Consider the following 72089-nt stretch of genomic DNA (forward strand, 5'->3'; position numbering starts at 1 on the left):
TACGGACAAAGCTAAAATTGGATTTATCGTGTCGCGGCTGTCCGGTAAGGCACTAGAATGGGCCACCGCGGTTTGGGATAGTGTTTCGGAGTCGAGCTACGATGCTTTTTTGATGACTTTTCGCAGTGTGTTTGATCACACGAAGTACGGTCATTCCAGTGGTGAACTTTTGTTAACTATGAAACAGGGGAACAAGTCAGCAGCTGCTTACGCACTGGAGTTTCGCACTGTGGCAGCAAGTAGTGGCTGGAATAATTCAGCACTGATTAATGTGTACCGGAATGGTCTAAATTCAGACATCCAAAAGGAACTGGCATGCAGAGATGACGATCTAACTCTGGATCAACTCATTTCTTTATCCATCCGGCTGGATCAGCTCCTGTCTCGGCGCCCCAAGCAGACACCCCGCTCTCTTCCTGCTCCGGCCCCGGTGGTTAATATCTCCCCTCCGGCTCCAGAGGCTTCAGCACACTACTACCCTGAACCCATGGAGGTCCAGAAAACCAGACTGTCCATGACGGAACGTCAGCGCAGACTGCGTCTCCACCTTTGTCTTTACTGCGGTGGGCCTGGGCATCTAAAAGCTGATTGTGAACTCCGTCCCCGACCTTTTAAGGCATCTACAACGGGACAGCGCGTGGAGACCACTCCACGCGCTACTGTGGTACGTAGATGCCCCCTTTTGTCTAAATCTAAATGTTTTTCGTTGACTGTTGCTATTACATGTCCAACCGGTACATTTTCTGTCCCAGCCCTTTTAGATTCCGGGGCAGAGGGAAACTTCATCAGCGCGGACCTGGTTAAAGAGAGAGGCATCCCCACCAGAAGTCTGCTGCGCTCCATCTCGATCCGTGCTGTTGATGGTAACACCGTACGCTCCAAACCCATCACCCAGCAGACTGTGCCTCTCACTGTCCAAACCAGCGCACTCCACATAGAAGAAATGCCTCTCTTCGTCCTCCCACGGACTGAACACCAGCTAATCCTGGGTTTGCCATGGTTAAAAACTCATGATCCTGTTATATCATGGTCCAAAGGGGACATTATTTCTTGGTCTCCTCATTGCCACACTAACTGTCTAGGTTTAGATAAATTAGCTGTCCAGTCCACTTCGGTGGAGAGCCCTAATGCTATTGATTCCCCTGACGTACCCTCAGAATATTCTGATTTTTTAGGGGTTTTTAGTAAGACCAACGCCACTAAATTACCTCCTCATCATCCCTGTGATTGTTCGATTGATTTAGTTGAAGGTTCCACACTTCCTAAGGCGCGCATTTATCCCCTTACCTTAGATGAAGAGAAAGCTATGGAGGAATACATTAGCGAGGCACTCGAACAAGGATTTATCCGCCCGTCCAAATCTCCAGTCGGTTCGGGTTTTTTCTTCGTTAAAAAGAAGGATGGTGGACTGAGACCGTGTATTGACTATCGGGGTCTCAACGACATCACTCATAAATTCGCTTATCCTCTTCCTCTCATTCCAGTAGCTCTGGAACAGTTGAGAAACGCTTCGTTTTTTACGAAATTAGATCTCCGTAGCGCGTATAATTTGGTTCGTATAAGGGAGGGGGATGAATGGAAAACTGCGTTTACCACCACTAACGGTCACTATGAGTATCTCGTTATGAGCTACGGTCTCGCAAACGCCCCCGCCGTGTTCCAATCATTCATGAATGATTTATTCAGAGATATGTTGGGTAAATTCGTCATAATTTTTATAGACGATATATTGATCTATTCCCCTGATCTTACTACTCACATCCAACAAGTCCGTCTAGTCCTCCAGCGTTTATCCGATAACAGTCTCTATGCCAAAGCCGAAAAATGCGAATTTCACCGGCAGAGAATTGCGTTTCTCGGCTACATAATTAGCGCGAATGGTGTCCTCATGGACGATAATAAGGTGGAAGCCGTCACGAGTTGGCCCACTCCTCAGACTATTAAAGATCTCCAGCGCTTCCTCGGCTTTGCTAATTTTTATAGGCGCTTTATACGTAATTTCAGTAGCATTGCTGCCCCACTTACGGCTCTGACTAAGAAAGCCACAAAAACTCTAAAGTGGTCCTCTGAGGCTCAGCACGCCTTTGCTAAACTTAAAGCTGCTTTTGTATCCGCTCCCATTCTTAAGCATCCTGATCCGAAGCTCCCTTTCACAGTCGAAGTTGATGCCTCTGAGACCGGAGTTGGTGCGGTCCTCTCTCAGCGCAGTGGGTCACCCCCCAAATTATATCCCATAGCTTTCTTTTCACGTAAGTTATCTGCGGCCGAAAGTAATTACGGTATAGGAGACAGGGAATTGTTGGCTGTAAAACTGGCATTGGAAGAATGGCGTCACTGGCTGGAAGGGGCCGTACACCCGTTTACAGTACTTACAGATCACAAAAACCTCGAATACCTCAAAACCGCTAAACGATTAAATCCCCGTCAAGCTCGCTGGTCTCTATTCTTTTCGAGATTCCAGTTCTCCATTTCGTTTCGTCCAGGTACCCGCAACACCAAAGCTGACGCGCTCTCCAGGGTTTTCAGCACCACGGATAGCGCAAATGATGTAACCGAAACCGATCGTATCCTTCCGCCTTCAGTAGAAATAGCTGTCATACGCTGGGAGTTGGATGACCAGATTATGGAAATCAATGCTGGTCATCCACCTCCAGCAGATTGTCCTCAGGAAAAGACGTTCGTTCCACCTCGTTTCAGAGATAGATTAATTACGTGGGCCCACTCTGCTCTATCTTCGGGTCATCCTGGTGTAACGCGCACGCTACAGTTAATTTCCTCTCGCTATTGGTGGGAAACCATGAAAGCCGACATACACACTTTCGTTACGTCATGTTCGGTCTGCGCTCAGTGTAAGACTCCCAAGACCCTTCCAGCCGGTAAACTTATGCCTTTACCAGTGCCTGAGCGACCTTGGTCGCATTTAGCTGTGGATTTTGTGACAGATCTACCTGTTTCAGAGGGTTATACCACAATCCTTACAGTGATTGACAGATTCTCTAGGGGTGTTAAATTTATCCCGTTTCCTTCCCTGCCCACTGCGTTCCAAACTGCTCAAGCAATCTATACTCACGTGTTTAGACACTTTGGTATTCCCGAGGACATTTTGTCTGATCGAGGGTCTCAGTTCACCTCTAGGGTGTGGAGGGCATTTTTTGAACATTTAGGAGTGCATGTTAGTCTGACTTCTGGCTTTCACCCTATGAGTAACGGGCAGTGTGAAAGGGCTAATCAGGAATTAGGCAAATTTTTACGTGTTTACTGTTTTAAATATCCCACTGATTGGTTCCGTTATCTCATTTGGGCTGAGATAGCTCAAAATTCGCTCACTAACTCCACTTCTGGTCTCACTCCCTTTCAGTGCGTTCTGGGTTATCAACCTCCTTTGGCACCATGGACAGCGGTGTCTTCCGACGTGCCAGCTGTGGATGACTGGATGAAACGCAGTGAGCAAGTGTGGGAGGACACTCACCGGCAGGTCTCAGAGGTGCTCCAACGTTACAAGGAGCAGTCGGACAAGCGCCGTGGTGACACCCCTCACTTTTCGCCTGGTGACCGTGTATGGCTCTCGACCCGGGACTTCAGGTTTGAGGGGTGCTGCAGGAAGCTCCTGCCTAAGTATATTGGTCCCTTTCGTATACTGTCTCAAATCAATGAGGTTTCCTATAAGGTGGAGCTTCCTGCGCAATATAAAGTGAATAATTCTTTTCACGTCTCTCTCCTCAAGCCTGTGGTTCCGGGTCCGCTGGCAGAGGGGGCTCCTGACGACGTACCACCCGCGGCGGTGGAGGGGGAGGATTCTTCGATGTACGCAGTTCGTGAGGTGCTGGATTCTCGCCGACGTGGTGGCTTGCTACAGTACCTCATTGACTGGGAGGGTTATGGTCCGGAGGAACGTAGCTGGGTGGCTGCCGGGGATGTGCTGGATCCTGTTATGCTGGCCGATTTTCACGCTCGCCATCCCGGTAAGCCAGCTCCCAGACCTAGGGGCCGTCCCAGGCGTCCTCTATCCGGCGCGGCTCCGGTCCGCCGGGGTTCCCACTCCCGCAGCCCGCGTCTGTCCGGCGCCTCCGCTGCAACTCCTGCCACTCCCGCCTGTACTCCCTGTCCGTCGGGTGGGCGTCACCGTGGACGCCCCCGCGTCTCTGCCGCTCCGGTCTCGTCGGGGGAGGGTAATGTCAGGTCTGATGCTGATAGCGCTTCTGTCTCTCCCACACTCAGTGCTCCCTGCGATCTCCAGTCTCCGAACTACACTACCCAGAACGCACCACACGCTGACATCACACATTCACCTGATCTCGGTACACCTCCCGGAAGTCCGGAATACTAATTTCTCACCGTATAAATAGCCCTTTCACACGCATACCTGTGCTGAGTATTGTTTGGTCTTCCACTGTACAACGCGTTTCTATTTCTTGCATGTTTTCCTTTTGTGTATGACCCCTGGATTGTTTATTCTCGACTCTGATTTTTGCCTACGCTCTGACATTGGATCTTTTGTGTATTACCTGGACTGTTTATACCATTGCTGATTTTTGCCTGCTCTTCTCTATTGCCTTGCCGTGTATGACCTCAGGACTGTCCCTCGTTATTCGGTACGTGTTATCTCTCTGGCTGCTGTTCGCCCCTGTTGAATCTATTCTGTATACTGACTACCCGTTGTTTCTGTGCTGTAAAATAAATCACAGTGTTCTGCATCTGCACGTGTCTGAGTACTGTCTAGCCTTGACACAGTCCATTCTGTAGTGAACTTACATAGCTAATTAACACACACGCATTTAAACAAGCTAACTAACACAAACACATTCGGGGGTAAAAAAAATAAGCTGGAAAAGGTCTTAATATCGTGTTTACTAGTTTATTTTCAGAACCAGGAGAACTGCGTCTGCTGTGAAATTACCGTAATTACCCTGATAGTGCGCACTATAAAATCACTGTGAGACTGCAAGGCTGAAGATGCACTTTTATGAGGTTGATGCTTAATATTAAAGCAGTGATTATTAAAACAAAAACTATTACTGTCTTACAGTCAGTCTTAGAGTCTTAGATGCCTTCTGGATAACTTTTTTTTAATATTATGGTCTTCTTTGTATTGCTACATGTTTTTTCTTTCAAAAACAGAGCTTAAGCAGACTACTACACACTGTAGTATGTAACTATATGTTGTTAATATTTGGAAGATAATGAAGATAATAAAGTAACTAAGGTTAATTCTACTGCAAATGGTGTCACTGGCTTCATTCAAATATGCCTTTAATATCACCACTGAATAATTTGATAATTGTTCAAGTACATAGTTCCCAGGTGGCATGTAGGGTTTTTCAACTAAGTAGGTACTGTTGATTTGGGCAGTAATTCATGAATAGTTACAATAAAGGAGACATAATTAGTAAGTAGTTCTCCAGGAGATACTGTATGTAAGTCTTAGTAATTAATGTAGAGTTAATAGTGAACTATTTTAATCATTAGTTCAGTTTTATCTAGTAATTACTCAGTACTCCCTGGTAGTTAACAGAAAATATTTAGGTGTTAATGCAGCTTAGTTAACTATTAACGATGGAACAGTATTATAAAGTGTTCCCCTAAAATGGATTTGATTGTGCTGTGCAACTTTCAGGTTGAACACTGGCAGAGTTACAGTAGTTATTGTACAGGATGTGAGCAGTTTATCTCACTGTGGCTGCCCCTCCAGACAGCACAGTAATAAACTCCAGCATGGTTGAGCTTCACTGAGCCCACCTTCAGAACATAATTATCACCTGCATCACCCTTCTCTAGAGTCACAGAGAAGTCTTTTGCTTCAGGATGGTTTGGATCACGAACAGTGCTAGAGGCATCTTTATTAACGTACAGGATCCTTTTTAGAGCTTCTCCACCTTTCTGTTGATACCAGTGGACGTAGTTGCTGCTCTGAAGTCCAGTCACTTTACAGCTGATATAAGCTCTCTTATTCAGTGACTTTGTCCAAAAGAGCTCAGTTTGCTCCACAGTTTGTCCGAGTACACCCACTGTAATCAACGTTATAGTACATAAATTAATAAATCAGACAGACTAATATGGCTTTAAAAATGAATTTAAATACACTGTAACCCCAATATGCTTAAATACACTGTAATCCTGATATTTAACATTAATATACTACTCACCTACAGCCAGTGAGAAGAGAACAGCATAGAGTTCTACATTCATCTTTCATTTACTTAAGAACTTAAGAGAGTTCTGTGTTTTATATAGTTCTCTCACCTGCTCCTCAACTCAACTGTTTCATTAAAGTGGCAGAGTGTTATCAGTAATGAAAACCTCCCATCTGTGACACAGTGATGTCATTTCCTGTATATCAGTCAGCATTCTGGTTCTTCTGAAGTGTTAATAATAAGTGCAAAGTAGTTGTTGTAGTGTATATCATTTAAAAAAGGTAAAAGAGTAATTTCTATTGAAGAAGAAATTTTGTGGATTTTTAACAGGAACTAGTTGCAGCATGGTGGCAAAGCATGGTGTGTCTGAGTGTGTGTGAATACCACAAACCAAAAAGAAACTGAGGGTTGTGTGCTCTCTCCATGTCTATGTGGGTTTCCTAAGAACATGCCGGTTGGTGGTTTGGTTAAAATAAGGGTGCAAATAAGTATGTGAGAAAGTAAACGGATGGGAGTCAGGAATCCTGCAATGATCTGTAGAGGGTGTATTCCACTCTTGCACCAAGTGTTTCTGGGTAAATTGACCAGGACAGATCAGATAAGGCCAAGTTCACACTGCACGAGTAGCTGACTGTTAGGTGATCTTCTCCAAAAAATACCACTATATTTTCCAGAATTTCAGTATTTACACTTAATTAATGAATTAGTGTACTTCCTCTACTGCTTCTTCATCTGCTCTGTACTGAGTGTTGCATGCTGTAGCAGTTTTTGTACAGGATGTGAGTGATTAGCGTCACTGTGGCTGCCACTCTGCCAGCTGGCGCAGTAATACACTGCTGAATGGCTCTTCTGCAGTGTGTCTATCTTCAGATTGTAAGAGTTAGCAATTCTGTTTACGCTCACAGTGAAGTCCTTTGCCTGGGGATTGGTGAGTCCAGTGCCGTCGTGCTTGATGTAGAGTATTCTAGTCATCGCCTCTCCGTCTTTCTGCTGGTACCAGTGGATGTAGTCAGTACTGCGGTCAGTCACTCTGCAGTCGATATACACACTTTTACCCTCCGTCTTCACCCAGGAGAGCTGATCTTGCTCCACTGTCACTCCCAGCACAGCTACTGGAATCAACAGTCAACTCTATATTAGTAGTATATTGATGATACATGATAGTATATAGTAGTATATTGATGATACATAATAATATGTGTATGATAACCCATGTGTAATAAAGACCTAATTATACTACTCACCTTGGATCAGTGAGAAAATAAAAATAATAAACGTATCAACAAACATCTTGTTTGAGTTGTTTGAGTTAAAATGTTATGGTTCACAAGCTTGAGTGTTCATGTAATGTTACCAGCCTTACAATATCTCTGCTATAAAACAGTGCTGATGTCATTTCCTGTGGGTGGAGTAGCCATAACAGTCAGTCATTACATGCAGAACAGTTATCAGAATGGTTCCCCAATACACTGTAAAAAGGGAACTGTTAGACTAACTTAAAAAAATTACTTCAATTGGTAACATATAGTTGGTTTAGGTTTTTCTAAATCAAACACACAGAGCAACTTTTAGGGTATACAATTTTCTGGGCAATTTAAAATATCCAATTTATCTGGGCTCTGAGTGATCCAGCGGGCTAAATGCTGCCACTATGATCGGGAGATCACTGGTTCCAATCATGACCATGTAGTTTGCCATCGGCTACCAGAGTCCTGAGACAGCACAATTGGCTTTGCTCTCTCTGGGTGGGTAGGTGGTGCTCGCTCCCACATCACTCCAAAGGGTGATGTTGATCAGCACAGGGTATCTGTGAGCTGATGTATCGGAATTTCCCCCAAGTAGTGATGCTATTCGGCAGTGCTGCATTAGCAGCAGTTCCAAAAAAAAAGGCAGTGGCTGACTTTACATGTATTGGAGGATGTGTTGGGTCTTCACTAGTGATAGGGGGAGGTAATTGGCCTTGTAAATTGGGGAGAAAATGAAATAAATGTAGGGGGGAACACGAATATCCATTTTACCTGACCTACATGTTTTATTGCACTGTGGGAGGAAACTGGAGTACCCAGAGGAAACCCTTACAGGCATAAGGAGAACAAGGCAACTTCACCCAGATAGGGACTTGAACCCAGGACCCCAGCTTTGGGTCAGAACTACAAAGTGCTCCTATATGAACAGTGGTGCTGATATAATGGACATTGGGTGCATTAAAAAGGAGGTGGGCACAATATACAATTTGACGTGCCTGTTTATTTACAATGAATACTAAAATGGATTTGATTGTGCTATGCAACTTTCAGGTTGAACACTGGCAGAGTTACAGTAGTTATTGTACAGGATGTGAGCAGTTTATCTCACTGTGGCTGCTTGAGCTCCAGTCCCAGACAGCGCAGTAATAAACTCCAGCATGGTTGAGCTTCACTGAGCCCACCTTCAGAGCATAATTATCACCTGCATCACCCTTCTCTAGAGTCACAGAGAAGTCTTTTGCTTCAGGATGGTTGGGATCAGGAACAGTGCTAGAGGCATCTTTATTAACGTACAGGATCCTTTTCAGAGCTTCTCCATCTTTCTGTTGATACCAGTGGACGTAGTTGCTGCTCTGAAGTCCAGTCACTTTACAGCTGATATAAGCTCTCTTATTCAGTGACTTTGTCCAAAGGAGTTCAGTTTGCTCCACAGTTTGTCCGAGTACACCCACTGTAATCAACGTTAAAGTAAATAAATAAAATAAATCAGACAGACAGACTGATATGGCTTTAAAAATGAATTTAAATACATTGTAACCCCAATATGTTTAAATACACTGTAATCCTGATATTTAACATTAAGATACTACTCACCTACAGCCAGTGAGAAGAGAACAGCATAGAGTTCTACATTCATCTTTCATTTACTTAAGAACTTAAGAGAGTTCTGTGTTTTATATAGTTCTCTCACCTGCTCCTCAACTCAACTGTTTCATTAAAGCGGCAGTGTGTTATCAGTAATGTAAACCTCCCATCTGTGAAGCAGTGATGTCATTTCCTGGATATCAGTCAGCATTCTGGTTCTTTTGAACTGATAATAACAAGTGCAAAGTAGTTGTTGTAGTGGAAATTATTTAAAAAAGTTCAGTCAGGGTAATTTTTATTAAAGAATAAATTTAATTTTGTTGGTTTTTAATAGGAACCTGTTGCTGCATGGTGGCAAAGCAGGTAGCATGTATGCGTGTGTGTGTGTGTGTGTGTGTGAATACCACACACCAAAAGAAAACTGAGGGTTGTTTTCTCCATGTCTATGTGGGTTTCCTATAACATGCCGTTTGGTGGTTTGGTTAATGAGTTGCCAAATTACTGGATGCAAGTAAGTATGTGAACAAGTGAACGGATGGGAGCCAGGAATCCTGCAGTGGTCTGTAGAGGGCGTATTCCATTCTTGCACCAAGTGTTTCTGGGTAAATTAACCAGGACAGATCAGATAAGGCCAAGTTCACACTACACAAGCCAGCAACTGTTGGAAGATCTTTGTTCAAAACCTCAGCTTGAAGGCAAATCGGCGATCACTCGACTCTCGCTCAGTCATGTGATTTCTTATTTTTTGCATTATTGTCACACTTAAATGTAAACAGGGTTAAATGTTTAATTTATATTTAATTTATGCCATTTTTGCGCAATCTCATTGGTTACGTTCACATTACCAGGCTGAAGGGACTCAAATCTGATTTTTTTGATGGCTATTTGTGAATAATGACTCACTGTGGTTCGCTGGAGTCTCAAAACTTTAAAAATGTTTTTATGACCTGTTCCAGACTGATAGATCTCAATATTTTCTTTCTCATTTGTTTATGCATTTCACTGGACATTGGCTTAATGTCTAGAATTTGAGTATCTTTTGGTCTACATCTTGATTGAGAATATGTGTTGCAGTAATTAGGCCTGGGTGTGACTAGAGAAATTGAGAACTCAAATGTGATAAACCAGTTATGTTTTAACTTGGCAGTTGCAAACATTTTTTTCACACAGGGCCATGTAGGTTTGGATTTTTTTCCTCCCTTAATAATAAAAACCTTTATTCCAAAACTGTATTTTGTGTTTACTTGTGTTCTCTTTGACTTATAGTCACAAACATGCAAAAAACAACAAAATAAAGAAATCATGAAGCGGGCAAACACTTTTTTACACCACTGTAGCTATGGGTTAAGTTTATCTGTAAATATGTGCATCTTTCTGGTGCTCCTTTTGGTTTAGTACTTTACATTTTATATCACAGATGGAGGATTGTGTTCTTTAACTTAAATACATTTTTTGGAACTGTATCTTTGAGAATTCAAGTATTTACACTTAATTAATGAATTAGTGTACTTCCTCTAGTGCTTCTTCATCTGCTCTGTACTGAGTGTTGCATGCTGTAGCAGTTTTTGTACAGGATGTGAGTGATTAGCGTCACTGTGGCTGCCACTCTCCCAGCTGGCACAGTAATACACTGCTGAATGGCTCTTCTGCAGTGTGTCTATCTTCAGATTATAAGAGTTAGCAATTCTGTTTACGCTCACAGTGAAGTCCTTTGCCTGGGGATTGGTGAGTCCAGTGCCGTCGTGCTTGATGTAGAGTATTCTAGTCATCGCCTCTCCGTCTTTCTGCTGGTACCAGTGGATGTAGTCAGTAGTGAGGTCAGTCACTCTGCAGTTGATATACACACTTTTACCCTCCTCCTTCACCCAGGAGAGCTGATCTTGCTCCACTGTCACTCCCAGCACAGCTACTGGAATCAACAGTCAACTCTATATTAGTAGTATATTGATACATGATAGTATATAGTAGTATATTGATGATACATAATAATATGTGTATGATAATGCATGTATAATAAAGACCTAATTATACTACTCACCTTGGATCAGTGAGAACATAAAAATAATAAACGTATCAATAAACATCTTGTTTGAGTTGTTTGAGTTAAAATGTTATGGTTCACAAGTTTGAGTTTTCATATAGTGTTACCAGCTTTACAATATCCCTGCTATAAAACAGTGCTGATGTCATTTCCTGTGGGTGGAGTAGCCATAACGGTTAGTCATTACATGCAGAACAGTTCTCAGGATGGTTCCCCCAAAGGACAGTTATATAATACACTGTAACTTGAATAAAAATATACTTCTGCTACTTCAAAACATGGCCTGGCATTTAACCAACACAATGCCACTCCCTGCAGCAGAGAAAGGAGTAACTTGCTCGTACAGCCTACAACACTGAGGCCAGTCAGCTGTACCACCTTAATATACTAAAAGACAAAACACATCATTTAGGTAGCCTTGGGGGTATCTACTTATGGGTGGTGAGTTAAGTCGGTAAAAGTCAACTGAATCAATTTAATCTTAATTCAGAATATGCCAAAGATTTTATCTTATACAAATGAACTGAGGGTGTAATTCACTATTCATCTAATCAGGTATTTAAGATATGATAACTAAATTATTTAAGTAGTAGGGCAGTTAAACATAGATTTTAATCAAAATATTAAATTACTATCAAAATAAAATGTGGCTTTGTAATTTATATAGATTTCTAAGTCTAGGCTACCTTAACTGAACTAAAATGTGATGTTTTTTACTATAATATAAATATATTGAAAATGTGATTTTTACTATAATATAAAGTTAACATTTTAACAGTAAATGCTATAGGATATAAATAGAGCCATACTCTTACAATATAAATACAAAAAATAATAATTAGGATTAAGGTTTCTGGTTGGTTCTACTGTTCGACTGTATGATAAACTACCCTCTTAAACCATCAATCTCATTTTAAATAGCCATAAAAACTCTCTCTTTTTTTTGTGTTTCCTGAAAAAAAAAAAAGAAAAAAAAAATATTTAGTTCAATAATAAGCAATTTAAATTTGTCCAAGAAATCCCTGTCCACCCTGTCATCTTGGTAAAACCACACCGCTTTAAGGAAGTAACCTTTGACATCAGTGACATCACAAACATAACAATGTTTTATTTTCCAGACCCTAAAGACACTTCCTGACTCTTCAGCAATTAATGATATTAATTCCACTTAAAGGAACAGTCAGTAATAAATGTGAGCGAGAGTGAAATGACTACAAGAGTCCAATTTCCAAACACTGGATTGAGTTCTCTACCTTACACACTCCTCCACAGATGTGAAGCTCACGCGGGTTGCCAGAATGACACACAATGGCAATCAACGGTGAGTCGTACTCTGTAGCTGATCAGTGAATATAAACGTTTTTGTGTCCAAAATTGCCATCTCTAATACGCTAGTGTTCTTAAAATACTCAGCTATGGTTAGCAACCTTACTGAAGCTCAGTGATTACCTGTTTAGCAGAAAAATAACCAGCTTGCCTGTTTCCATGGCTGCAACACACTGTTTGCATGTTGCTGTCTAAAAAATGGGACTGAGGGATGAAGGCTACATCACACACAGATTATTGTGACATACAACACATTTCCAATAATAAAATACTGACTGAAGCTCTGCTGAAAAGAAATGTTGGTGCTAAAACTCAGCATATTCCCTTCATATTTTTCCTTAATGATACCTTCTGTCCATGTAATGAGCTACTACAGAAAATATAATCCTTAATGCTCCTTTAAATATTTCTAATATTGTCACTGAATTGTCTCACTTGTGTTGTTTAATGGTTTGATAATGTCTCAACTAATTATTATTTCCCACTAGTTAACAAACTATTAAACATTACTACATTTTAATCGTCATAAAATACATATTTTATTTTAACTGTTGAGGGGCAAAATGCACACTATTTTGACAATGACCCAAATTTATATATTTTTAATGGTAGTTTGTGGTCAGTTGTTTTTAATTTGAGGGTGTTTAATACACTGGGGATATTATGGTGGTTATCACTTATAAAAAATATAATCTGGTGTGTTTTGTGTAAATCAGTGTTTTTTTTTATGTGCAAAGCCCATCCTGACCAACAGAGGTCATCATCTCCTAAATACATCATCTCCTAAATACTGTTTTGATCTTACCCCAGCGGTGGTGTGTATCATAGTGAAGTCTATGAGCCATAGCTCATATTATCACTACAATTATCAATAAAATGCAATATCTGATCAATTAAAGTTGGTAATAAATAAATTGAATAAACATGTAGACAGGCTATATGATACTGAAGACTGTAACAATAAAAAAATACCTTTATAACTGACTTTATAAGTCAGCGGGACTGGATTAAACACTATCTGTTACACTATATTTAATGTACATATACACATACATTAGATCATTTTCAGTTATTTGCTTTATTTTTTAAATAGGTTAAATTGTAAAATATTTAGTTGTTTAGCATAAAATGTGCCTCATTTCATACAAAACAGATAAGGCAGGATTATTTAACCCTTGTGTGGTGTTCGGGTCTGTGGGACCCGTTTTCATTTTTCTTTAAATGATACAAAAAAAATATTTTGTTCTAACTCAAACTCATTGCCATTGGCTCATTTTTTTGTGAAAAACATATCAAAACACATTTTCAATAAACACACACTGTACACCCCCCCTTCCCCCACACACATTTATATTAGATACAGTATGTTTGGCCAAGGGCTAATAAACATTGCTTCATTTGTAAATTTGAAACTAAACAAATTTTCTACTCATATCTTGAGTTTAATTCATTTTCTTTTACATTTTATTAAAAAAACTAATAAAAAAAGAGTAGCACTTTTTAAAAGAAATGTAACATAAGAAAGGTAAAGGGCAAATATTAACCATGTAAGCTGTTTATATTGCTTGCAATTTAGGTGAAGCATGTGAAGCATGTGTAAAGCATTTTAATGTAGAATTGCTTAATTTTGCTGAATTAAATACAAGTAACAAAGTAAACGAGTAACAAAAATATGAACACCACACAAGGGTTAAGAAAAAATAAAGTGAAGCAAAATATCAGTTTAGATAATAATCTGTGACATTTAATAGGATGAGAAGTAAAAAAAAGTGTTAAATTAAATAATTGTTTAACTGTTAAACCCTGTGTTTATTTAAATGTTCTGAAGTTAGTATAGATAATTACCACAGTGAGAGTGCAGGTGCATCCTCTCTGATAAACCCTAATAAACACACTGAGAGAAACTTCACCACACACTTTCTCAGAATAACACCTCGGGTTACCGTATGTGATCATTGAGATTTTACCAGCTTTTACCAGTGAATTTCCTTTCTTTATTTTACCATATAAGGTAAAATGTGTTATTAATGTGGCCTAGTAATCTATTGTTATACATCGTTTATATATTAATATTATTTTATTATTTTTTATTTTTAAAATGTTTGCAATGTTATAGATTTAGGTTCATCTATGTAGTTTGTGTATGTGTTCACTATGTGTATTCACACAGTCCATGATAGCAGTTTATAATCTTTATAAAAATTATATTAACATTATAATGCACTTCAATAAACATGATTATAATAGTCACAATGTGTTTGTTAGTAAAATAAGACTGAATAGATCACTTAGGTTTGGATGGTAATTGTAATGAGTGAAAGCTTTTAATTAACTTAATCTCTCTGACACTATACTATACTTTACTGTATCATAAGTCAGATTGTCTCTTTATTGTTTATTTATTTGTTTTGTGTGCTGTGTGCTGATGAAACTAACATTGAGTTATTTGGAGAGTTGTATGCATGGTGGAAAAAGAATACAGCATTCCAAGATAAACACTTAGAGCTCCCCACAGTAAAATTAGGTGGTGGTTCATCATGCTGTGTGCTTGTCTGATCAGTGCAGATAATGGGAATCTTGTTAAAGTTGAGGCTCTCATGGATTTCAGTCAATATCAGCAGATTCTTGAGAACAATGTTTAAGAATCAGTGAGAAAGTTGGAGTTAAAGCACCGGGGCTGGACACTTTAACAAGACAACGACCCTAAACACCCTAAACAATGCTCAAAATCTACTAAAGCATTCATGCAGAGAAACAAGTACAACATTTTTTTATTTCTGCAAAAGGAGAATCTACTAAATATTGATGTCATTTTTCTGTTGGGGTGCTCAAATTTGAGCACCTGTCTAATTTTGTTTACAGAATTATTGCCCACTTTCTGCAAATCCTAGAAACTAGAATCCTAGAAATCTCAAATATCACTGTGTCCATCTTATATATGATATGTTTAAGTGAAATTGCTGATTTGAACAAATAATGATTTATAAAGAAAAATCATGAAAATGATCATAATCATGGTATTTTCATACCACTATAAGTGCATACATATATATCTAAGACTGTTAGAAAATCATGACACAAAATGAAGAACAACTGCCATAATTTTATACAGCAATGGTATATAAATGTTGTTTAGAGAGGTGTGAAGGGATTAGCTCTGTTACTGTATCTGCTGCTTGCTGTGCGTATATGTTTGTGTGTGTGTGTGTGTGTGTTTGTGTGGAACCTCTGCAGCCACAAATACACAATCAGAGAAGATCTCACGCTCTGCAGCAGCTCACAGCTAATCACATTATCAGCTCTGCAAACTGCTCACGCTGCTGCTACTGCTGTGTGTGTGTGTGTGTGTGTGTGTATCCAGTAAACAGACTCCGCTGCACTGCATATAGAGCCCACCACACTTTCCTACCGCAACACTTTCCACTATAATCTATTTAATGATCTTTAGAGTGCAAGGTTTCGTGTGTTGCACTAATACTTCAGTCAAACATGCATTAGCATGTGTGACTTTCTATAGTAACATACATTTTTTATTTATTTCTTAAACGTAACTAGTAATTCACAGTGTTTAGAAATTTGTTTTCAGTTTCATTAAACCGACATTTAAGGTTTTCCAAAAAGTGTATAACTTTTTATCACTACAACTTAAATATTCTAAACATAAATAATGCTTTGTAAGGATGATCATAAATACTTGTAATGCATTACAATGCATTTAGTGTAAAATTAACTTTTGAACTAAATATGATCCTACTTTATTATAAGTGTCTCTTATAACTGTGTTAAAACAAGCTACACATCCATGTAAAAACAATGTTACTGCTGTTGAAGTACGCATTGCACATCTGTACAAATGTATGTAATGAGTTGTTAGTTATTAAATGTAGTACAGAATGGTCTGGGCGTGCTCCAGCTCCAGACCTTTAAAGTCTAAATAGAAAGAGTTAAACATTTTGTTTATCTCTCTGCTTACAAAACAAATAAAGAATAACTAAACGCAAATTTTGATTAAAGCTTATTGCAGCAATTGAATGTGATAATTGTGTTTAATGACTCAAATACTAAAACATACCATAGAGGGTACCAATATAGTGACATAAAAATAAATACAAAATACAAAAGAGAATGTACAGATTAATGTTCCCATTTTTTTAATTATTTTTAAGGACTGATATTTACACTGCAAATTTACCAATTGGGTAAATATATTTTTCTTAGAAAGATTTCTTGAAATAAGCAATTACAAAATGAGTGAAGTGAGGCTTAAATCAAGGATAAATTTGGACACAATAACCAAAAAAACTTGACCTTGAGTTTATTTTGAGTTCAATTGAAATAGGTTTAAATTGCAAGTGCAGGTGCATTCTTTTGCAATTTTATATATGTTTATATTACAAAAATGAGAGGCACTTAATTATAAACCACTTTACATAAAACACACAATATCATTTTCATTTTCTATAATTTCCATAATGTTTTTATTTATTTTTTTATAAAAAGTAACATAATTTATATTTGTGTAAAATTCATTATCTGTTTAAAACATATTATGAATTATTTTAATGCTTGTGTTATAACAGGTTCATTATTTAATTACAAAAACATTATGAAGCCATTACAATGAGAGTTTATAATTATGCTTAAATAGTGCATCATCACCAAGTTGTAATGAGTTATAATTGCATTTATAATGCCTTATAAACACAGGCTTCATAGAAAGTGCATGAATAGCATGTAGTGTAACACTTTTCTAGGTCAGAAGTCTGAATTTCTGTATGTTAATGTTAGTATTTAATTTTTGTTGCCTGAGTTAGCTTTGGATCAGACTCTGCATTACATTATTGTTTTGTATTGTTTTTTTTATTATTATCTTCAATAATAACATGCAACCCAAATTCAAACTCAAATACATCAACTTTCTCAGGAACAAGAATCATTTTAATGTCACTGTTATTAATGTGTGTGTAATGAATTATTTATTTAAATTATTATTATTTAGTTATCTGCCTATTTCAGACATGAGGCATTTAGAATATAAAATGTATCTAGTTTTTTTTTCTCAGTGTTTTCTCAATGACAGAAAAATTTACCGAATTAATATTTTTTTCTTTTTTCCAGTGTAAAAATATTATGAATAAATGATTACTGAAAAGTACAGGATGGTGTTGTCCTGGTGTTGTTTAGCTTTGTACCTTTAAATTCTTTAAAAAAAAAAAAAAAAAAACATATGTTATAACACATGTGTTCATCTCAAAATTAAAAGAATAACTAAACACATGATTATGATTAAAGCTAATTGTAGCAAATGAGTGTGATAATAAAGTTTACTGATTCAAATACTAATCATGCCATAGAGGGAACTTATATAGTGACAGAAAAATGACAAAATACCTAAGAGAAAGTACAGATTAATTTTCTTATATTTTTTATTATTTTTTGCAAAATATGAATTGGCAAAAAATAAAAAACTGGACAAAATACATGTAAATTGAGACTTCAATTATTATATACATTAAAAAATGTGACAAGGGGGTAAATACATTTCTTTGAAAGATTTTTTTTAAATAAACAATCAAAAATTAAAATTAGAATTAAAGCAAGCAAAAAAAATATTCTTTTTTGCCGTTATTTGGAAACAAGAATCAGAATAATTTGACTGGTTAATTTTTTATGTTTATTTTCAAATGTTCAAATGTTCAAATGACTTATAAGGTAAAAAAAAGTTTTTTTTTTTTTTTTTACAGGTATATTTTAACATTGTGTAACACACCATTACACATTTAAAGAATCAGCTGCTTTACTGCTGAAACAAAATCTTAACAAACCAAAAAGGAAGAAAACAAAGAAATACATGTTTAAAATAGCACCCCTTCATTTTCCCTGGTTTGGTGTTGGACTGCCTGTAATGGTTCTGTCTCTCCTCTTGTACAGTAAGAAACACAAACCACCAAAATACAACACGTTCTTCACAAGCAGAGATACATAGGTCAGATTGAACAGGTTCAGCTGACGGATGAGCTCAAACGAACCTGTAGAGAAGAGAGAAACAATAATTCTGTTTGTTTTGTGCTGATATATTTATTCATCAGTTTTGAACATGCCATAATCAAATAATGCAAAGAGAAAGTTCATATTCATTTACAAACAACAATAATAAGTTTTATCTAAGGAAGAGTTCAGAATCAATTATTGATAGAATAATCCAGATTTTTAATCACAGCTTTCATGTGTCTCTCCACCAGTCTTTCACACTGCTTTTGCGTGACCTTATGTGACATTCAAGCAGTTTAGCTTTGTTTGATGGCTTGTGATCATCTATCTTCCTCTTGATTATATTCCAGAGGTTTTCAAAGGGGTTCAGGTTTGGAGAATGGGCTGGTCATGACACTGTCTTAATCTGATGGTCCTTTATCCACACATTGATCGATTTATGTGTGTGAAATTGAGCACTGTCCTGCTGAAAACAGTCCTCAGAGTTGGGGAACATTCTTTTCTTCTCATTAAAGAAGGTCCTTTTTCTAGCAAAAGCAGTGTGGAAGACTTGTGGAGATCATGCCGAGATGCATGAAAGCTGTTATTAAAAACCATAGAAATTCCACCAAATATTGATTTCTAAACTCTTAAAACATTAACATTGTTCTTTCTAAATGAATATGAACTGTTTTTCTTTGCATTATTAAAGGTTCAAATGCACTGCATATTTTTGTTTATTTTTGACCATTTCTCATTTTCTGCAAAATATTGCTCTAAATGATAATATTTGTATTTATAACTTGGGAGAAATGTTGCCAGTGGTTTATAGAATAATGTTAATTTTACTCAAATATATACCTATAAATAGTTAAATCAGAGAAACTGATCATTTTGAAGTGTTCTCTTTTTTCTTTACAGAGCTGTATATGTTACAGGATGTTGCATATCTCTGCATCTTATCCTCACCATGCATGCTTTTAGTCTGTACTGTATTATAATGCCACTGTTTTTTTCTGTTGTATTTATTGTATGTGTTGTAGTGTTGTAAGTTTATGTTGCACATATTTGCCCTTTATGTTGTCTATATTGAATTTTTGTTCTATGTTGCACCATAATTTAATTACACTGTGTACCTGTACTCAGATGTGATGACAATAAAAGCCTCTTGACTTGACCTGAAATGTTTAAAACTTTAATTTTCACAAAGATTTTACGACTTTCTGCTGGAGTACGCTGAGAGAAGAAGCAGTGTAACATTTATGAATAAAATATAGTAGAATAGGTTTTTTTGTTGTTGCTTTTTTTTTTTTTTACCATATTTCTCTTCTTCTTCTTGTTTTGGGGGTGGGCAGGATGGAACAGAACCATGGTCAGAGGCATCCACAGCTTTATCTAAAAAGGACACAACATTTAGTACTGCGATTAGAAACTCAACACTAGACAGTAGAAAAATACATGTATCTGTTTAATATTAATATTCTAATCTTTGAATGTTCTATTAACAATGTTTATGTATTAAATTAATTTAATCTAACTTTGGTTACCTGCTGGGATTTTGATGTTGTCGACTTTATCCTCATGTTGGACGGAGCAGGTGAAGGTGTTAGATCGTGCTTTCTGTTGGTCTATGATGAGCATGCTGGTCACTCTGACCTCCTGACCCTCGTCTCTCTGCTCCAGCAGCTCCTCTGTGTCTGACAGCTTCACCTCATTCCCAGCTTGATCCTTCCACATGAACTTCACCAGGTCTGGATACATGCCTCTGGCCTGACACAGCAGCGCTCGCTTCCCATTCCCTTCACTGGGGGATATTGGGAACGCAGCCAGTTCAGGGGGTTTGATTTTCTTGTCTGTCTCAAAAACAGAATGATCATCAGTTAAAACACTGATACTTTATTTAAGCATGTTATGCATAATTCATTTGTAAAGAGGATTTGACTGTGGGAAACATATACAGCTCTGGAAAAAATTAAGAGACCATTATGTTTGAGTAAAATAAACATTGTCGTTTTATTCTATAAACTACGGACAACATTTCTCAAAAATTCCAATTAAAAATATTGTCATTTAGAGCATTTATGTGCAGAAAATGAGAAATGGCTGAGGTAAAAAAAAAAAAAAGACGCAGAGCTTTCAGACCTTAAATAATGCAAAGAAAACTAGTTCATATTTAGAGTTCAGAAATCAATATTTAGTGGAATAACCCTGTTTTTTAATTACAGTTTTCTTGCGTCTTGGCATGTTCTCCTCCACCAGTCTTACACACTGCTTTTGGATAATTTTATGTCACTCCTGATGCAAAAATTCAAGTTTGGTTTGATGGCTTGTGATCATCCATTTTCCTCTTGATTACATTCCAGAGGTTTTCAATTTGATAAAATCAAAGAAACTCATCATTTTTAGGTGGCCCTTTCTTTTTTCCAGAGCTGTGTATATAAAAAAAAAAACCTATGGAATGTGATCAAGAGGACAATGCTGAACTATTTGAATAAGGTGAGGTATAAGGTCACTCAAAAGCAGTGTGTAAGACTGGTGGAGGAGAACATGCCAAGACGCATGAAAACTGTAACTAAAAATCAGGGTTATTCCACCAAATACTGATTTCTGAACTCTTTAAACATTATGAGTATGAACTTGAAAAGCACTGCATGTTTTTTGTTATATTTACCATTTCTTATTTTCTGCAAATAAATGCTCTTAGTCGCAACATTTTTATTTGGAATTTAATCTAGATGTTGTCAGTAGTTTATAAAATAAAATGAAATGTTAATCTTAAATGTATACCTAAATATACCTATAATAGTTAAATTAGAGAAACTGATCTTGTTGAAGTGAATGCTTATTGTATATAAAGTACATTTTATAAACTTTTGTTTAATACAACATTTTGTTTAATCAACCTATTAAAATGGTCATTTATATTTTGTTAGGTTTGATTCTTAACAGTATATTTATACCTCTACAGTTGCAGCTCTCTGCTAGGGGGCCGTTGGCCAAACCCTTTATTATTTTATTTCTTGCAAATTCTAGATGTGACTATAAATTATTTGGAAAAATAAACCACTATTTTTAGGTTAAGCGCCTTGACTGGTCTGGTATAGTATAGTCACATGACCGGCCCCAGCTGGCACATTACTGACCTTCAACAGTAAAATGTGGATGAAAAAGTGTCAGTTTTATTTTTAATGTTAAAAAAGGTTGTATTAAATGATAGTAAAAAAGGTTAACAGAAAACTTAAATATCAACACAGAAATTTTAACTTGGTCTCAGTTTAAAATCTTTGTCTTTTAAATATAATTATAATTATGATTTAATTACAGTTTTATTATATTTTTATAGTAAGACTACTTTAAATATCTAAATTTACATGTCAAAGATGGAACAACAACAGCAAAAACAGATTATGACGGGTATTTGCTGGGTTTTATTATTATTGTGAGTCTGAGAGAATTATTCCAATATTATTGAAAAAGCTTTGTGTATCCACATCATGAATACATGATTAAAATCAAACAATGAAATATTCTGAGAAAATCCAAACATGTAAATCAACATGATAGGCTTCACTAATTGTTGAGCTGCATTGCTTTTGATTATTTTATGAAAAATGTCTTACAGGCTATGAAACATTTAATGGAGGGTTAAGTGTAAGTGGCAGGCACATTGCCAAAGTTTGGGGACTCCTGCTCTACAGTCTTGTGGTGAATTGTTTGTCATTAAAATTACCTTCAAAAATAATGCTTTGTTTCCCGTTTTCTGATAAAAAAATATCGATGAGTTTTGGCTTTCATGACATTTTAGACCTGCCCAATATATTGTCTTATTGTAATGTTTTATACAGTTTATACAGTGTATATAGTTGTTTATAGTTGTTATAGTATGTATATAGTTGGTCAACCCTTTTTTAAATTATTGTATAGTATGTTATACAGTAATGAGAATGTATAATTATTCTATATATTAATTATTGTGTTTCTCAATAAGTTACTATAAATATACATCCTCTAGGTGACATGCAATCTAACACTGACTCTAACTTTCACTGACACTAACTTTCTGAATTTAACATATCTGGGAAAATAAATAAATAAATAGAATATGTGTCCTGTAACATTTATAGCACAGTTTGAGGAATGTTTTACTTTTTCTTTATAATTAATTCAGTATTTATTCATAATTATGCCATCAAATTGGAAGGTGTACAGTTTATTTATTTTTTATAGCAATTTGATACTATTTACATACGTTGCAAAAATTATTGTTAATATTTAGCCTTATATTTATGTCCTGTTCAGCGCTTAAATCTTGCTCATGCTTTGAAGTTCTTTAAATCATTTTCGATTTTTTTATTATTTTTGCAAAACTTTGTTTTCATGCAGTTGGTGTATTATTGGTTTATTATTGGTCAGTTTTTTTACAGTTGCATTTAAATGCAAATAATTGTGTGTGGTGTTTATAAAAACAGATGCACATGAAAAACATTATTAATTTTTGTTGTCTGCATATTTTCTATAGAGTGTAAGACCAAATGAATGAGCTACAGTGAAAATGTTGACTATGTTGTAATTCTGTGGTACGATGTGTACAGTTTGTATACTGTAAATTAACATTTTATCACTGTGTTAAGTTATTAATTTAGATGTTTTAATAGTTCTATATAGTTTAACATCAACACTACATAAAGCCTATAGACTAGGATTACTATTGTTGGTGTTAATGATTACTTTTTAATTTTAATGTTATTTATGTAAAAAAGAATAAACAAATCAGAAGTTACATTCATTAATTAACATTGCGACCTTTATCTGGTATTTTTCAGATGATCCCTTTGATTAATGCAACAATGTATACTGATACTGATTCGAAGTAATGTGAATTAGGCAATTACTACACAAGTTCCTGCCTTGAGTTTAATTAATATAGGCTTAAAACATTAGATTAACCATGTTACACCAATTTTTAACCTTTTTTTGTTCTGACAAATATATCTAACACAGTTCCTGCACTAAGACCGAGGATATAGTCTAATTTTATGATAGCGTAAACATGTTAAAATAGAGTAACAGTGTCTAAAATAGTTTAAAGATATTAGATATTTTTCTTACCTGTCACATAAAGTCTTGTACCTGATCCAAAGACTTTCACTTCTCCCACAGTACATCATTCTGAAACAAAAACACCAGTATCAGTCTTTATCAGTCTTCATACAAACTAAACCTGTTCCTCTGTCAGAATCTTCATCTAACCACTAGGAGCTGTGAAGACTCTGCTGCTGCTCTGCAGGGCTTTTTTTAAGTACTAAATGAAATAATTCTAAATATGTATGAATTTCTTGTACAGTTTGAGGCTATAGGTTTACACACATCCATCATGGATGCGAATACAATACATACATTAGTGAAAACAAAAATGTAATTTTACAGGGGTAAAATTATGCTGACAGGGTTAAAAATACATTTATTACACCATCTCATAAGTTCATTCATTCATTTATTTTATCACATGACGTCTGATATACATGTGACATGTATTTGTACTGTAAAAATAGTGTTAGAAATGAGGTTTGACATTTCAGCTGTGGGTGGAGCAATCCTCTCATGAGACAAAACCACATCTAGCAAGATTAAGTGGTATAAAAAAGTTTGGGCACCTCTGATAATTTCATGAATTTTCTTTATAAATCATTGGTTGTTCAGATCAGCAACTTCAGTTAAATATATCATATAGCAGAAAAACACAGTGATATATGAGAAGTGAAATGAAGTTTATAGGATTTACAAAAAGTGTACAATAATTCGAAATTAAACAAAGTTAGGCAGGTGCATACATTTGGGCGCTCTTGTCGTTTTATTAATTTGAATCCCTTTAGCACTCATGATTAAAATATAAACAAAATTTGTCTGGTAAGCTCAATGACCCTTGACCTACATACACAGGTAAATCCAATTATGAGAAACAGTTAAGGAGGCCGGTCACAAGTGAGGTGTATTCTGTACTATGGATGTTTGTCACTTCTTGTTTGTGAGGCCTTTAGCCCAGATAAGTTCATGTGTCCAGCTAAACTATTTCTGAGAAGTCCATTTCTATACATGATTGGCATGTCACATGTGGTTTCAGGTAAACAACATGCCGCTTCTCAAAAGGTCATATTTACATATATGGTAAAGCTGTAAATAGGGTGGTTGGAATTCTTTAGGTATGAGAGCTATAGGAGTGACTGTGAGGGACTATTTAAATGGTTTAGACCACAAGACTGGGAGAGAGAGAAAACCTGGGACACCGAGAATTGACTCTCTCCCACACTTTGCTTCTGATTGAAATAAATATTTTATTCCAGTTAAGAGGGAAGTGTGCACTGAGTTTTATTTCAAGAAACAACAGCCTTCCAAGAACACCCAAAGAGGAGTCCACAAGAGACAAGAAGACACAACACAAGTTTTTCTCCTCTTTGCATCTTCTCTAAAGAGTGGCAAAATTGGAGCCTCAAAACAAAACTCTCAAATGACCTGAAAACAAATACTGTTTAACATCATGGTTTAGGGGAAGGACATAAAAAGCTATCTCAGAGATTTTAGCTGTCAGTTTCCACTTTGAGGAACATAGTGAGAAAATGGAAGACCAAAAACTCTAGTTCTAGTTAAGACCCGTAGTGGCAGAACAAGAAAAATCTCAGAAAAGCAGAGGAGAAGGATGATGAGAACAGTCATAGTCAACCCACAGACCAGCTCCAAAGACCTACATCATCATCTTGCTGCAGATGCACTGTGCGTTGTTTAACTATTCACTCACTTTTACACAAGGAAAGGCTGTATGGGAGAGAGCCATACATGAATTAACACAGAAAATGAATGCGGGTCATTTTTGACCAATGTGTGCATTAGAGGGGTAGTGATTCAAAAAGGGCTTTTATTCAAAAAGTAAAAATGATATAAGGATGTACGATGATCAAAAACAAGTTAAATGAGAAATACCTATTGCTAAGATGTTTCATCTTGTCGTGCATTAGAGGGTGTGCATATGTTGCACATTAAAAGATTAAGAAAATTAGTACATGACATTTGTGTGTTATGATAGCAAAGACACCCTGACATGCCCTAAGCCAAGCTGCATGCTGCACAGATGATGGCTCATGTACAGATCATTAAAATGGACTCAATTACATATTCTCTACACATATTAAAAGCTGCACTAAGTACATACTGTATTTATTGTCTGCATTTTATTGTACTTATTGTCTGTGCACCTTGTTTGTTGTCTTGTACTGTGTACTATGAATTTAATCAAGCAAGGGAAGTGTAAAATCCCCCTGAGTTTCAGAGGCCTTCAACATGTGTAAGAATAGCTTCAGCATCATCGTCCGTACTGCCTGTTTAAGTTTATGCCACAGCATCTCTATCAAATATATAAGTCTTAAGGACTAGTGACATGGCTACATGTTGCTCCAACAACTCAGTCTAAAATACTTCTGAAACATCTAAAGAGATATCAGGGTCACCACTGAAGGTGTCCTGAGGAAGACCACTGAAGCAAAATAAGATTATTTTCAGATCCATAAAATGAAATATTTAAATGAATGAAGTGTTTTTGCAGCCCTTTATTTTGCTATAATGTGTTTAGAATCACCATGTAAAATTATAAACTGCTCCCTTTCACTGGTTAGATATTATAGAGATTTAAACCTGGAATTGTACTTTCTTTCTCCAAAGGACTGAACACTTTATAAGAATAAAAACTACTTATTTTATAAATTATTTTGCAGTAAAGAAGGTGTTTTTGTATATTCTACTCCTAAAGAAGAGATATTGTGCACTGTTTCTTTAAAAGCCACCTCCTTTCCCCCAGCAGTCAGCTCTGCTCTCTCTCAGTCTGGAGTAACAGCCCCCACCTCTCCTCTCTCCCTGCAGAACTTGCCACCTGATTGGCTGACAGAGTCGGCCGACACATATTTGAAAAAGTATAAGCACTATTTTGGCTCTAATTCAGGAACTGTTCATCCTACAGTAAAATGTTTTACTGTTCCGTAATCCGGTGGGGCAGACAGTTCGAATGATGTGTAACATGTCTGCATTGGATCAAATATGGATGTACGAAAAATGCAAATATGGAAATTATGAATCATAATTCTAATAAACGAGGCATATTTCACCCTAAATGTTTATTTTATGAAAAGACATACAGCTAATTGCTGTGCCATGCATGCTAGATAACTGAAAAGCAGAGATTCTAAGCTTTAAAATGACATATTGGGTGTCTATATTGAACCTATAATTAATCATAAACATAGCCAGATATTAATTATGACATATTTCTGGCCCGCCGGCAGGCCAGGGCGTGTCAAGTCCATGTCCTACACCAGTCTCTCCAACACTCTTTTAATGGGGTGATACACCCTTACCTTTAAACTGCATATCTAATGTGAATTAGCTGATGTTATTAGTAGTTGGTCAAACAAGAGTGGAAGATAGTTAGTAGTTCAACCTGCTTCAGTGTAACTGAAATGTCTGAGTGTAAATTTTAACAGTCAGGGACTTTCAGCAGTCTAAAAATATAGTCAACCATAACCTCACAGAAACTATTACATTATATCCTGAGTTTAAACTGGTATGTGGTCAGTGATGCTGGAAGAAGTAGACAAGTTTAGACACTTTAGACTCTTCCTGAGTAACCAGCAAAGAAACCATACAGAAGAGACGACGAAGACACATATACACACTTATATATACACTTTACGAAGACCTGACCGAACTCTGATAGATAAGACAGTGGACTGGACTCTCAGTTTTTCTCAGTATGAAGATCCTTCTCATCTTCACCCTCTACCTGATCTCAGGTCAGTTCCTCTACTTCAGTTTGAAGACTTTATTTCTGTGTAAATTAAAGATTATTTGACACAACAGTTATGAAGAAGATTCTGCACTGCAGATGTTTAGAAGCTGAACTGTAGAAATGAGAGAATCTTCACTCTGATTGGCAGGTCCAGTGGACTGCTTCAATGTGATTGGCTACTCAAGAGGCAGACTCACGATCTTCTGTAAACATTTTCAGTACACAGGATCTGATATATATTTTTGTAAAGACAGAACAGAGCAGTGTGTCCATGTAAAAACTCAGGACAGATGGATTCATGAAGGCAGACTTTCTTTTGTGGACTCTGCTGAAGTTCTTACAGTAATCTACAAAGATCTGCGTTTAGAAGATGCTGGATTATATCAGTGTGGAGAGACTGGAGTGTGGAATCACACTGTGAACCTGAGAGTGAGAACAGGTGATACTATGTTATTAATTAAATCATTCATGATATCACACATTTTTCAAATATTCTGTGGATGTATTGTCGTTTATAATGGGTGGATAAGATAAATGATTGTGTTTGATTGACAGATCCATGTTGTCGGAGACCAAAGACTGTGATTGGTTATCTGGGAGAGAACGTCACCCTCAACTGTTTCTATCAAGAGGAGTTTCTGAGAAGCACAAAGTCCTTTGATAAACTGGATCGTAAGTCTTTAACGGAAGTGATCCGAACCTCAGAAGGGCAGAAAGGCAGATTCTCCATCTCTGAGGACAGAGGATCTAGAGTTGTCAGCTTGAGAATCAGAGAGTTGAGAGAAGATGATGGAGGAGTTTATTACTGTGCAATGGGGGAGGGAGGAGTGTCAGTGAGTTACGACTCTTTCTTCACAAAGACTCATCTGCAGGTTTTTGGTAAGATACTTTACAGTTTTATGATACTTATTGGTGTATTTAATAGAACCAGTCACCTGATAAGCACAGCATGCAGCTTGATTTAGAGAGTGTCAGAGTGTCTTTGCTATCGTAACGATGGGAAAAGTACAGCTTGTGTGGCTTGAAAAGCAGAAAAGGCATGTACTAATTTTCTTAATTAATCATGAGTGTGTTTTGGGCATAACTTAAAATTAACCAATCAGCATCCTTGCCATTCCCTTTAAGAGCCAGATGTGCTCTGACTTTGACAGATTGCTATTTTAATGGTGCACCAACCTGGAAACTGACCTGGTCGTTCACGCTTTGAAGGTGCTCCAGCAGCTCATTTATGGAAACACCAATGTTACTTTATTTAGTATTCTGTTTATTGTTGATTTAAAGTTGTGTTTGTGCACTTGAGTCGTGCTTGTGTTGCCAAGACAGCAATGAACGACTGTTGACGTCTCTCTAGGTTGTATTCAGTCAGTGATGCAGCTGTGCCAAGATAGCAACACAGCACGATAGCAACACCTGAACACACCTAATTTCCAGACCACCACACCCATCAGCATAGATATATTCACAAGCACTGCTACTAAAATGACGAAGTTGGAAATCGTGAAAATAAACTGTTGGCAGGGTGCAAGATATGGTTTTGCCACAAAAGTGCTACAAACTGCTTCCCCCACTGCCCCACTAAAAGGCTTTTTGGGGACAGTGTACCTTTTGAACTTACACACAGCAAGGGTTTCCCAGGAATACAGGTATGTCTCCACTAGATTGCAGCACTTCTTTGTCCTGCCCGGTCTCCAGATTTATCTCCAATCCAGCATTTATGGAGCAGTTGGAACTCCATTGGGACCTAAGAGCAAGTTCTACAGGTCCAGCTCTCTTCTAGCCACTCTTCCATAAAGACCACATTTGTGTACTAATAGTTGTCCTATGTAGGGTTGCAGTGGTAACCGGTTTCATGGTATACCATGGTATTAAAATGCACGGTTATCATACCGTGTGTGTTTGCTTATTACCGGTAAAACGCAAGCCAGCGGAGAAACTCACCCGCGCATGCGCAACTCTGCTCCGCTTCAGCTCCTCAGCACACAGCGGTGAGAACAGCAGAAAGTGCATCAGACTAAACAAATCTCCGTCCGCCTAAAAAAAGGCTAAACTAAAATCAGCAGTGTGGGACTATTTCGGAGACCCGCCGAACGCACCAGAGGATGGTTATCCGATTTATAATCAATGTGGCCGTAAAGTCACAGCTAAAGGTGGACATCCGTCAAACCTGTTCTCCCATCTCTGAGAACACCACCCCGCCGTGCAGCGCAAAGTATGTGTTTAGTTTATAATTTTAATCTGAACCTAAATAAAACCTCTTTGTAGTCGTGCACAACCCATGCGGTAATCGCCCGCAAAAGCACAGAGTTATCCGAAATTTGGGCACGCAGGTACAGGCGTGAAGTGCGTGCTGCGACGGATTCACGTGTCCGTGTAAAGGTCCTGGCCGGACTGGATGTGAAAGACGCCATTCATTTACATGCGTTCATTTTCAAATTCTGACGTGCCTGTTTTTCATAAGTTAAAAGCAGACTCGGTGTGAAAGCCTTAAAATAGAAATCTCTATTGTGAGGATCATGTCAGAAATAAATCCCCTCTTTCTGCAGTATCTGGTTATATACCAACTTGGCAGTAAAACGGACGTTTACAACAGTTGTTGATCAGACACTGACCCAGTCTCAGTTCATCAGATATTAAATAATTTAAACTTAAATAATTGTACTGAATATTTTAAATACAGGATCTTTATTTCTTAGAGGACATGTAATGTGTGTAACGTGTGTGTGTATGTGTGGGTATATATATATATATATATATATATATATATATATATATTATATATTTATTTATATACACTCTTAATGCCCTTAAGAGTAGTGGAAAAACCTGGTTTCCTTCACCTAATGGTGTACAGTTTATTTTTTTAAAGGAGACATTATCTATATAGTTGTTCCAGGTTTCTACAATAAATAGTTAATTGAACAAAAAACCTTTGTTGTAATTTCTTTAAGGGTCAGTTTAATAATATATGTAACAAACTGTGATCCCGTGATAACCGTGATACCGCGGTATTTTCTGAGACGGTTATCATACCGTGAAAATCTCATACCGTTGCAACCCTAGTCCTATGGACAGATTCCCTTACCTGAGCTGTAGATCTCTGCATTTCGTCCAGAGTCACCATGGGCCTCTTGGCTGTGTCTCTGATCTGTGCTCTCCTTGTTCAGGATGTAAGTTCTTTGGACTTCATGATGCTGTTTACTCCCCAATATTCTCTTAACCAACCTCTGAGGTCGTCACAGAGCAGCTGTAATTGTACTGATATTTGATTACACACAGGTTGACTCTTTTTAGTCATTAGCAGCCATCAGGCAACTTCTGAATTCAATTGGTTGCACTCAGAGATGCTAAGTACTTTTGCAAACCACACATTTCAATTTTTTATTTGTAAAAAAAAATAATAATTATACAGAATTTTCTTTCCACTTCACAATTGTATACCACTTTGTGTTGGTCTTTCACATTAAATTCCAATGAAATATATTTATGTATGTGGTTGTAATGTGACAAAATATGGAATTAAAAAAAGAATGCTGTTGCACTGTATCTCCTCAAACATACAAGTATATACTAGTATTTTAACTGAAACCACTAATATAAATATAATTGCATTTTACATTTCTTACATTCATTCTTTTATTTACATTTAAATATCTATTACGTCCCTGCCCTGTTTCCCACCTGTGCTCATGTTTTTGATGTCCGCGGCTGAGACGCCACTCTTCGTGATGCCCATGGCTGAAACGCCGCACTCCCCTGTTCCCACTCCTAGAACTTTGTTTGGCCCCAGGCCTCCTGACCTCTCCCCCAGAGAACTATCCCACAGACATATGCCAGTCCTGGGCACCCATCTATGTTTGTCCCTATAACTCTCCCTGTCATGGTTGCTGTGTCTGTCTGTGTTCCTGTACATGTCCCTGGTGGTTTTTCCGTTCCTGTCCCTGTCATCGTGTTTGTGTCAGTCCCAGTCTGTCGCAGAGGTCCCAGTCCAGTCCAACATCCAGTCTCTGTTTGTGCCCACTGTCCAATCTAATGTCCAGTCTCTGTCCAGCATACAACCCAATGTCCAGTCTCCTGTCCTGTCTAGTGTCCTGTCCCCGTTCACATCCACCGTCCAATCCCCTGTTCAGACTCCATTCGTGTCCAATATCGGGTCTCTGTGCCCTGTCCAGTCTCCCGTCAAGTCTCCGTCTCCTGTCCTGTCTACTGTTCAGTCCCCATTCCCTGTCCAGTTTCCTTTCCCTGTTCAACCCCATGTCCAGTCTCTCTTCACGTCCCCTGTACAGTCCAAGTTCCCATCCTCAATCCAATGTCTGTCCCTGTCCCCTGTCCAGTCCTCTGTCCAGTGTCCGTTAATCCCCCCTGCCTCTCCTCCGCTCTCCTCATCTTTCCTTGCTGCACCTGACAATATCTACTATGAATACTTGCATCTTAGGAAAAATAGTTGCAATTAATTAATCAGTTATCACAGAATATTTTTTACGATTAATTAGGTTTTAATATTTTTATCGATTGACACTACTAATATATACATATACCGACAATTGTAATAGTGAGTGATTTTAAACGTTATTTTATATATTTTGTCATGTTTTACTGTATAAAAACAGAATCAAGATTAAGCACAACTCTTCAACCACCAGCAGTGATCTACAGAAGAACATCAACCGTACCAACAACACCCACCTCTGATGAAGAACATTCAGGTAAAAACTTCTAATCAGACTATGTACTGATGATGGTTTACATTTCTATTGTACTGATTTTTAACTATAAAAATATAAAGGGTTAAAAGAAACACCAGAAACTGGACCAATCACAGCTTTCCAAACACCAGCAGCACCAACAGTGACCATCTCTGATGAAGAAAAATCCAGTAAGAACTCAGTCATTACCCAGAACCCTCTCTTTCTATATTCTATAATGATGTTAAATGTGATCGGGCAGAACTTCAGAACTTTAGACTCCACACCTTGTTACTGGTTCAACTTCATCATGATCTGTTCTTTCTAGCTCCAGGTTCCACCATCATCATCATTATCATCACTGTGAGTGTCTGTGTGGTTCTGGTGCTGATTGGAGGATTGACACTGATCTTCTACAAACTGAGATGCTCCGAAACTAAAGGTACTGTAGTTATTTAAAATGATCTAACTAATGCTCCTTCCTGTATTTGGCTCCATCCATCTTGCCATCAATTTTAACCATCTTTCCTGTCCCTGCTGAAGAAAAGCAGACCCAAACCATGATGCTGCCACCACCATGAAAGTGGGGATGGTGTGTTCAGGGTAATCAGCTGTGTTGCTTTTACGCCAAACATAACGTTTTGCATTGTGGCCAGAAAGTTCCATTTTGGTTTTAACTGACCAGAGAACCTTCTTCCACATGTTTGGTGTGTCTCCCAGGTGACTTGTGGCGAACTTTAAACAAGACTTTTCATGGATATCTTTGAGAAATGGCTTTCTTCTTGCCACTCTTCCATAAAGGCCAGATTTGTGCAGTGTACAACTGATTGTTGTCCTATGGACAGATTCTTCCACCTCAGCTGTAGATCTCTGCAGTTCATCCAGAGTGATCATGGGCCTCTTGGCTGCATCTCTGATCAGTTTTCTCCTTGTTTGAGCTGAAAGTTTAGAGGGACGGCCGGGTCTTAGTAGATTAGCAGATTTCCATTTGAATATGATCTCTTGCACATGAGATGCTCCTTGAGATGTTTAAAGCTTGGGAAATCTTTTTGTTTCCAAATCTGGCTTTAAATGTCTGCACAACAGTATCTCAGACCTGCTTGGTGTGTTCCTTGGTCTTCATGATGCTCTCTGCGCTTTAAACAGAACTCTGAGACTGTCACAGAGCAGCTGCATTTATACAGAGACTTGATTACACACAGGTGGATTCTATTTATCATCATCAGTCATTTAGGTCAACATTGGTTCATTCAGAGATCCTCACTGAACTTCTGGAGTGAGTTTGCTGCACTGAAAGTAAAGGGGCTGAATAATATTGCACACCCCACTTTTCAGTTTTTTTATTTCTAAAAAAAAGATTTAAATATCCAATACATTTTGTTCCACTTCACGATTGTGTCCCACTTGTCGTTGATTCTTCACAAAAAATTACAATTTCATATCTTAATGTTTGAAGCCTGAATTGTGGCAAAAAAAGACACATTTAAGGTGGGTTAATACTTTGGTAAGGCACTGTATGAACATGCCCTGAAGTTCCTCCTGTGTCTCCTGCTCTGTCCTAAATAAGAGAAGCTCTGTAACGGTTCCTCACAGCTAGATGATGCCACAGTCTTCCTCTAGTGGAGAATAAATGAACAGAATAATATCTATAACTGATGTTTTCTCTTTTTTTGCAGACTCTCCCATCACCAGTAGACGAACAGAAACAAATGAAATAGTAAGTAAAAAGATCACTATAATTTAAATCTTTAACTGTTCTGCACTACATATATTTTAATCTTACTTTGTGATTTTGTCAACAGATTCATGAAAATGATCCAGCAGAAAATCAGATCATCAGTATGAGTCAAGACCACCAGAACATTGAACCCAACTCCAACCAATCAGATTCAGTTTATCAGAGCCTGGATCCAAGAAGCAGAGATGCAAATTCGGTCTACCAGAGCTTCAACACCAAGAGACTAAACCCCAACTCCAACCAATCAGAATCAGTCTACCAGAACCTTACACCAACACCAACCAATTAGATTCAGTCTTCCAGAGCCTAAACTCCCAACACCAACCAGTCAAATTCAAACATAACAGAGTCTTTAATGAAAACCAAGAATGACATTAATTTTGCACACGATAAAGTTAATGCTTGTCTTTAAATTAGGATTGATTTCTAGTTTACTTTAAGTCGCCTACATTTAATTAAATGTGAAATATATGGCTATGAAGTTCAAAGCTCAATGAGGTTACCAAACCAATTTTGTGCTTCAGTAAGTCAGTAAAAAGCAGACTATGTACTGATGATGGTTTAGGAGTATTTAAATCAATAAAATGATAAGGGTGCCCATACTTTTGCACCGCTCAAATTTTGGTTTAATGCATATTGCACATTTTCTGTTAGTACAATAAACCTCATTTCAATCCTGAAATATTACTGTGTCCATCAGTTATTAGATATATCAAACTGAAATGGCTTTAGCAAACACCCAAATATTTAGAACTAAAAATGATTAAGATTAATAGGGGTGCCCAAACTTTTTCATATGACTGTATCAATGTATGTAATGTAATGTAATGTAATATTAATGTGCTGATTCAGACCATAACATTAAGTATTAAAGTTGCCGTGGAGAACCAACTTACTGTTCTTCAAAATCATGTTATTTTCCTCACATTCTGTAAACAGTTTTTACCTCCTACAGTTTTCCAGCTTAAACCGGGAAACTTTACAGCATGGTAGAACTTGAGTGCAGAATATGCTTGTGCTTTTCTAATCTGACTTTTTCCATAGGGTCTCATTAAAGGTGTCCAAACTTTAGATTTTTTTTTCAAACTGCTCTGCAGTTCACAGTTTTTTAGCTAGAACTGTGAAAATTGGCAGACACGTAGAACTGCTTGTACATCTGGTCCAAAATACACTCCACCCACACTCACCCCACACACACACACTACACACACCCCATCCACGACAGAACCCACACCACACACTCACCACACTCCACACACACCCCACACACACACTCAACCCACACACACACACCCCACACACACACTCACCCCACACACACACTACACACACCCCATCCACGACAGACCCCACACCACACACTCACCACACTCCACACACACACACACTACACACACCCCATCCACGACAGACCCCACACCACACACTCACCACACTCCACACACACACACACCCCACACACACACTACACACACCCCATCCACGACAGAACCCACACCACACACTCACCACACTCCACACACACACACCCCACACACACACTCAACCCACACACACACACACCCCACACACACACTCACCCCACACACACACTACACACACCCCACACTTACCACACTCCACATACTCTCCACACACACACCCCACACACACTCACCCCACACTCCACTCTCACACACACACACCCCACACTACACACATCCCACCCACGACAGAACCCACACCACACACTCATCACACTCGAAAATACACTCCACACACTTACCACACTCAACATACACTCCACACACACACCTCACACGCACAATCCACACACACTCACCCCACACACACACTCCACAGACACACACACCCCACACCCCACCCACGACAGAACCCACACCACACACTCATCATACTCTACACACACCCCACGCTTCACACACACCCCATACGCCACACACACACACCACACACTCCATAAACACTCACCAAACTTCACACACACTTACCACACTTCACACAGACACACACAGAGATATGATAGAAACACTTAACTACACCTTAGCATTCACTTGGTATACCGTAGCACCTGCCTAGCAACACCTTACTTAACACCTGTAATAGCTTACCAACTACCACAGAAATGATCGCAACCACCTTGTGACAACTTAACAACATCTTAGCAACCAATTTAGAAATGATAAGAATTGACTAGCATCCAATTAACAAAACTGGAATAACCGCTTGGAAAACCTTAGCAACCAATTAACAACACCTGACTAACCACTTGAAAAACCTTAGCACCATACTCCACACCTCCAACTTAAAGTTTGTTCACAATCTTTCTCTTTTAAAAGTTATAGTTGTTATTGTGTAGAGAACTTGATAAATCTTCTTCTTTTGTGTGTGTGGCATACAGTCAGAGTTTGTGTACAGGATATACAGTAATCAGTATCACTGTGGCCATCCCAGCAGGAGCAGTAATACACTGCTGAATGGCTCTTCTTCAGAGTTTGCAACTTTAAACTGTAGGAGTCTTTCTGCACGCTAAAGTCTTTAGCATCAGGGTGTTTACTGTTAAGGACCACTCTGTTGCTGTCTGCGTATAAAATGCTTTTCATAGCCTCACCATGTTTCTGTTGATACCAGTGAATATTATTTATTTTAGTCAGTCCAGTCACTTTGCAGTTGAAATAAGCACTTTGACCCTCTGGTTTCATCCAAAAGAGAACACTTTGCTCCACCTTCACTCCCAGTACAGTTTCTGTTATCAATAACAAACTCAACGGTAGCCACATTTCTAGACCTTTTTCACTGGTATCTATTACAGAGTGTCTCTTTGCACTGAGTGAAAATAGCACACCCTCAACACCCTGGCTATGTGCACTAGCCCCGATTAGCACATGTGACTGTAGAACACTAATTGAAACTCTTTAGAAGCTTTTCATTTTCAATATTTGGTGCCAGAATTTCCTCAACCAACTGCTGTAACTGGAGGCTACCACTACTAGCTGGGTTCACAGCAAAATTCACAGTGTTAATACATTTGACCCCACAGGGTAAAGCAACTCTCAAAATTTGATAGTTTTATTTTTGTATATTTTCTGAACTTTACCCAAAAATGCATACCAGAGTATCTATAAAACATTATAAAATGTAAGCTATACCAACAAAAATTGCCAAAAAGCAATGGTTCGCCAATAACACAATAGGCATACATTTTAATGATATTTTTTTTTGTTTATACAAAGCTATGGCATGATTATCACAATATTATATTAAAGTAACACATCACATTGTAATCATTAAAAAAAAACTTGCATGTATTAGATCAGGGGTGTCCAAACTTTTTTTTTGCTGGGGGCCAGAAGGAGAAATATATTTGAAGTCACGGGCCAAAGACTCTGTAATAAAACAAATAATGAAATATACCACTTTAAATAATACTTTTTTTCCTGATTATTTCATTTACACACCATTTTACTTGACTTACTATCTTTATCTATCTTTGACAGTGTTGTGTAAACTAAGAGTTTTCAAACTGATGTTTCATTTCATGATGTCTCTTAATAATAACTCCTTAATTACGGCAACTTTTAGACTCTTTGGCCCGTTTTTCTGCGCTAGAAATGCGCACTCTCTCCGCTTTTAGACTCTTTGCCCCGTTTTTCTGCGCTAGAAATGCGCACTCTCTCCGCTTTTAGACTCTTTGCCCCGTTTTTCTGCGCTAGAAATGCGCACCCTCTTCGCTTTTAGACTCTTTGTGCTGTTTTTCTGCGCTAGAAATGCTCCCTCTCCGCTTTTAGACTCTTTGCCCCATTTTTCTGCGCTAGAAATGCGCACCCTCTCCACTTTTAGACTCTTTGCCCCATTTTTCTGTGCTAGAAATGCGCACCCTCTCCGCTTTTAGACTCTTTGCCCTGTTTTTCTGTGCTAGAAATGCACACTCTCTCCGCTTTTAGACTCTTTGCCTCGTTTTTCTGAGCTAGAAATGCGCACTCTCTCTGCTTTTAGACTCTTTGCCCCGTTTTTCTGTGCTAGAAATGCTAACCCTCTCCGCTTTTAGACACTTGCCCTGTTTTTATGCGCTAGAAATGCACACTCTCTCCGCTTTTAGACTCTTTGCCTCGTTTTTCTGCGCTAGAAATGCGCACCCTCTCCACTTTTAGACTCTTTGCCCCATTTTTCTGTGCTAGAAATGCGCACCCTCTCCACTTTTAGACTCTTTGCCCCATTTTTCTGCGCTAGAAATGCGCACCCTCTCCGCTTTTAGACACTTGCCCTGTTTTTCTGCGCTAGAAATGCACACTCTCTCCGCTTTTAGACTCTTTTGTCCGTTTCTGACACCTAGCGTTCAAACTTTGAATCTCACATTATAAAAACCTGCTTAACAGCAGGCCAACTTTCATTCTATTTCTAAAATACGTTGCGGGCCGCTCCAAAAAAGAAAACGGGCCGCAAATGGCCTGCGGGCCATAGTTTGGACACCCCTGTATTAGAATGTTGTAATCACACAGCACTGACCTTTGCAGTGCACACACTCAAGCTCCTCCACCTCTAAATTAATGTGTTCAATAGCATTATTCGTTTGCAGCAACCTGAGCATTTGGACAGGGCTTGGACAGAACGTGCTCGGGTACAATCAGAATGAGTTTTTTGGGCTCAATCTATGCTCTACTTTATTGATAGGCATTTTAATGTGTCTTATTATGTTACAATTATGTTATTTATTTGTATTTATTTGTGGTGTTTGTTCTTTTTTTGGTTCTTTCTGTTCCTGTCTTGTGTTCTTGTTTGAGTTCCTAGTTATGTGCTCTTTCAGCTCCCACTTGTCTTATTTGTAACCCTGCCCCCTTGTTATCTTCTCCAGGTGTTTTTTGTTTGTGCCTATGTATATGTATCCCATGTTTTCCCTTATAATCTGTTAGGCTTTTGACACGGTTGTGTTTAACCATCTTGATGTTCGATTTCTGAATTAGTTTGAGCTACAATCCTGATGAGTTTGTGCCTATTTATTTTCTAGTTTTTTTTTGTTTGTTTATTTGGCTTGTTTGTTAGACTTGGTTAGTCCTTTGTTTTATTGTCTTTATTTTTAGTCTTAGTGTTTCACTGTCTTAGATTTTTTTTTTTGTATTGACAAATAAAACTGACTTTCATTTGCATCCTGTCTTTGGATTGGTACAAACCATAGACTGTGTACAGCTGGACAGAGTATTGTCTCTCAAAAGAGAAGCCACCACAGGTCGGGCGCCCCCTGCTGTTCGGTTTCAGAAAGCTGTGTAACCCCACCCATTCCCATAGGTTTTAATGGCAAAACAGACAACTTTCAATCACGTTTTTTTCCCAATATACTGCAATTCTACCTCCATTATTTAAATGTAACAGCTAGTGTAACCTCTGCTTATATTGTTTAATTTTTATATCCCCACAGAATTAGTTTTTTTTCAACGTTATTCAGCTCTATTCAAAAAAGGTGTGGTTATTGGTGTGTAAAAGGGCTGGGTTACACCTAGCCGGGGTGGGACCAATGACTGTATGGGTGGGACCATAGACTGTGTATAGCTTTGTGGAGGCAGCCCTCAGGGGCGGGGTTATTTAAATGAGTAGGCTGTCTCTCCACAGTCTTTCTCCCTCCTCTGGTCTCTACTGCACAGACTCGGGTTTCAGGATCACCAACATGGAGGAAGATTTTGGCTTCGTTTTTATTGAATGAATGGGAACGTCTCTGGTACAAACTAAGGGTATTGCCACATGTCCTGGATGTTGCCCAGTGGCTTCTCCGGTACCGTCCTCCTTCATGTTGGGATAAACAACCCCTCCACCAAGGGCAGTAAGGTCCTGAATACAGGACCAATGAGAAACAATGCCAGGATCATCATCCCTGGCACTATGCCCAGCTAACATAATTATTTATTTGACAACAAGTGTATTTTTAGGTAGGGTCTGCTACACAATAATGTATGAAGTTGAAATTGTGAGAATTAACATCTCAATTAAATAAAATACTTTATAATGCTGTGCACCTGTGCTTATGATTGTACAGTCAGAGTTTGTGTACAGGATGTCAGTTATTACTGTCACTGTGGTCCCACCCAGCAGGCACAGTAATACACGGCTGAATGGCTCTTCTTCACTGACTGCACTTTTAGATCATTGTAGCCGGTCGAAACAGAGAAGTCTTCTCTATCAGGGTGGTTTGGATCATACAGAAGGCCAGTTCCATCTTTTTTTACATACAGGATCCTTTTGGGACCTTCACCGTCTTTATGTTGGTACCAGTGGACGTAGCTGCCTCCTGAAAGTCCAGTTATTTTACAGGTGATGTAAGCGCTTTTACCCTCTTGCTTTGTCCAGGAGAGGTCAGGTTGCTCCACAGTCTGTCCCAGCACAGTTTCTATAAACAAATATTCACTCAAATTCACTCAAAAGCTTTTTATATTTTCAATTGAGGCATTTGATTGATTTATATTTATAATGATTTGACATGGCTACATACCTGTACTCAAACAGAACAGAAGAGCATATATGGTGATCAGCAGCTTCATTATGTTGTAGAGTAACATGTGTGCTCAGTGCAGCTCTCTGAGATACACAGATACATATATCTGCATGAAGGCCAGAATGAAAAAAGAAAGAAAGAAAGAAATGCCACAGCTGTAAAATAATGATGTCATTTCCTGAGGTGGAGCTTGACATCCTTTGAAGCTAGTATTAAATATGATTAGACTAAGTGACATTAGTAATATTTTAATGTATTCAAAGTAATTGTGGTAGTTGCTTTGGTAGTTGAACCAATAGTAGTGTTGGCATTTGTAGTACTAATTAATGTAGTGGTGGTAGTGGTAGCATTAGCATTGGTAGCAATACTAATAGTAATTGTTTTAGTAGTAGTAGTGGCAAGGGTACAGTGTCTTGCAAAAGTATTCATACCCCTTGAACTTTTTCACATTTTCTCACTTTACAACCACAAACCTTTTTTTTTCTTCTTGTGTTTTGTGATTTTAAGTTATAGACAAACACAAAGTACCACACACAGTAATTATGAAGTGGAACATAAATGACGCGTGGTTTTCAAAGTTTAAACATCTTAAAGTTTGACGTGTAAAAGTATTCAGCCCTCCTATATTAATACTTAGTAGAGCTATCTTTTACTGCAATTACAGCTATAAGACTTTTGGGGTTTGTCTCGACCAGCTTTGTACATCTAGAGACTGAGATTTTTTATCATTCTTCTTTACAAAACAGCTCAAGCTCAGCTGGGTTGAATGTAGAGTAATTCACAGAAGCTCACTGGTATTTAGGCCAGGACTTTGACTGAATCATTCATATAAATATTATTTGATCTAAACTATTCCACTGTAGTTCTGTATGTTTAGACTCATTGTCATTGTCTTAAATCTCCGTCCCAGTCTCGCCCTGTATTTAGCCTCATCCATCTTTTCATCATCTCTGACCAACTTCCCTGTCCCTGCTGAAGAAAGGCATCCCCACAGCATGATGCTACCACCACCACGTTTCACTTGTGGCTTCCACCTGAGCTGTGGATTTCTGCAGCTCCTCCAGAGTGACCATGGACCTCTTGGCTGCTTTTCTGACCAGTGCTCTTTTCTTGTTCTATCTGTCAGTTTGGTGGACAGCCATGTCTTGGTAGGTTTGCACTTGTAGAATACTTTCTCTATTTTTGGATGATTGATTGAACAGCGCTCCTTGGAATGCCCAACGCTTGGGATATGTTTTTATAACCTAACCCTGCTTTAAACTTCTCTACAGCTTTATCTCTGGCCTGTCTGGTGAGTTTCTTGGTCTTTATGATGCTGTTTGTTCACTAGTGTTCTCTAACAAACCACCAAGGCCTTCACAGAACAGGTGTATATATTTATACTGAGACTAAATTACACCCAGCTTCACCCTATTAACTTATGTGGAAGAGGATTCAGTGGCAACATATGAAGCTCTAGTGAACTCACTTTCGTTGCCGGTGGTTTAAACATTAATGGCTGTGAGTTGAGTTATTTTAAGGACACAGCAAATTATATAAGCTGTACACTGACTACTTTACATTGTATCATAGAGTCATAGCTTCAGTTTTGTCCCATGAAAAGATATAATAAAATATTTATAAAAATATTTATAAAAAAGGAGTGTACTCATTTTTATAAGATACTTTATTATAGTTTTTGAAGGTAAATAAAAAAATGAATTATTTTTGATGATGAATTATTTTGAATGGAGTAAAAATGGAGAATGAAACATGTTTGCTAAAAAGGTAAAAGTATCATAGCGGTAAGGCTCTACTGCTCTTTAGATAAGATAACAAACAGACAGAGTTCTTGTACAGGATGTGAGTAATTGTTGTCACTGTGGCCGTCCCAGCAGGCGCAGTAATACACTGCTGCGTGGATCTTCTTCACTGCTTTCACCTTTAGTTTATAGGTGCCTTCTGACATGGTGAAATCGTCTTTTTCTGGATGGTTAGGATCGAGCGTCTTGGTAGTGCCACCATTATTGATATACAGGATCCTTCTGAGAGCTTCACCGTCTTTCTGCTGGTACCAGTGAACATTATTGCCACTTCCCAGATCAGTGACCTTGCAGTCGATGTAAAGAGTTTTGCCTTCTGGCTTGGTCCAGGAGAGTTCAGGTTGCTCCAATGTCAGTCCCAGCACAGTTTCTGCAATCGATAATAAATAAAAAAATCATTGAAAGTCCTTTTTAAATTAGTTCTGTAGTTAATGTTAATAGCTTCTCTTTGGTTCGGTACTTACCCACACTCAGAGAAAAGATAAATACATGTATGATGATAAGCAGCTTCATTTTCTTCACTATACTATGCACCTCAACTGTTCACAACACTGAGGGTTTCATGAGCACTGCAGAACGTGCTGCAGAATGTTTCCAACTGTAAAATAACACTGTCATTTCCTGGGGTGGGGATTAGCTACTTGCAGAGTATTGCACAACCCCAATTCCAATTAAGTTGGGACATTATGCAAAAAATAAATAAAAACAGAATACAATTAAATGATTTAGAAATCATTTTCAACATATATTCAGTTGAACTACAAAAGACAATATATTTAATTTTCAAACAGATAAACTTTATTGTTTTGGGGGTTTTTTGCAAATATTCACTCATTTTGAATTTGATGCTGCAACATGTTCCAAAGAAGTTGAAACATGGGAATGTTTACCACTGTGTTATATCACATTTTCTTTTAATGACACTCAATAAGCATTTGGGAACTGAGGACACTTATTTGTCGATGCTTTGTAGTTGCACTGTAAAAAACTTTTACAGTATGATACTCTGAATGCGGCCAAAACCACAGTAATTAACTTGAAAATGTTGAAATCACAGTAATAATCCTACTACTGTAGAAAATCACAATAATACACTGTAATAATCCACTAATGGACAATCAAAAGGGGGCAGTAGTCATTTGGATTTATATTGGATTCAACCCACCTACGACATAAAGAAGAAGAAGAAGAAGAAGAAGAAGAAGAAGAAGAAGAAGAAGAAGAAGAAGAAGAAGAAGTTTGAAAAGTGGAGCAGCACTGAATCCACCATTCCATGTAAGTATCACATAGCACAATGGTGTCTCTTGGCTAACTAAAATCTAAATCTAATTATATTTTTTTATGTCACAGTAGTCAAAGTAATGAAATCAGAATAAGACTGCTAGATGAAAAAGTAAGTTGCAAAAGAAACTAAGCTAAGCTAAATTATAATTAGATTGAATCATTTGCCAGCCTGGCCTGTTTAACTTTAAAAACTTGCTCTTAAATGATCTGTTTGTCCTATATTTATATTGAGAGTTTATTTTTCTATAATATGGTGTATATTAACTTTCATTTTCATTTCTGCTCCTTGTCAGAATGAGTGCAGTGCAAGTGCAGTGCAAAATTCAAGAAAAGACAGAAAACTGGAAGAACTATACAGAAAACATCAGATATGAACCCATGCATCATGTATTTCACATTCTGAAGACAACTAATAAACAGTTAAAGAGTATTTGTTTGCTGTGTCTCTGCAGATTTTGTTGAACAATAAAAAATGTCATGCAGTTAACAGTGATTTAATACTGACTGCAAAATAAAGCAGTAAGGTATCATTCTGTTGTGAAAACACTTATGTAAATAAAAAACACAATACAGAAGTCTGATCAATACAACTATACACAGAATTACAGTATGCATGAAACATTTTTACAGACTTATTTACTATTCAGCTGCAATTTTTTTAAAAGTGATTTTAGTTTTTACAGTAACTTACTGTGTTACATTTCTGCCAGTTAGTTACTGTGATTTGCTTTTGGTTCACAGAAAATTACCGTTTAGATACTCTTAGTTAATTTCTGTGAATGTATTTGTCAATTACTGCCAGTTACTTACTGTAAATTTTTACAGTGTGGGATTTTTTCTCATTTTTGCCTGATTTACGACTTCAGTTGCTCAACAGCCCGATGTCTCTGTTTTCGTATTTTGCGCTTCATAATGCACCAATAGTAGACAGGTCTGGACTGCCCACACTCTTTTACTTCGAAGCCATGCTGTGCAGAATGTGGCTTGGCATTGTCTTACTGAAATAAGCAGAATATTCCTGAAAAAAAAACATTGCTTGGATGGCAGCGTGAGACTTGAGAACACTGGTCATACAGCAGTTTCCCATGACTTAGAACAGGCCTCAGCAAAGAAGTTGAGTCTGTGGGCCATATTTTAGCAGTCTATGGTGCATTGGTCAATTAAGCATCATGCAGCTGGATTTAAGACGTGTCCTGTGTCTTTGGTACCGTAAGGATGCAAAGAATTGCCTTGCGCAGCTCGAATTGCAAAAGTCATGAACTAATTCTCTAAATTAATAACGGGAGTATTTTGTGCATGACGTGAAATCAACCAATCAGTGTGTCACTTGTCATTCCCTTTAAGAGGCAGGTGCTCTCTGACTTTGGTGTGTTCGTATCTTAACAGCGCAGCCTTTTGTGCATCTCAGCAGCACAAACTGACCTGCGTGTTCACTCTCTGAAAGTGAGTGAGTCTCAGCTCATTTAAGGGAAGAGCAATGTTATTTTAATTCTTTATTCTGTTTATTGTTGAGTTAACCAATGGGAACCCACCAGTGTAGATTTATTCCTTAAAACAGATGCTATTTTAACGGCGTGGGCGCATGGCCTGAAAATAGACTGTTGGCTGGGTGTAAGATAGGAATCACAGCATCACAGCACACCTTGAGCAGGGTGTATAATAGCACCCTACTCAAGGTACAATAGTACAATAGCATAGCATGTGTTCAGAATCAAATCCAGAGGTTGGCTTAAAAAAATGACACATGAGTGCTGAGACCATTGCTTCAGAGGTTGAAGATGTGGGAGGTCAGCCTTCTCAAACTGACACACAAGAAATCCCACACAGTTTGCCAAACACAAGCAGTCCAAGAGTTCTCTGGTCTAAAGTGATCAAGATAAATTTGTTTGGCTCAGATGGCTTCTAGCATGTGTGGTGACGTTCTGGTAAGGAGCATGGTGGTGGCAGCATCATGGTCTGGGGCTGCATGAGCGCTGCCGGCACTGTGGATTCTAACATGTACTGTGACATTCTGAACCACAGGAACTGGGCCACATGGCAGTTATCCAGCATGATATCTACCCTAAAGACATGACAACTGTCCAATATTACAACTGCCTTGCTGAGGAGGATGAAGGTGATGGACTGGCCAAATATGCCTTCAAACCGTAACCTAATTAAGCACCTGTGGGGCATCCTCACACGGAAGGTGCCATTTTTAGTAGGATAAGGCTCGCCCACACACAGCAAGGGTTTCTCAGGAATGTCTCCACTATATTGTAACAACAGATTTGTTGCAGGATCTACATGTCCAGCTGCAATATATTTGGGCAAATGTGCTACAAGATGCCATAATGAAATTGTATGTCTGCATACCCAACTCTATCTAGGCCAGGGGTCCCCAATAGGATACTAGACACACCTTGCAACCGTACAATTACCCCCAGTAAACTTGTTCATTTTTGCAGCTATATTGTATTCACTCACATGCTGTAGCCTCACAGGGCTGTAAAAAATGTATTTGCCCCTTACAGATTTCTTTTGTTTTTGTATTTTTATCATACGTACATCTTTCATATTAACACTTTTAATATCAGACAAATGATAAGGGAAAAAAATCTATCCAAACCAACCTGGCCCTATGTGAAAAAGTCTTTGTCCACATCGCTGTGGCAAGTAAGTTTTCCAGGTCCTGAAGCAGCAAAGCAGACACAGACCATCACACTACCATGTCACCATGCTTGACTTTTAGTATGATGTTATTTTTCTGAAATAATGCCTTGGAACTCTCCCACTGATATAATTTTTGCCCAGTCTCTTTCTTACTATTGAATCATTAACACTGATCTTAACTGAGGCAAGTAAGGCTGGCAGTTATTTATGTGTTGTTCACAGTTCTTTTGGGACCTCCTGGATGAGTTGTCCTTGTCCTTTTGGAGTAATTTTAGTAGGCTGGTCACACCTGGAAAGGTTCACCTGTGTTCCATGTTTTCTCTATTTGTAAATAATAATTCTCACTGTGGTTCTCTGTGGTCCCAAAGCTTTAAATATTATTTTGTAACCTTTTCTAGACTAATAGATGCCAATGGCAGGTTGTCTGACAGGTTGTATTTAAGTGATTCCTTGATTCAACATGTCTGGCAGTAATTAGGCCTGAGTGTAAATAGTAAAATTTTACTCAGCTTTTCCAAAAACAGTTACAGTTACAATCAACTGTTAATTTATCTAATGCTCTTTTACATAGGGCCACATTGGTTTAGATTGCTTTTTTCTAATAATAAATGAAATTATCATTTAAAAACTTTTTTTTCTTTTCTTTGTCTAATATTAAAGTCTGTTTGATAATCAAAAAAAAAAAGAAAGGTAAAAAGGCTAAAATAAAAGAAATAGGTAAAAACATTTTCACTGAACTGTATAATCATCTTTAAAATCAAACCTATATACCGTAGTTTCATTTGTTTGTCAGTGAGACAATTGAAAAAGGTACTGTTTCTTTTTTTAATTGAATCTGATGCAGCCATGTTTTATTACTTTTATCACTGCAGGCTTTATTGACATATTTTTAAAGATTTGGCTGTGATCTGCTTTGTACCATCATGGTTTACTGACTTCCACAAGTTTCTAAAGCAACATGTTGTGTGGTAGATATTCTGACTAACACTAGATGGAAGCAGTGTTCAGGTTTTCAATCTTTTCTTTTAGTTTTAGCAGATAAACAGTTCAATCAGTTCAGGTTCCACCATAACATTGTTTATTACTGTTTTATAGAGTTTTTTATCATTATTGTCTCTTTTTGGGGAAATTAAGATGAACAAACATATTTCTTATTGATTTCTGGGTTGTTGTATTTTTTATATAAAAAACGGTTGTCCCCCCAGCCCTCACTCACCATCAGTGTGTAGTCACACTGTGTGTGTTCTTTGATGTTTTATTTAATGGATGGCGACCTGGCCACAGTGTTACAGACCATAAGAGCAAGTTACCTTTTTTTTTAAACTGCATGCAAGAGTGTGTTTTCCAAAACACAGTCAAAGAACTTCCTAACATTCTTAAAATTACGAGCATTTTCTGAACCCTGTGAGGTCTTAGTTCTTAAGCTCGCTTAATGTGTCTTAATCTGTTAAATTTGTGCTAAAAAACATGAACAGTTAGCATACATTTTTAGCAGTTATTTTATTTCTCATTTTACATCAGAATGTTGTGTGCTTGTCATGTGAACAGCCCACTTTTTCATGTTTTCTTACCAAACATATATCATGGAAATCATTATTTGGAAAGGAAGTATATCGCAGCTGTCCAATTAAAAACAAGTATCTCCAAAACAGCAACTTTACAAGAGAGACAAAAAAAAATCGTCAAAACTTTCAGTGTAAGTCAATATAAAAAAAAATATTTCAGGTCATTTTTAGTTATTTCTATTGGCCCATTTATCAAGAAATGTTGGCGCAGTGTTAGGGACAGTTTGTCTGTTGTCTGTTTGTCTGTCAAATTATGTAGTAAACTAAAAAATCCACAAAAACAAAGATATACTTGTTTTTTTTTTTATTGGACAGCAACAGTATCTCCTGAAGTGGATATAGCCCCCCAATCCCCACACTGGAGATATATAAGTACCTATAAGCCTGGGACCCTGATCAAAAACCTCCACAGAGTTATTGTACAGGTGCTAAGCTATTACAGTTACTGTGGCCGTCCCAGCATGCACAGTAATACACCGCTGAGTGGATCTTCTTCAGGGATTCCACCTTCAGATCATAGGCGCCTTTTGACACGTCAAAGTCCTCTTTATCTGGATGGTTCAAATCACGAACCGGGCTGGTGCCGTACGTGACGTACAGAATTCCTCTGGGAGCTTCTCCGTCTTTCTGCTGGTACCAGTGAACATAGTTGCTGCTGCTCAGACCAGTGACTTTACACTTGATATACAGTGTTTTGCTGACTGACTTCGTCCAGGACAGTTCAGTTTGCTTCAGTTCGATCAGTCCCAGCACAGTTTCTGTGATCAACAATAAATTAAAACAAATCAGTATGTTATCATTGTTTATTTTTTGTTTATTTATGTATTTATTTACAGTATATATGTATTAAATAGTACTTACCTATAGTCACAGAAAAGATGAAAACATATATAAACATAAGCAGCCTCATTTTCTAAGTGTATCCATGAACACTAGTGCTGCAGACATCTTTCAGCTTCAGCTGTAAAAAAAAATAGTCATTTCCTGTAGTGGTGATTGATAGTGATCTTTACAGTTAGTATTACTGTAGGCGTTGAATTTGTTACATGATGATGAATAAATAATGAATAATAAAAAATACACTTATTATACAGTAATAATTGTAGTAACACTAATACTAATTATAATTAATTATAATTATATTAGTAGTAATAGAAGAGACAGTAGTATTTAACCCTTCAATGTGCAACATATGCACACCACCTCTCGCATGGGTCAATTTTATTTCCAGGTTATTTCACGCTGGTTGAGCATTTCTTTGTTTTTTTTTATCAATTCATTTTATGATTGAATATTCTTTGGTTTTGATCACCACTGATCATTATTTTCATTTTTACTATATATTTATATATATATTTTAGATGATACCTCAAATTCAATACACACATTGGTGGTGAAGTCGGTGGACCCAAATGCAGACACCAGGGGCAGGAAGAGTTAAAAAAAAAGCATGAAAATTGGACAACAAGTCAAATAGGGGAAACAGCAAAAGACAACAAGCTAATTAAATTAAATTGTATTTATATAGTGATTTTTACAACAAATGTTGTCGCAAACCAGCTGTACAGAGAAACGGGTCCAGACCTCTTATAAGCAGCACCACAGCCAACAGTGGCAAGGAAAGCTAAGCTAAGCTAACTATAATAACAATAAATGTAGCTAACTAAAATAGAATATGTCAGCTAGCTAATAATTATTACTTGGCACTTTTTTGACAAGTAATGTACTCACACTAAGGGCAACCTAAACCTCACTAATATTTTCAGCTTCACTTGAATAATAATAATAAGCTTAATAAGTTTTATGTTGTCTTTATTTTATGTGGCTTGGCTGAGTAGCTCCACTAACTACTTAGCTAACTACTTTGATGAATACTGCTAAAGATTGCTACTCTACGGCTAATCTAACTACTTTGCTAAATAAACGTTCAATGTACTTGGCTAAGTAGTTATAAATACTTAGTTTATAAGTTAGCTAAGCTAACAACAATAGATAATGTAAACAGATAGCTAATTAGCTAACATTAATTGCTTGTTACTTTTGGACAAGTAATTAACTGACTCTGAAGGTAATGTAAACATAGTCATGTTCAATTATCTTTCAATATACTGTCATCAAATATTCTAAAATAATGATGAGGAAAATGTTAGAAACAGTACTGAGCTAGCTGTGTGACGGAAGCTGTGCTGAGCTGTGAAATGGTACATGTGGGTTGTGTCTGATCCATCTGTGTAAACTTGATGTAGATGAAATACAAAAGCTGTGCTTCTTCATTATGTAAGAAAGGAAAATAAAAATGAAGATTTGTTATTACTACATACTTGGAATAGAAAATGATTAATGATTCATTTATTTCAAATATAAATATGATAGAAACACACATAGAAGCTATATTGAAGATGAAGTTACATAGACAATGAATGTGCATCAATTTTGACCCATGCTGTGCATTGAAGGGGAAGCTATAAATAAATAAATACATTTATAACTGTGTAATAGTGTTATAAAGTGTTATTAGAACAAAGTGGAAGTGATTGGGAACAACAGCAACTTGTACGAGCACCACAGTCATGCAAGGTGGCAAGGTCATGGCGGCAACCGTGGCAAGGAAAGCTAAGCTAAGCTAACTACAATAAATGTAGCTAACTAAAATAGAATATGTCAGCTTGCTAATAATAATTACTTGGAACTTTCTGACAAGTAATTTACTCACACTAAGTCAACCTAATCCTTAATATATTTATAAACATGAATACAGTTTTTATGTGACTTGGCTAAATAGCCTCACTAACTACTTAGCTTCCTACTTTCATAAATACTGCTAAAAATTGCTAGTCTACAGCTAATCTAACTGCTAAATAATTTACCAATGTACTTAAGATAAGATAAGATAAGATAAGATAGCACTTTAATGATCCCAAAGGAAATTGCAGTGTCACAGTGCTGTACATATGACACACATAATCAAACATACAAAACAAAACAAAAAAAAATAAACAACACAAGTTAAAAAGCTATTAGCACACAAATAAAAAATAAAAAATAAATAAGCATGGCTAATGAGGGTATTTTAGGTGTATTAATAGGCAGCATATATATATACCATAGCTAAGTACAATTCGTTAGCTAAGCTAACAACAATAGATTTTGTTAACAGGCAGCTAATTAGCTAATATCAATTGCTTGTTACTTTTGGACAAGTAATTAACTGAATCTGAATGTAATCTAAACATAATCATGTACAATTATCTTTTCTACTGTCATCAAATATTCTAAAGTAATGTTAGAACAATGTTAAACCAATAATGAGTTAGCTGTGTGACAGAAGCTGTGTTGATCTGTGAAATGGTAAATGTAGGTCGTGTCTGATTCATGTGTGAACTTGATGTAGATGAAATACAAGAAGCTGTGCTTCTTCATAAAGTAAGAAAGGGAAAAAAAAAGGAAATTTGTTCCAACCAAAAACAAGTTATTCACTACATCCTTGAAATATTTTAAATATAGATTTCATAGAAACACCCATAGAAGCCATACATAAAGTAATATAAAACAATAATAATAATAATAATTTTTTGACCCGTGTTGTGCATTAAAGTGTTAGTGAAAAAAATATTATTATTTTTTTTTAAAGTGAGTTAATTGAGGAATACCTTGAATACTGATTGATTGAATTAATTTGTTGCGAAGTGGTTTTAGAACAAAGTGGAAATAATTGGCAACAACAGCAACTAATTTGCCAGACTAGCAAAACCTTCTGTTTAATAGTCTGTCTGCAATGTGCCGAGTAAAAAAAAAAGTTTGGTGGAGGGGGGATTATGGTGTGAGGTTGTTTTTCAGAAGTTGAGCTCGATCCCTTAGTTCCAGTGAAAGAAAAAATTTAAAAAATATATAAATTCTGACCCAACAGCATAGATTTATATATAAATTCTGTCGCTATTTTAGTGTCACAGGCTGAAGATGTGAAAATATTTTACGTGGTGCAATGAGCTTTGAGACGCACCTTGCACAGGATGTAAGATAGGGGCTGTGAAATAAGATATAAGATATAGATATTTTGGTTATTAATAGAAGAGCCTAACTCCTCATTTCAATAAGCAATGAGAATATTAGTTTGTAATGAAGCTCTTGTGGTAACCCAAAGCTGCTTCTTTATGTTCTTTACACCAGTTTACAGTTATAACGGTAAACAGTAGCTCAAATTATCTGTGATATCTGTAGGAATACACGTTAAACCACAGAGAAGACTTAACAAAAATACCACTGTGAGAGTTCAGGTGCAGCCGCTCTCACAAGCAGAGGAAATACACCCAGCCTCAGCCTCAGTCTGCTCTGAGTGATCATACAGCAATGTTTAATATTATTTTATTTATTAGCCTAAATCTAATTAAATACTAAACTTAAACTATTTAAATCAATATTTACATCTGTATATCAATTAAATCCATACTGAGGCTGATTCTAAATATTACCTTCTGTTTGTTTTAAAGTATTTCTCAACTACATCCAGAGCACTGAGCTCTGAGGTCATCACTCAGTAATTTCACTATTTCTCATATTCTTTTCCATATAAGAGAAAATTACTTATAGATACATCCATACCAATACCAAGTAAAAAAGTTACTGAAATTGCACTTTTTCAATAAAATGGGCAGAATTCCCCTTTTTTTCTGTTAATACTCCCACAGTTTTGTTACCTCTACAGGTTAATAACAACAGGCCATAGGTATTATATTATATATTTTTGCATTTAAATTATATATGAAATATTTTGGATCAACCACAATATGCTTAAGTTAAAATCATAACTCAGACCAAATCACCAAACTACAAACTTGCAGTAGTTAATCCAGTATTTACAAGCTTGCATTTATTTTAAAAACATATTCTTTAAATAATAAACAACATACATTTTGCTTTCATTTATATATTTTCTGGGATGCCTTTGGGTATGTCCTTCTATTAGGGTGGCTGAATTCTCCTAATATTCGTACTGTAACACAATACAATAAAAGTCCACAAATAACACTACTTACAGTACTCTTTTTATAATTATTAAGTAATATTAGTCAATACATAATTAAACATTATTAAATATTAATGCTTAAGAATGTTGTAAATAATAATGATTTGGGACCTTAGTTATTAAATGTTGTAGAATTAATAATGTCTTAACTGTGTCAGTGTTAGTGAATAATTGGTGGAGACATTTAGTGTAATTTGGTTGAGAAGTGTAGTGTAAAAATAAGGCTGTATAAGCTGAAAATGTGTAGCATATGTGAAGAAAACATGGAGAGGGTGGAGAATGTTGGTGTATCTGCTGCTTGCTGTGCGTGTGTGTGTGTGTGTGTGTGTGTGTAACCACTGCAGCCACAACTAAGATCAAAGAATATCTCAAACAGCAAACAGCTAATCACACAACTAGCTCTGCAAACTCTGCTCATGCTGCTGCTGCTGTGTGTGTGTGCATGTGTGTGTGTTTGTGTATGTGTGTGTGTGTGTGTGTGTGTCACACTTTGCTGTGCTGCACACAGACCATGTTTTCTACCACACAATTTTCCATCTGAATAAGAATATTCATTGCTGTCACAAGCAAAGAACACAGAGCACCTGAAGTACAGAAAAAAAGCTAATCAAACAGGAGTGTAGATAAAGACGTTGATCTGGAGAGGAGTGGATATGGATTAAGTGATGTGTGTGTGTATTAATCTGTGTATTAGTTTATGTCAATGAATTCTGCTTTTAGGTAAGAATTAATTTAATTGTAATAAATGTATCATTTATGAACATATATTAGATTCATCTTAATTTCTCCGAGCTAGTTGGGATTATATGGTAACAGTAGTTTTTTTTTATTATTATTTCTATTTTTTTATTGTGGTTTCCTATATGTCAAAAATGCATTCAATATGAAGCTTGAGATGTTATTATACACAAATAAACTAGTTTCAAACATAACATTTAATTATATCTTTTTTTTAACCTGGCCCATGTTTCTGTCTGGACTGGCTGTAAAAACTTTTGTGTGAGTTTTCCACCATCTTATTTTTACTTAAGTGAGTAAAAAGTTGTCATGTAACCAATAGATGCTATGGGCAGTGTCTCTATATGAGCCAAGAGTGTTGACATTTTAAAAAGTGAAACATCATGGAGCAGAGAAGCAGAATTGTAATATCCTCATATGAATATGCAGATCTCAGCACTGTAAAAGAAAATGTTCTCCTTAGTGATTTTTATCACTAAGCAGACTAAGTGCCTCAACTAACATTTATGAGTTTCTTGTTAAAAGTATAAAAATATATATTTTTTCTGTAAAAATGTATTATTACAAACTCTAGTTAAGGCAAAGCCAACTACCTTGGCCTGTGGGTAGTTTTAATATTAGTATTTTAATATTTAATAAACAACAGTGCAATGAAACTCATATAATCAAACTGATACACCATTAGTACAGCGTCTTTATTTAAACAACAAAAAAATAGATTTTTAAAAGGAACAAAACGTGATTAACATATTACATTTTTTGTCTAAGACTGACAAGAGAATATAATGAAAATTTTGTCACTTTGTGTAAATGATGCACATTATATTTGTTGTTTTATGAAACTCATTTTTGGTTCACTTTTCCAGCTCTCCTCTTGTACAGCAGGACACACACAGCGAGGAAATACACCACGTTCTTCACAAGCGCCATCAAATACATCACACTGCACAGATACAGCTTACGGATCAACTCTGCAGAACAACAGACAACAAAAAACTTAGAAATTACCTCACAACCTTGAAAGAAACTTACAAACATTTTGGGAAATGACCCTCAGAAACAGAAATAGTTATATTATTCTACTTACTTATACCATAGTTTTCTACTTCTTTTTCTTCTTCTTTTTCTTCTTCTTCTTCTTCTTTTGGAGGGGGACAGGTTGGGATTGGGACAGGATTTGGGTTAATCTCAGGTTTTGTCTCGTCCTCTGAGAAATACAAAAAATGGCATATTTCATATTTTTGTAAATGTATTTATTATTTTGTAATGACTACACACAGATGGTTAGATATGGAACCTGGAGTGGGGGCAATATGCAAAAAGCCAATAAAACAAAAGCTGTCAACATCAACAGACCAAATTCAATTATTATATGCTAATTCAAAACAAAGATATCTGTCTTTCTGTTGAGTACCTAATGTACACATTACAAGTAATAATATGATACATATTCCTGTCACTATTATATATTTACATAATGAACATCTGTCACTTTATTTAGAGTGTAAAACAACACATTATAATACATTATAAATCAGTATAATCTATTATAGAATGTAACATTAATATAATAGTATTAATTAGTAATTAAAGTAATGATAGCATGCTTTGTTAAAGCAGCTTTGTTGAGGATCTTGGTACTAACATTTAACATCTTATAAACAGATCTGATAATGTATTATTATCACAATTCATAATGCATAGTAAACATAGCTATAATATCGTGTATATTTTTTTTTATAACTGTTTATAATGCTTAATAAATGCATTATAATGCATGTTTATAAGCTAAAATAGACATTCATAGAAACTGTTTATTTGTTTATTTTTTTAATAAAAAGTAATCGAAACCAACAAAATTAAAAGCTACAGCTTGAGTTGTGTTGTGGTTAATAGACTCTGTGAAGTTCCTTAGTTCAGTTATAAGCATTAAATTATGATAGTGTATTATTTTTATTCCTGGTTTAACACCAGATTTGCAGAGACAATCATTTTGATTTAATATTGACACAATAAACCACCTGTGTACTTAGATTTTATTTTAGCCTAACAATGTTACGGAATTAAAAATACAAAATAACATCATAGCTGTGATGATCTACTTGCCTTCGGCTCGTGCCTTTGACCACATCACAGCCGTGAACACGCCCTCTCATTTTCTATTGCTTATTAGTTTGTATATATAATATATAATAGTTATAGTTATATATAATATAGTTGTAGTTATATATAATATGGTTATAGTTATATATAATTGCCCCCTTTATAAAAAAAAAACAATTTTATTTTTTTTATTCATCATAGTAGTTTGTGTGTTTGTTTGTTATTTTATATAGTCACTAATTTTTACCTCACCAAAAGATATAGTTTTTCTTTTTTCTCTCTTTTTCTTCTTTGTAATGCAGTAAAGTGTGAAATGATTTCATGTGATGTGAATTATGTGTCAACACAGAGCAGAGGGTGGGATGATTTACCTGAGTTTCCTGCAGGGATCACCACACTCTTCAGGTCATTATTAGCACTTCTGTCGTGTTGGACAGAGCAGGTGAAGGTGTTAGATCGTGCTTTCTGTTGGTCTATGATGAGCATGCTGGTCACTCTGACCTCCTGACCCTCGTCTCTCTGCTCCAGCAGCTCCTCTGTGTCTGACAGCTTCACCTCATTCCCAGCTTGATACTTCCATATGAACCTCACCAGGTCTGGATACATGCCTCTGGCCTGACACAGCAGCACACTCCTCCCATCTCCGGATCGAGACACTGGGAACGCCGACAGTTTAGGAGGCTCCGTTCTTTCACCTGTTTCAACACACAACGTTTCAAACACAACCTGTCTGATTTGATCTGCATTAAAACTTTTACTGTAAGCTTTTTCCATCAGACATTTCTTACTGGACTGTATAAAAAGATAATAAAAAATGCTCCAAAGCCCTGTATTTCGTCTATCTATTCATAACATACACAAAATTTAAATCAGTACTATGTATAATGAATCTAACAAACTCCCTTTAAGACCTTATGAACACATTCAAAATATGTTATAATGCAATTATAAGGCATTACAAATATAGTACATTATTTATTCCACTATTTATTTACTAAACCTTTATCACCTTATGGCCATGTTTATTATGCATTATTATGGATTGTTGTCTTCTCTGCTGTGTTCTTATTTTTTGTTTTATTGTTATTATCTTTTCTGAATTGTTTTTTTAGATTAGGAATATATTTTTGTTTTAATTCTATTTTTTTATTTTTGTTTTGTTGCGCAGCATTTTTTTGACACCTAATGACACCTTTTGTTGATTTTGCTGAATTTAACAGTGAGAGAAACAAAAAAGTTTTTCTATGATGACTATAATATTTTATTCTGTTTTTTGTATTTTGTATTCTGTTAATTGTAAATAAAGAGTGTACTGAAATGTGCAGATGTGTGTTTTCTGTTAATAAAAAAAAACGCTTTGGTTGCAAAATTCACATTCGCAATAGTCTCATTTCAGTAAGTTTTGAGAGTTGCAGAAACATTTTAAAATCTGTAGTTAGTTTTTCACTCTAATCCATTTATTAGGATTTAATTTTACATATTTAAGAACATTTAAATGTACTGCATAGATTTTTTTTTTAGGAATGTCCTGTAGATGATTTTGTAATTGTTTGTAATTGATGCACTACTGGATAAATGTTTGTAATCAATTATAGTCACTTATTGACTTAGTTAGATATTGAAATCTATATTTTACCAAAACAAGACTTCAGCTAGATACAGTATAGATTCATTTTTCATTTCATATTATTATATTATGTCATTTTAATGTTATACGTTTAGAAATATCTTGCCGTTTGCAAAGTTTTCAGTACCTAACCAACAAATTTGTTGAATATTTTCTCACAAATGATGAAGGTGTGATGACTCCCCGTATGTCATTCACATTTTTAGCAGATATGTGTAAAGAACAACTTCCAGATGATATTTTGTTATTTTTTCTTTACTATAACAGAATAATTCGTTGAATTTGTGAACAGCAAATAAATAGAAAAAAACAGTTCACATAATGCACATCGGTAAGCCTGTAAAAAAAAGGTACTGAAGAAAAAGCAGAAATAGTTTTAAAATAAAGTTTTGTTTTGAAAGCCCAGCAATGAAAAGCACCGCCTCTAAGAAGTGTGTTTCTAATTAAAGTTAGCTAAAGCAATTATCTCTGCTTTTATAAAGAAGACGTAGATGCACACTCCTGAGAGGGGGTGCTTTTCCTGGCGGGGGTGCAGATTTTGGCACAACACCAACTTTACACATGAGGTCGGTGATGAGAGCAACGAATCCCAACAATAACAATATACTGCAATAAAAACGACTTTTGGGTAATGTGTTGTTTTGCTAACTGAGAGGGTTTGGGTTATCTAATGTTGATATTAACTGCTGCCAAAAATCTCTATGAAATGTAAAGTAACATTCTTTTAATAAAAGGACAACATCGTAAGTGCTCTCAGTAAAAAAAAAAAAAACACAGGACAAAGCACTACTGAGTTTTTTTTTTTAAATGGAGAAAATTTACAGAATTGACATGCCAATACATAATAATAATAATAATAATAATAATAATAATAATAATAATAATAATAATAATAATACAAAAATAAAATAATAATAATAATAATAATAATAATATTTTTTTTGTTATATTATTTTAAATATTAGATAATAACTGATCAGTTTTTGTCATACTTATATAATTCAGACATTGTAGGCATAATGTTTTCTAATAACAGTAAATGTAATGTGGAGTAACATGTTTAGGTTGAAAAGTCATCCTTGGTTGGATTTAACTAATAATAAACAGAAATACTGAAAATATTTATTTAGTTTTTTGTGATTAAAAGTAATTCTAAAAATGTTGTTATAAGTCACTATAGGGTGGGCTTTGATTCATTTTAGCAAATGTGTTCCCCCCAATATCAAACTTGCTTCTACGTCCTTAATCAAAACAGTTTGTATAAACAGCACCAACATAATGGATGAGCAGCTAATGCCCATACCTCACTTCTAACATAATCTTTGGTTTATGTCTGAAAGCTACGTATATATGTCAGTGAACCTGTCAGAGACATCAAAATGAAGAGTTTTTTAGTCATTAAATACGAACAAGTCAGTCTAAATGATTAGTCATTAGTGGTCGTCTTCTTTCAGTTTACCCTATATGGATTTTCTCAGTGCTAATGTTTTGATGAGAGATTGAAAATTATTTTAAAAATTCTCAGCTTTTTCATGTGAATTATGAATCAGTTTCAGCAATCCACACTTTTACATTACTGTTTGTAAGAGCCTGACTACAAGATACTGAACATAATCACCTTTATGATTAAATTTTTTTATACAGTAACTTATTGACAGATCATGTTGTCGGATCACGGAACAGACAGAAAAGACTGTCAGATCATTGTGTTTCATCAGGTTCAATCCAGACTCATCCTGGTGTATGTTTTGCATAATTCTAATTCCATTATGTTACATTACAAAACTACATTCATTATTATTCTGGACGAGATACAGTTATGTATATCAGATGTTTATTTCTAAAATTACAGCAAGTGCCAGATCACAGATCACTTACTGTCCTATATATCATTATAAACCGATCGAGCATAACGTTATGACCACCTGCTTGTCTGTGAGAACTTTATGCGCTTTTATACCACTATATTTGCACTAATGTTTATACGGGTCCTGTTTGCAATGGTACTGTCATACCCTCTTCAATCCCCCATCACAATTGCACTATTGTCTTGTGTCCTTTGCCTCACGTATGTCTATGTATGTGTCCTTGTTGTATTGTTCATTTAGTGTCTCTCATTCTTTCTCTCGTTCTTTTATATATATATAATCTTATTATCTGTACTTGCTGTAATTGTTGGGAAGGAGAGTAACTTGATTTCAATTCTGTGTATGTCCTGTATATATGCAGTATTGTCAATATAAATACTTGTCTTGTTTCTACATCCATTAACCATTTTTAGCTCCACTGAGCATATAGGAGCACTTTAGTTAGTCATCAGTATATATTTTGGATATATTTACCAGAAAAAAAAAAAAGTATAAAATCTGCTTTACAGGCTCTGACAACTAGTTTAACTAATTTGTATGTAGGGACATATGCAGTAAAGTAATGGGGAGCTGTTCTGGTGGGTACAAGAGAGTAACATATAACATTCATATTGTGATCTGTGTGACAGAAGCAATTGATAATTTGGGAAACAGCAGACAGCTTTGCGATTTAATTTAGTGTTTACATAAAACAAATAAGAAACGGCTTCTGTGATGAGCGCAAGGGACTAGATGATGTGCAGATTGAACAAATTCAATTCTGATGTGAGAAATGCTCCAGGGTGACTGAGAAAAAATGTAATAAAAATACTTTTTCCAACATTTGTAAGTTGGATTTCGTTTATAGTGTAGAAATCAGGGTGTAAATTCACTTAACTCACTGGAATTGTTTAGTTCATTATTACTTACCCCTAGTTATAAATATTTTGTATCTAACAGAATATGTAACTTACACATATATTGTAAGAACAACTAATGTTCAACAACTAATATTTTATATGTAATCGATACAGCCTCATTCAATGTCACAAATACATTCAGTCTATTCATTTACATTTACACATACAAACAGTAAATATAATGCTATTTTCTTACCTGTTACAAAAAGTCTTGTGCCTGATCCAAAGACTTTCTCATTAACCACAGTGTGATAATCAAGTTCAAAAAGTGCTGAACTGATGGCTGGCAGCTTCTAATGTCCTCACATTCAGTGACTGGATTCAAAAAAAGAAAGAGGTGGTAAAGTTTAATAAACCATAGAGAAGTAGAAGCCAGAAGACAATAAGACTGATTGGCAGGAATAAAAAAAATAATCACTTATTCATAAAGAAATACATCTCTATTTAACCACTAGGTGCTGCCATGTGAACTCACATTTTGTCAAGTTGAGTTAATCATGTCATTATGTCTAACATATTCAAGATAGTGTTATAAACACATAAACATATTTTGACTTTTCATTCAATGCATGAGAGCAAAAGTCATCTGCTCATATGTTTTTTCTTCTGAAAGTTTTCCGAAATAAAAAGTATTAAAAAGAGTATAAAGTATATTTTTTGCACTATATGTCACTTAAAATCCTTAAAATGCCCTCAAAAATCGTCAGTGCGCCTTATGTATGAAATCTACCAGTCAGGTTGTAAGGAGCAGTAAAGCCACTCCAATGAAGTACAGAGTTATACAAGAGTTTCAGTTTAGTTCTCCAGCAGTATTAGCATTAGCTGCTAACCCATACCTGTCAAGTTTTAGATTTAAAAATAAGGGATATTTTCCTCTGTCCGCTTAAAGCCGTCCCACCAGCCCAACGAAGGTACAGTATCCCTTACATTTTAAGACAGGTTTACAAAAAATCTAAAATAACCACATGTGAAACACTTACACACTACAATTAGATTATCAGAATCTGAACATGTTGTGGACATTCCTACATATGTCATTCTTTTAATACAGCCAAATTAAAAATCCTTTTCTATATATTTAAAAAAAGTTAAGATGTCTTTTTGGCATAAATGCACTCTTTTCTATTATATATTTTTATTTATTTAATAGATTTAAAATTTAACAAAGGGTGCACAAATTCTGCAAAATGACTGTAGGTGACCTAAAATAGTATCATGAGCTTTTACTAAAAGGACATGGACCAGATATTTTCCATCAGTAAAAATTAGTCCTAATGGGTCTACACAATTAATACTTTTTTTTTTTTTTTTTTTTTTTTTTGGCCCAACCACCACCCCCCCTCTTCGGAGGACAATTAATACTTTATTTTTATTTATTTATTTATTTTATTTTTTATTATTATTATTATTATTATTTTTTTTTTATATATATATATATATTTTGTGTGGATATAGTTGTGGGAGTTCAGGGTTGGAAGGATCGGAGTGTGAGGTACAGGAGGGGGGGTACAAGAAGAAGAAAAAGAAAAGAGGAAAAAAATAAAAAATAATAATAATAATAATAATAAAATAAAATAAACATAAAATAAACAAACATACATATATACACATACTCACATATCTAACTATACATATGCTTATACATATACACACATACATAAATATACATACATATTAATACATACACATAAATACATACACACACATGCACAGTTACTTCTATTCTATTGTTTTTTGCAAAAATATGTCATGTGTTACGGATTATGTCATGAAATGCCTACCACAATGGAGGCAAGAAACCGCCACCATGCCCCTGCGATCCAGAGGCAGATAGGGAAGAACCCAGTGGACCCAGACCATCCACAGCCCATTAGGAGCCCAGAAGACCCGCGGCCACACATCCCGATGGTAACCATGTGCACACCCCAGATGAGGACGGGGGAGACTCCAGACGAAGCCCCCATGGCAAAGAGAGCCAAAGGAAGCGAGCAGCCCACCCCCCCGGCAGGCCAGCACCCCCTGCACGAGCCGAGCATGCGGCCCCCGAGATCCCAAGCACCTGGGAACAGCCCGACACCCGGCAGGCCCCCCCTCCCACGCCAAGGGGGCCCAAGCCACCCCCAGGCCACGGCCACCAAGGGGGCGGGCCAGAGACCACATTAGGGCATCCGGCAACGCACCCATGGACCCACGGACGCCCACCCCCCCAGGAACGGCAGTGACGATCGGCAGAGAGCAGCGTGGAGCGGTAGGGAGGGCAAAAACCCGCCCTACGCAACCATGTCCCACAGGTGTCCATGCTCAGTCAGCCCCAAACCCAGGACCAACTGTTCACGCACACATGCACATTCACACACCTGTCACACACACATCCGTCACACATACAGACCAGTCACACACACCAGTCACGCACACCAGTCACACACACAGAACATACATAAACACCTAATGCGGGCATGCGGGCATGCGGGCACCAGTACCGAGCCAGCGGCAACCTAGGGAAGCAGCCAGCCCGACCCCGAACAACCACCCGACCCACACCCCAGGCAGGGTGCACGAAACCAGGGTGTGAGAAGACCTGACCCCCCTCCTCCCCCCACCCAGCATGTTGCAGTGATATGAATGTGTATAATGAGAAGAATGAATGAAAGCTACAGTGCTATTAAAATTGGAGGGACAGCTGTAATATGAGAACTGAATAACAGCACCCAACCACACTGCCCCCCCAAAGGCCCTCAATGTCTAAAATGCGAAATAAAATTGAGGAGCAGGGAGCACCTGCCCCCAAAACCCTATGTGTGATATGATGTGTGTAAGCTGTATGATGAGTTTGTATGTGTAATGCGATGTTAGACTGAGTAGGAGTCGGGGAAGGGCCAGGAAAGGACCGAGGGGCAGAGGACTACCCCCCGGAGGAAGAGAGCCAACTACTGCTGGCTCACTAGGCACCCAGTTCCATACACCCAACCGCAGTACAGGGAAGGCAAGTCCAGGGTGTAGAGCGGCTACGGCCCCAGGACACCGCCGCTCTGCAAGACAGCGCCCCCATCCCCACACTGCAATACAACATAAATACACACCCCACTCACATACAAAAGACAACAGATATTACACACACGCACACACACGCACACACACGCACACACACAGACACATTTACACTCAACATCCCACTCTTTCTCATACACACACAGTGGTCCTGAGCCCAGGACCAACCGGTCTTAAGTGGGAGACTGCCGCTTCCCCACCTGAGCGCCCCTACCTCCCCACAGGGAGGGCACCCAGAATCCCGGAATGCCAACCAGACACCCCAACACGGACCAAACCACCACCCCCCATGACGGCGCGCCCAAGAGAGGCATAGACCCTCCCCAGCGCAGGGAGGGACCCAAACAGGCGACAGACGCCCACGGGCACCAGGGCCCCGGACTCCGCACCCCGACCGCCACAGGGGAACCCAGCCAACCGGACAGGGCCAGCACCCACCACCATGGGCCCCCCAGACCCACACCCCAAGACCACAAGAGCATACATCCAGGCCCCCCCCACCAACAACCAGGGCCCGCACACAGAAATCACCAAGCGGCAGCCACCGTCCCCAGTCCCAGAGCCATCAGACACCCGAATCACCCGATCCCCCCCCAGCCACCTGCCGGACGCACCAGGAGACACAACTACAGCCGCCCACCCCCATCATGTGATGGAGCTGATCAGTGGGAACCAGAGAGATTCAAATGTAGCCAATTGGTTTTTTGAGGTTGCAGACATTCTTTCCAGACTAATGTGGTCTAAAAGTAAATTTCTATAGTGATTTATGCATAAATCATTTTTTGATTTCCACTTCATGAGGATAGTTTTCTTAGCGATGCATAAGACAGTGAGAACTATGTGCAATATATTTGTTTCCATGTTTAGTTCACTTACATCACCTAAAATGCATAGTTTGGGTGAAGCTGGGATATTGCAATTAAACCAGATAGATAAGTCTTCACATATCATCTGCCAGAATCTCTGAACAGGCATGCAAAACCATATAGCATGTATATAATTCTCAATATGATTGCCCGAACAGTTAGTGCATATATTTGTTTCTCTAAGGCCCATTTGGAACATTCTATGCCCTGTATAATGTGTTCTATGGAGAATTTTGTATTGTATGAGTTGTAAATTTGGACTTTTCGTCATTTTGAAATTGTTTAAACATATCTGTGTCCAAAAGTTCTTATCTGGGTTCATGGAGAGATCTCGATCCCATTTTGTAATTGGGAGGGATATTGAATCATTAATTTTGGATAATAACTTATATATTTTTGATAACAATTTAGGAGTATAGAGATTCATGAACTCTTTTATCAATACTGGGATTTCTAATGTTAGATTATTTAAATTAAATCTTGCTTGTATAATGGACTTTAATTGTAGATACTCCAGAAATTTGCTACTGCTAATTTCGTATTTTGAAATAAGATCTTCAAATGACATAAAGGTCCCCTCCTGTATAACATGTTCTAAATTCTTAATTCCTTTCTCTTGCCATTGCGAAAAATTAATAACTGTTATTTTCTGACATATATCTGGGTTGTTCCAAATGGGTGTCCTTTTACATGGTATTAGTGAAGACTTAGCTATCTTTAAAAATTCCCACCAAGCTGTCAGAGTGGTGTTTATGTTTAGGCTTTTAAAGCAGCTATAGTGTTTAATACTGGAGCTAATGAAAGGTAAGTCAGAGATTTTCACTTTTCCACTGAGTGTTTGTTCTAGGTCCAGCCAAGGGCTGCCTAAAGGGTTTGTTTTAATCCAACTTGTAACATATTGTAATCTATTGGCTAAAAAATAGTGATAGAATTAATTTCCACATTTCTAGTTAAGCTGAGTCACAAGCTGTATTTTTTTATTTTAAAAGTTTTAATCTGTGTGTTTTATTTAGCTATCAGAAAAATCTCATCACAGTTTACATGATTAGCCTACCATTACCTTTCTTTTAGAAAAATCGCTGTATATCCAGATCTTACCATCAGCGACGGCGGGGGGGGGGGGGGGGGGGGTGGGGTGGTGTGGCTTCACCACACTGACTCTCCTTTGCAAGCTGATTGGCTGTTTCTCCTAAAAGGCGGGACTTTCTCTTTGAACCGGCTCCACAATTGGTTAAGAGACACAGAGCGGTCAATGCCCTGTCTCTATATATTTTTTTTTATATAATACGGGAAATTTACGGGAAAATACTAATACGGGAGGACGGCGGGAAAGAGGAGTAAAATACGGTAGTTTCCCGGCCAAAACGGGAGACTTGACAGGTATGTGCTAACCGTGCTAAGCGCTAGCTCTTTTGCCATTCAGCGGTGAGCATTATCTGCCTGTAGCCTGCTGCTAACCCTAGATAGAACTGATGGAGCAGCATTAGCATTAGACGCTAATTGTGCTAGCCCTTTCACCATTCAGAGGTGGGTATTATCAGCCTGTAGACTTCTGTGAACTCCATCTAGCACTGCTGGAGTAGCATTAGCATTAGCCAAGAACCACACTAAGCATTAGCTCTTGCGCTGTTCAGAGGGGAGTATTTTTGGACTGTACTCAACCAAATAAACAGTTTTTAAGAGAGAAATCTGTGTAGATTAACATCTAGCGCTCATTTGACTTTAAAAGAAAATGTTTAAAAAAAAAAAACAATTTAAACTATTTTTAATAGTTACAGATTTGTTTACTTAACTTAGCTTAGCTTTACAGATCTCACCAACCAGCGGTAAGACCTGCTGAATTAGAAGGAAAACATGGTGATATCTCTGTTCCTTACTAGTGTTGCATAATTGCCTTATAATCTGGTGCACCTTATGTATGAAAATAGACCAAAAAATAGATGTTTATTGATAGTGCGCTTTATAATCTGGTGCGCCTTATAGTGTGAAAAATATGGTAACTGTCTCTATTGTTCAGAGAACATCTTATACTAGATGTTAAAGTTCTTGTCATTAAACACAATCAAATTCTCACAAGAGCGTTATGCAAGACTTTTAGAGCCCTATCTTACACACCATAAATTGTCTATTTTCATGCCTTGCATCTGCGTAGTTTAAAAAGCACTGACTGAACAGTTATCAATCAGACGTTTATTGCTATCTTGGCAATGCATGCGTGCTGCATGTGCTCCCTCTTTTTTTACGCGCACATAGGGGTTCTGAGCACACGTCGAACCCAGCCACAGTAAGTATTTTATATCTATATATAAATTTTCAGCATATAAGAATAAAAAAAACGGTTGGGCACACACTTTTACATATTTGTATTAAACCTTCCACGAACAGCAACATTCTCTATATACCTGGTCTACCTGGCATCTGCTTATGCTGGAAAATGAAATCCTGTGTTTTTTATTTGTTTATTTTATTCTTTTACCTGAGCCTGAACCTGCTCTTTACTTTAAAAAAACAACATGAAAATCCATGGTTTATTGGCTGGCCACACACAGGACATACCAGGAGTGGGAGTTCACCTGTCCCATCATATCCTGTCTCATTATGTAACAATAATTAGCTGATACACATTCAGACAGTACTGGTCTAATACCTTTTAATATAGAAACACAGACGGACCAACAGCACCACAGCTAGCGTCCTCTCTCTTTTCAGTGTATTTAGTTTAAACTGTGTCTGATTATCAACCTGCAGCATTAGCTTACCAAATTAAGCATTAAAAGTGCTGCAAAATTGTGCATGTGTATGCATGTGCCCTGCAGACAGAAAGTGGATTGTACTACGGCACGCACAGAAGGCGTAAAAATACAAACAGGCGCCAGGATCATACTAACCTGCGTCCACTAAAACAAACCACGCCCACTACTACCTCATTCTCTGTTGGGCTATGGAACTGCCAGTCGGCTGTTAATAAAGCAGACTTTATCGTCTCTTATGCGAATCATCAGTCATTACAACTGCTGGCACTGACTGAAACTTGGATCAAACCTGAAAATACTGCTACTCCGGCGGCTCTTTCCAATTATTATTCCTTCTCCCACACTTCTCGTCTCTCTGGACGAGGAGGTGGAACGGGCCTATTAATCGCTAATGGCTTAAAACATACTCCACTATTACCGGCAAACACATTCAATACATTTGAGTATCATGCCACACTGGTTAATACTCCAGCAAAACTTGCCATTATTGTTCTCTACCGTCCTCCTGGACAAATGGGCGAATTCACGCATGAACTTGACATGCTACTGTCTTCTATCCCTGAGCAAGATTGTCCCATGCTCATTCTAGGGGATATGAACATCCACCATGACAGTACCAGCTTCACAGACTTCCTATCCCTCATGCAGTCTTTCGAACTGGAGCAGGTCCCCAGCCCTCCAACACATAAAGCTGGCAAACAACTAGACCTGATCTTCACTCGTAACTGTGACACCGACTCTCTAACTGTCACTCCTTTGCACGTCTCAGATCACTACTTTATGAAACTCAATGTCCATATTTCAAATAAACCCACAGCTACTCCTACTATGGTCTCGTTCCGCCGAAATCTTCGAGATCTCTCAGCAGACCAGTACTCCTCGCTGGTGACTAACAATATGCCTCCACCAGGCTCATTTTCATCACTCAATGTAAATGATGCCACTGACACTCTCTGCTCCACACTAAGCTCCTGTTTGGACAACTTCTGTCCTCTTACATCTCGAGCCATTAGCTCAAACAAACCGCAGCCATGGCTTAAAAATGACACACTCAGGGAACTACGCTCCAAACTCCGAGCTGCCGAAAGAAAATGGCAAAAAAAACAAAAACAAGCAGACCTAAAAAATTACCAACTGCTCCTGGCTTCTTTCTCAGCCAACCTCACTACTGCTAAAGCTGAATTTTATCACAATAAATTCTGCTCTCTCACAGACTCCCGGAAACTATTTGCTACATTTAAATCACTACTCAACCCTCCGCCTCCTCCTCCGGCTACATGCCTTACGGCTGAAACACTTGCCTCATTCTTTACTGGCAAAGTGGCGGCCATCAGCAACCAGTTTACTGATGCACAATGTAGCAGTCCTACTGCATCCTCTACTGCCCAGTGTCCCTCCACCGAAGGCGTTGCTTTCTCCTCGTTCACTCCTCTCACTGAGAACGAGACACTGGCTCTCCTAACACGTAGCCGTCCTACTACGTGTCCGCTTGACCCAATTCCTTCAAACCTACTGCAAACTATCGCACCTGCAATCATTCCGGCTATCACTCACACGATCAATGCCTCTTTAACTTCTGGTGTATTCCCCACTGCTTTCAAACAAGCACATGTGACACCACTGCTTAAAAAGCCTTCTCTCAACCCCGCCCAGGTTGACAACTACAGACCGGTCTCACTGCTACCCTTTCTCTCTAAAACACTAGAAAGAGCAGTTTTAAATCAGGTCTCTGGCTTCCTCTCCCAGAATGACCTTCTGGACCAGAACCAATCTGGGTTCAAAAAAGGACATTCTACCGAGACGGCTCTGTTGTCTGTGACTGAAGCGTTGAAAACTGCCAGAGCTGTAGGTCAGTCCTCAGTGCTCATTCTGCTGGACCTCTCGGCCGCATTTGACACAGTCAACCATGACTTCCTCCTAACTATACTCTCAAACATGGGGATCGCAGATAATGTGCTGTCATGGTTCAGATCATACCTCACTGGGCGCTCGTTCAAGGTGTCGTGGCAAGGACAGCTGTCCTCAGCCCGCTCCTTATCCACTGGGGTTCCCCAAGGTTCGGTACTGGGACCCCTTCTCTTCTCCATATACACCACCTCTCTTGGTCAGGTTATCCGCTCACACGGATTTTCCTACCATTGCTTTGCTGATGACACCCAGCTATACCTGTCGTTCTCACCTGAAGATCACTCAATCTCTGCATGGATTTTGCAGTGTCTCTCTGACATATCCTCATGGATGAGGGAGCATCACCTTCAATTAAATCTCTCAAAGACTGAACTTCTGGTTATACCAGCAAAACCATCTTTTCAACACAACTTCTCTATAAGTATCGACTCTCTCTCTCTCTCACCGACAAAGATTGCTAGGAACCTGGGTGTTCTGGTTGATGACCAACTCTCCTTCACGCACCATGTGGCCTCAGTTGCTCGGTCCTGCCGCTTTGCGCTCTATAACATCCGAAAAATTAGACCGTTCCTGACGCAACAGGCCACCCAACTCCTGGTGTAAGCGGTCGTCATCTCACGCCTCGACTACTGCAATGCCCTGCTAACTGGCCTCCCGGCCTGTGTAGTAAAACCACTCCAGATGATCCAGAATGCAGCAGCACGTCTGGTCTTCAACCAGCCAAAACGGGCACATGTCACCCCGCTGCTCATTGAGCTCCATTGGCTACCAGTTGATGCTCGCATCAAATTCAAAGCTCTTACTATCGCCTACAAGGTGATGACAGAACAGGCTCCTTCCTACCTGCACTCGCTCCTGAAGGCTTACGCTACCTCCCGGCCGCTGCGCTCCTCCAGTGAACGTCGCCTCGCTTTGCCAAACATTCACACAAAGCAATCCAGACTGTTCTCATACAGAGTTCCCCAATGGTGGAACAAACTACCCTCCACTACCAGATCAGGAGAATCTCTCGCTATCTTTAATAAACTGCTGAAGACAGAGCTCTTCAAAGAGCACTTACTCTCTTAACACCTCTAACACACTAACTACTTCTAACCTCATTTCCTTCTTCCTCTCCTTCACTCCTCTATCCTATTATTCCCCTTTGTCCTCCTTTTATCCCTATCCAAAGATGTTTTTCCTTTAAACTTATTTTACATTGTACTTGACTATTGTAAGTCGCTTTGGACAAAAGCGTCTGCCAAATGTAATGTAATGTAAAATGTAATGTACTTGCTCTTGCAACCTACAACACTGAGGCCTGGCAATCAACACATACATTATGCTAATTCATGCCTAGGATAAGGTAGCTTTAGGCAACAGACAACACAAAAATGATAAGTAGGGGAAACGCCACACCCAATATGTAAATTAAAGTGCCTTGCAAAAGTGTTCAGCCCCCTTGAACTTTTCAAACTTTTGCCAAATTTCAGGCTTCAAACATAAAGATATGAAATTGTAATTTTTTGTGAAGAATCAACAACAAGAGGGACACAATCGTGATGTGGAACGAAATTTATCGGATATTTTAAACTTTTTTTAGAAATAAAAAACTGAAAAGTGGGGCGTGCAATATTATTCGGCCCCCTTGCGTTAATACTTTGTAGTGACACCTTTTGCTGTGATTACAACTGCGAGTCTCTTGGGGTTTGTCTTATCGAGAGACTGAAATTTTTGCCCATTCTTCCTTGCAAAACAGCTGGAGCTCAGTGAGGTTGGATGGAGAATGTTGGTTTGTGAGCAGCAGTTTCAGCTCTTTCCACAGATTCTCCATTGGATTCAGGTCTGGACTTTGACTTGGCCATTCAAACACCTGTATACATTTATTTGTAAATCATTCCATTGTAGATTTTGCTTTATGTTTTGGATCATTGTCTTGTTGGAAGACAAATCTCCGTCCCAGTCTCAGGTCTTTTACAGACTCCAACAGGTTTTCTTCCAGAATGGTCCTGTATTTGCCTCCTCATATTCATCTTCCCATAATTTTAACCATCTTCCCAAATCTGTCCCTGCTGAAGAAAAGCAGGCCCAAACTATGATGCTGCCACCACCATGTTGGACAGTGGGGATGGTGTGTTCAGGGTGATGAGCTGTGTTGCTTTTACACCAAACATCACGTTTTGCATTGTGGCCAAAAAGTTTGATTTTAGTTTTATCTGATCAGAGCACCTTCTTCCACATGATTGGTGTGTCTCCCAGGTGGCTTGTGGCAAACTTTAAACAAGACTTTTTTATGGATATATTTGAGAAATGGCTTTCTTCTTGCCACTCTTCCACAAAGGCCACATTTGTGCAGTGTAAGACTGATTGTTGTCCTATGGACAGAGTCTCCCACCTCAGCTGTAGATCTCTGCAGTTCATTCAGAGTGATCATGGGCCTCTTGGCTGCATCTCTGATCAGTCTTCTCCTTGTTTGAGCTGAAAGTTTAGAGGGGCGGCCGGGTCTTGGTAGATTTGCAGTGGTCTGATACTCCTTCCATTTTAATATGATCGTTTGCACAGTGCTCCTTGAGAGGTTTTAAAGCTTGGAAAATCTTTTTGTATCCAAATCCGGTTTTAATCTTCTCCACAACAGTATCTGGCATCTGCCTGGTGTGTCCCTTGGTCTTCATGATGCTCTCTGTGCTTTAAACAGAACTCTGAGATTATCACAGAGCAGGTGCATTTATACGGAGTGAGTTTGCTGCACTAAAAGTAAAGGGGCCGAATAATATTTTTATTAGAATTTTAGTTAGATTTTAGAATGTAGAATTTATAGGGGAGCTCACGCAGTTTGTCATCGCTGTCTGGGGGCCCCAGGCCAGCTCCAATTGCCTTGTCGCAAGGGGCCTGACTTTTGCAGTGCATTTCTGTAAACTGTAAGCTCATGTTTTATCAGAACATCTTTCCTATAACATCCTGGTGTCATTTCCTGTAGCTTAAAGCTCAACCACCATTATTTTGTGCATGAGGGTGTATGAGCTGTGTCTTACTGTGGTTACCAACCCAGCAGGCGCAGTAGTAAGTGGCAGAATGCTCTGGCTTTAATTCAGGGATGTTCAAAGCAAAACTTTGGATACCTTTCCTTGAGGATTTCAGGTACTCAAATCCACGCTCATTTATAGGATTTCCATTGTTGACATCCACGTGCTGCACCCTCCTGATTTCATCCCCCTTCTTCTGATACCAGTGGATATAGTTGCCACAGTTTGCCGAGAACTTGCATTCTAATATAGCAAGCTTAGATGCAGGCTTAGTTATCATGAGCTTCTGTTCCAGCTTCTCAGCACTGAACACTGTTGGAAGGAACAGAATCTCACTGTGTCATTAAGCAAGCATCCTGAGCAATCTGTGTATCATTGGAAAGTCTATTTGAAACTAGGCTCAATAGATAGAAAATACATGTTAAGATAAATGTTAACACTGGATGATTCTGTAACAAAACATCAAACCTTATCCTATAAATCATGCAATAAGACCTGACCTTACCTGTGCTAATGAGGACAGTAAAGAGCAGGGATGTTTCAGAGACCAGAGGCCGCATTGCTGTTAGAAGACAGATGATACTGTGATCAGCTGATGTTGGGGGATGACACAGTAATAAGTACTGACAGTCAAGGGAGGGGGAACTAAAGAGAAAAAACAACCTGCAATTGGGTTTCAATATGTGTTTGTTCTAAAGTTAGTTTAGTTATCTTGATTGGGTCAGGTTTTTAATTTATGGCCATTGATATGTGATGTGTTTCATTGACTAATAACCTGAAAAATCACAATTATCACAACTGTGATGAAAAATAAGGATCATACAATTGCATCTGCAAGACTCAGTGTATTACTGTTTGTTTAATAAACTATATGGACAAACGTCATGTGACACACCTATAAATCATTCAGTTCAGATGTTT

The 72089-nt window shown here is 37.7% G+C and overlaps 2 protein-coding genes and 4 gene segments (V, D, J or C); all 6 read right to left on the bottom strand.

The window, feature by feature from the left end:
- Positions 1-5590: 5590 nt before the first annotated feature.
- On the bottom strand, positions 5591-6234 carry LOC125780424 (Ig kappa chain V-IV region S107B-like). The segment is given in 2 exon segments: positions 5591-6005; positions 6144-6234. Coding segments are annotated over 2 exon segments (408 nt in total).
- A 228-nt stretch (positions 6235-6462) lies between these two features.
- Positions 6463-7497, bottom strand: LOC107196916 (Ig kappa chain V-VI region NQ6-8.3.1-like). The segment is given in 2 exon segments: positions 6463-7240; positions 7376-7497. Coding segments are annotated over 2 exon segments (438 nt in total).
- A 249-nt stretch (positions 7498-7746) lies between these two features.
- Positions 7747-9233, bottom strand: LOC103029510 (Ig kappa chain V-VI region XRPC 24-like). The segment is given in 2 exon segments: positions 7747-8828; positions 8972-9233. Coding segments are annotated over 2 exon segments (417 nt in total).
- An 8732-nt stretch (positions 9234-17965) lies between these two features.
- LOC103039371 (uncharacterized) lies at positions 17966-42402 on the bottom strand. Its single transcript, XM_049483126.1, has 7 exons — positions 42297-42402; positions 41827-42202; positions 30808-30941; positions 23409-23462; positions 19847-20152; positions 19617-19694; positions 17966-18358 (listed from the first exon to the last, which is right to left on the bottom strand). Exons 1-7 carry the CDS (start codon positions 42343-42345, stop codon positions 18201-18203), a joined length of 1155 nt encoding a protein of 384 aa, XP_049339083.1. The 5' UTR covers positions 42346-42402; the 3' UTR covers positions 17966-18200.
- Positions 42403-45734: 3332 nt separating this feature from the next.
- LOC103039058 (probable non-functional T cell receptor gamma variable 11) lies at positions 45735-48243 on the bottom strand. The segment is given in 3 exon segments: positions 45735-45787; positions 47780-48091; positions 48195-48243. Coding segments are annotated over 3 exon segments (414 nt in total).
- Positions 48244-54158: 5915 nt separating this feature from the next.
- LOC103038536 (immunoglobulin gamma-1 heavy chain) lies at positions 54159-71728 on the bottom strand. Its single transcript, XM_022677705.2, has 5 exons — positions 71674-71728; positions 71191-71480; positions 59788-59884; positions 55569-55892; positions 54159-54301 (listed from the first exon to the last, which is right to left on the bottom strand). The coding sequence occupies exons 1-5, from the start codon at positions 71726-71728 to the stop codon at positions 54174-54176; spliced, it is 894 nt and encodes a 297-aa protein (XP_022533426.2). The 3' UTR covers positions 54159-54173.
- Positions 71729-72089: the final 361 nt, after the last annotated feature.

The sequence above is a fragment of the Astyanax mexicanus genome, chromosome 8, assembly GCF_023375975.1.
Source record: "Astyanax mexicanus isolate ESR-SI-001 chromosome 8, AstMex3_surface, whole genome shotgun sequence".
NCBI classification, from domain to species: domain Eukaryota; kingdom Metazoa; phylum Chordata; class Actinopteri; order Characiformes; family Acestrorhamphidae; genus Astyanax; species Astyanax mexicanus.

What these genes read in the sequence shown, in the direction of transcription:
- LOC103039371 (XM_049483126.1), bottom strand. Translation starts at nt 42,345, where the DNA reads ATGAAGCTGCTTATCATCATACATGTATTTATCTTTTCTCTGAGTGTG. An exon ending in CATCAAAAACATGAGCACAG is followed by an intron (nt 23,463 to 30,807) that starts GTGGGAAACAGG and finishes TTTCAGAATGAT; the next exon opens with GTACTGTGGGAGAAGTGAAA. An exon ending in CAACATCAAAATCCCAGCAG is followed by an intron (nt 19,695 to 19,846) that starts GTAACCAAAGTT and finishes TGTCCTTTTTAG; the next exon opens with ATAAAGCTGTGGATGCCTCT.
- LOC103038536 (XM_022677705.2), bottom strand. Translation starts at nt 71,728, where the DNA reads ATGCGGCCTCTGGTCTCTGAAACATCCCTGCTCTTTACTGTCCTCATT. An exon ending in TACTGTCCTCATTAGCACAG is followed by an intron (nt 71,481 to 71,673) that starts GTAAGGTCAGGT and finishes TCCTTCCAACAG; the next exon opens with TGTTCAGTGCTGAGAAGCTG. An exon ending in GATCCCTGCAGGAAACTCAG is followed by an intron (nt 54,302 to 55,568) that starts GTAAATCATCCC and finishes TGTATTTCTCAG; the next exon opens with AGGACGAGACAAAACCTGAG.